The sequence below is a fragment of the Carex rostrata genome, chromosome 10 (assembly GCF_964058835.1).
Source record: "Carex rostrata chromosome 10, lpCarRost1.2, whole genome shotgun sequence".
In the NCBI taxonomy this organism is placed as follows: Eukaryota; Viridiplantae; Streptophyta; class Magnoliopsida; order Poales; family Cyperaceae; genus Carex; species Carex rostrata.
This window is the reverse complement of record NC_135927.1, coordinates 3631269-3691464: the sequence shown is the minus strand read 5'-3', so window position 1 is coordinate 3691464 and position 60196 is coordinate 3631269. Positions and strand designations below refer to the sequence as shown.

General features: G+C 37.1%; 6 protein-coding genes and 2 long non-coding RNA genes across 12 annotated transcripts; 3 read left to right on the top strand and 5 right to left on the bottom strand.

Annotated features, from left to right (window-relative positions):
- Positions 1-17297: 17297 nt before the first annotated feature.
- Positions 17298-19075, bottom strand: LOC144560691 (ricin B-like lectin R40C1). 2 transcript variants are annotated; one of them, XM_078309935.1, is made up of 5 exons: positions 18886-19075; positions 18613-18732; positions 18153-18524; positions 17899-18021; positions 17298-17794 (listed from the first exon to the last, which is right to left on the bottom strand). In XM_078309935.1, the coding sequence occupies exons 1-5, from the start codon at positions 19000-19002 to the stop codon at positions 17576-17578; spliced, it is 951 nt and encodes a 316-aa protein (XP_078166061.1). In that variant the 5' UTR covers positions 19003-19075; the 3' UTR covers positions 17298-17575. The 2 variants fall into 2 exon arrangements, 1 of the variants encoding a protein (XP_078166061.1); XR_013513452.1 differs by having other exon boundaries at positions 17657-17794; positions 17899-18026.
- A 14913-nt stretch (positions 19076-33988) lies between these two features.
- On the top strand, positions 33989-34630 carry LOC144560881 (uncharacterized). Its single transcript, XM_078310102.1, has one exon. It carries the CDS (start codon positions 33989-33991, stop codon positions 34628-34630), a length of 642 nt encoding a protein of 213 aa, XP_078166228.1.
- Positions 34631-38971: 4341 nt separating this feature from the next.
- On the top strand, positions 38972-40907 carry LOC144560733 (cytochrome P450 71A1-like). Its single transcript, XM_078309979.1, has 2 exons — positions 38972-39909; positions 40067-40907. Exons 1-2 carry the CDS (start codon positions 38995-38997, stop codon positions 40685-40687), a joined length of 1536 nt encoding a protein of 511 aa, XP_078166105.1. The 5' UTR covers positions 38972-38994; the 3' UTR covers positions 40688-40907.
- A 497-nt stretch (positions 40908-41404) lies between these two features.
- LOC144561062 (vacuolar ATP synthase subunit D (VATD) / V-ATPase D subunit / vacuolar proton pump D subunit (VATPD)) lies at positions 41405-46450 on the bottom strand. The gene is made up of 5 exons (XM_078310273.1): positions 46055-46450; positions 43023-43253; positions 42760-42874; positions 42509-42672; positions 41405-41770 (listed from the first exon to the last, which is right to left on the bottom strand). The coding sequence occupies exons 1-4, from the start codon at positions 46342-46344 to the stop codon at positions 42511-42513; spliced, it is 798 nt and encodes a 265-aa protein (XP_078166399.1). The 5' UTR covers positions 46345-46450; the 3' UTR covers positions 41405-41770; positions 42509-42510.
- LOC144561063 (uncharacterized) lies at positions 43807-45349 on the bottom strand. Its single transcript, XR_013513571.1, has 3 exons — positions 45317-45349; positions 44978-44996; positions 43807-44819 (listed from the first exon to the last, which is right to left on the bottom strand). It is a non-coding gene; the product is annotated as an uncharacterized LOC144561063 (long non-coding RNA).
- LOC144561064 (uncharacterized) lies at positions 45052-46298 on the top strand. Its single transcript, XR_013513572.1, has 2 exons — positions 45052-45352; positions 46010-46298. It is a non-coding gene; the product is annotated as an uncharacterized LOC144561064 (long non-coding RNA).
- Positions 46451-48109: 1659 nt separating the features above from the next.
- On the bottom strand, positions 48110-51937 carry LOC144561061 (NAP1-related protein 2-like). 2 transcript variants are annotated; one of them, XM_078310271.1, is made up of 10 exons: positions 51704-51937; positions 51355-51477; positions 50742-50792; positions 50552-50623; positions 50359-50472; positions 49811-49875; positions 49476-49536; positions 49187-49246; positions 49033-49071; positions 48110-48459 (listed from the first exon to the last, which is right to left on the bottom strand). In XM_078310271.1, the coding sequence occupies exons 1-10, from the start codon at positions 51821-51823 to the stop codon at positions 48391-48393; spliced, it is 774 nt and encodes a 257-aa protein (XP_078166397.1). In that variant the 5' UTR covers positions 51824-51937; the 3' UTR covers positions 48110-48390. The 2 variants fall into 2 exon arrangements, with proteins under 2 accessions (XP_078166397.1, XP_078166398.1); XM_078310272.1 differs by having other exon boundaries at positions 49187-49243.
- Positions 51938-53436: 1499 nt separating this feature from the next.
- LOC144560704 (ATP-dependent RNA helicase SUV3L, mitochondrial-like) lies at positions 53437-59681 on the bottom strand. Of its 3 annotated transcripts, none has more exons than XM_078309954.1 (6): positions 59118-59681; positions 58063-58323; positions 56502-56656; positions 54990-55836; positions 54160-54438; positions 53437-53498 (listed from the first exon to the last, which is right to left on the bottom strand). In XM_078309954.1, the coding sequence occupies exons 1-5, from the start codon at positions 59676-59678 to the stop codon at positions 54163-54165; spliced, it is 2100 nt and encodes a 699-aa protein (XP_078166080.1). In that variant the 5' UTR covers positions 59679-59681; the 3' UTR covers positions 53437-53498; positions 54160-54162. The 3 variants fall into 3 exon arrangements, with proteins under 3 accessions (XP_078166080.1, XP_078166079.1, XP_078166078.1); XM_078309953.1 differs by having other exon boundaries at positions 53437-53503; positions 54163-54438; XM_078309952.1 differs by having other exon boundaries at positions 53437-53508; positions 54167-54438.
- Positions 59682-60196: the final 515 nt, after the last annotated feature.

Sequence of the window (60196 nt, the reverse complement as noted above, 5' to 3'; positions counted from 1 at the left end):
AAGGTGGAGAATTTAGGGCTCATTCGTCAGAGGCCGTTGAAACTGGTGTACAACCAAGATATACGGCTGGCTCAGATGCCAGAAAAATATAGTTTCAAGGTGTTGAGAGATATTGTGACGAAGATGTTTCCTTCATTAAAATCTGTGCTGATCAAGTATAAGGATTCTGATGGGGATCTGATTACCATTATTGATACACAAGTGTTGAGGATGGCAGAATCATGTTTCAACCAGCCTGTACAGATGGAGGCAGAGAAAGAAGATGATATCTCCATATTATGTCTAATTTATAGCCCTAATTTATACTTAAACCTGTGTTTTAAAGCCTATAAATATGGACTTTTTACTTATATTTCGAAGAAATGTGGTACTGCTATGTTTTGTTTGGTATTTTGCAGGAAAAAGGGCGAAAAACTGGATCTGACAATTTTTCATACGGCCTGTATGACATACCCTACGGGCCGTACAGGATCTGCCCAACCACACAGAAGATTCCACAACAGAGGCACATAGTCTCCAAGACAAAACACAGCCCTACGGGCCGTATGGGGTCCCCTACGGGCCGTAGGGTGCTAAATCGGAAAAATCCAGCAGAATCTGAAATCAGCTGGATTTAAGGAGGCCGAAAAGGAAGCCTCTTGGGACGCGATCCAGGGCATTAAAGGAGATATTTCTCACCAAAAAAAGGGAGATTCACAACTGGAACTTGGACAAACTTTCTTGGAGCAAAAGACAAGAGGAGGAGAGGAAGAAGAGAAGTGAAAAACGCGAGTTTGCAACGGATCTTCAGATTTTGCACTGTTTTGTCATGAACTCTTTTATTTTCTGTTATTTGTGTTATCTTAGGAACATGAGTAGCTAATTTACTTTGTTTCTAGGGTTAAGATGTAGTTTCTAATTTGGTTTTGTTTGCATGCTACTTGGATTTTGTGTTGAATGCTTTGTTTTTACCTTGTTGAGTAGTATTTTGATTGCTTTATTTGTGCTTGCTTGAATTGATTAGTCATCCCGTTAGATGAATGCGCACATCTAAGTGTTAGGAGCCAAGTCTATGACATTTAATCCAACCGAATAAAGTATATGAAGTAGGGTGAAACTAAGGAGTACCCGAAAGGTGAAACTTTCCTTGAGGCGAAAGTCCTTGGATACTTTTAGTAAACCAACAAGTAACTTAGATAAATTAGGCCAAAATGCGAAAGTTGAGGTTTAACGCATCTAAGAGGGAAGTATTTGAGTCCAGTAATCGGGTACTAGGCCAAAATGCGAAAGTTGAGGTTAGGTATCTAGATCTGGTCGATAGAAACCCTAAACATTAGCATCAACGCAGAAAACAGTAGCTGCAGCATTAACTCGGGGTCCCCTACGGGCCGTATGGATTCCCATACGGGCCGTATGCCTCGGGGCTGAACAGAAATGAAATCTGAACCCTGGAAACGCCTTTTTATCATTTGAAAACAACTTTAATTCTTTTTATTGTCTTTTAAACTTGTCATAAATCAGTAGAATTGTTAGGATTAAATCAAACCAATTTTTCTCACTTCTAAAATCTCAAGTAATTTTAAGACGAGTCCGGTTATTTTCTTCCATCCCTGTGGATCGATACCTGAGCATACTCATCGATAGGATAGTGCACTTGCTATCTGATTTGACAGAGTATAACAAAGGTTTAAAAGGTATAGCTTGCTATACTGAAACTTTGTAGCATATATTCTGTGCGAACAAGTTTTTGGCGCCGTTGCCGGGGACGGCAACGAAAATTCTAGACTTTTTCTTATTTTTGCTTGATTCTAGATTTTAATTTTAATTTTTCTTTTTCTATCTTTGCAGGAACATACTGGAAGGGTCACTGCCCGAGAACCACTATCAACTCAGAAGCAAAGGGCAGACTTCCAACTCATTCGTTCCAGCACCACCACATCTGTCACCTCTCCGTACGGCCCGTAGGAGATTCATACGGCCCGTACCAGCCGACAACAGAGGCCAGACAGACCTAGAACAGGACACAATGAATAACAGCGGAGTTAATCCACCCATCACTGATCCACCCGTTCAGGATCCACCCATCCAGGACCAGTTCTCTGATGATGAAGGAGCAGACTATGCACCCAGGACATTGCGAGAGTTTAATGTCCCGAGAGCTGAAGATGTTAGAGGAGCAATCCGATTGCCAAGGATTGCTGGCAACCAGCCTAACTTCAATCCGGGCGTTGTCAACATCGTCCAGCAAAACACATTCCATGGCATGGATCATGAGGATCCACATGCCCATGTTCAAACTTTTCTTGAGTGTTGTGCCACCATTAAAATTAATGGCGCAACAGCTGATTACATTAGGCTTGCTTTATTTCCTTTCACTCTTAGGGATAAAGCCAAGAAATGGTTAGGGTCACTACCAAGGGATTCAATTACAACTTGGAGGGAACTGTCCAAACTGTTTTTGACCAGATTTTTCCCCCATAAAAGAACTGCCGAGATTAGGACCCAACTGACCAGTTTCAGACAAAGGTTTGATGAACCACTGAATGAGGCCTGGGAAAGGTTTAGGGAATTACAATACTCTTGTCCACATCACGGTATTCCCGAATGGTTACTTGTTCAGTCCTTTTATTCTGGTTTGACTGATACCACTCGTACTTCTGTTGATGCAGTTGCAGGTGGAGCTCTCATGGATCGAGAGGCTACCGAGGCAATGAATTTAATTGACAATATGGCAACTAACCAACAATGGTCCGGTCGAGGGAGCACTCGAGGAACTGGAGGAGGCCGAATTGAGGTCGATCAGATCACCGCCCTCACCGCCAAGATGGATGCCATGCAGAAGGCTTTTGACAAGATGAGTGTCAAAGCGCTTGGTAATCAGCAACCACAACCTTGTGTTATGTGTGGGGATGATAGACACAAGTATGAGAATTGTCCGCTTGCGCAAAGAGATGAAGAACCCGAGCAAGTGAATTCTCTCAACAATGAGCCATCTTACTTCCCAAAACCTCCTTTCACCCGAACCTATTCCAAGGACCCGATTGAACAACAGAACTGGAGGTGGAAGCAAAACAACCCCCCACACTTCAATAACAACCCTTCTGGCAGCAACAATAACAACCGCAACTTCTACAACAATGCTGCATTCAATAACTCGAACAACCGTGCACCATACTCAGGACCATCTAAACCCTATGTTACCCCTGCTGTGGAGAACTTTATGCATGAGCAAGGGAAGATGAATCAAATGCTCTTCGAACAGATGCAAGCAATCAACGCTCAGTTGGCTAGTTTGGCCGCCCAAAACAAACCTCAAAATGGGAGCCAAACCGCACCACCACAACCTGGAATGCTACCAGGCCAACCAGAGATTAACCCCAGGGAAGAGGCTAAGGCAGTGACATTGCGAAGTGGGACACAGTACCAAGGACCAACCATGCCTGTCGAGCCAGAAGCCGAACCTACGGCCCGTATGAATCCAGTACGGCCCGTAGAGACAACCACTGAGATTTCTGAGCAGCCAGCATCTGATCCGATTGAAATTGTGAATGAAGAGACAGACCATACGGCCCGTACCATACCCGTACGGCCCGTACCAGATGAAGCTGACAAGCAGAAAAAGAAGGTGACCGAGAAGCCACCGCCCTACCGGCCACCAGTTCCATTCCCACAGAGATTAGCAGAAACCCGACTCAATGAACAGTTCTTCAAGTTTATTGAAGTTATGAAGCAATTGCACATTACAATTCCATTCACCGAGGCATTGACCCAAATGCCCACCTACGCTAAGTTTCTCAAGGACATCCTATCCAATAAACGAAGCTTGGGGGGGCGTGAGACGGTGAAATTGACCGAACAGTGCAGTGCTATACTGAGGAGTGAACTTCCACCGAAATTGGAAGATCCGGGTAAGTTCTCTATTCCATGCACGATTGGCAAGGCCACCATCCGACGAGCTTTGTGTGATTTGGGGGCTAGTGTGAGTCTCATGCCGCGAACTATCTTCGAACGACTGGGTGTGGGCGAGCTTAGACCCACACGAATGACCTTACAACTTGCGGATTCTTCGGTGAGGCTACCACTTGGCATAGTGGAAGATGTACCGGTGCAAGTCGGTAAGTTCTATGTGCCCGGTGATTTTGTTGTGATGGAAATGGAGGAAGACAAGGAGGTCCCTATCATTTTGGGACGACCATTTTTGAGGACCGCGGGAGCGCTAATTGATGTGAAAAATGGGACTTTAACCTTGAACATCGGAGATGAGAAAGTTCACTTTCAAATCGACCGAGCAATGAAGTACCCCGCTCAACCCGAATCGTGTTATATGATCGATGTGGTTGATGAATTGGTTGAAGAGAATTTTCTGGAGCAAGTCGACAACTCGCTAAGGTATCATTTCGATTTTTTATCTGATTTGCAGGATAAAACAAGCGAGTTTGAGACGATTTACACGGCAGACGCAGCACCTGTCTGTCTGGAAGGATATCCATACGGGCCGTACCCAGATCATACGGGCCGTAGACCAGAGGAATTTCAAACAGAGAAGCTGGAGATTGAGAAGGAAACGAAGGCTCAGCCTGAAGCTGAAGCATACGGCCCGTACCCAGATCATACGGACCGTACGACCAGCCAGACAGAGCAGATCACTCCCGAATTAAAACCTCTCCCAGCCTCTCTCAGGTATGAATTCCTTGATTCAGAAAAGAAATGTCCTGTTATTGTAAATGCAGGGATTGACCCCTGACCAAACCGCCAAGCTCATGGAGAAGTTGAGAACCCACAAAGGCGCGATTGGATATTCTATCAAGGACTTGAAAGGGATCGATCCAACCATTTGCACACACAGGATCTTGCTAGATGATGACCACAAGCCTTCAATTGAACAACAAAGACGGCTCAACCCAAATCTGAAAGAGGTAGTAAAGAAAGAAATTTTAAAACTTTATGAAGCAGGTATTATCTACCCGATTTCTGACAGCAAATGGGTGAGCCCCGTCCATGGGGTTCCCAAGAAAGGAGGAGCAACAATGGTGAAGAATGAAAAAGATGAGATGATCCAAACACGCGTTGCAACCGGTTGGAGGATGTGCATTGACTACCGGAAGCTCAACCCGGCTACACGCAAGGATCACTTTCCCTTGCCATTTGTTGATCAACTCCTAGAAAGGCTTGCTAATCACTCATATTTCTGTTATCTTGATGGTTATTCAGGTTTCTTTCAGATTCCCATTCATCCGCAGGACCAAGAGAAGACCACATTCACATGCCCATACGGTACCTATGCATACCGTAGAATGCCCTTTGGTCTTTGCAATGCACCTGTGACTTTTCAGAGAGCCATGATGGCTATTTTTTCTAATTTTATTGAAAAAGAAGTTGAAATTTTTATGGATGATTTTTCTGTATATGGTACTTGTTTTGATTCTTGTTTGGCTAATTTGTGTAAGATTTTGCAGAGATGTGAAGAAGTGAATTTAATCCTCAATTGGGAAAAATGCCATTTCATGGTCCAAGAAGGAGTAGTCTTGGGACATGTTGTCACCTCAAGGGGGATTGAGGTTGACAAAGCAAAAATTGAGGTAATTGAGAAACTCGAAATCCCAACAAATGTCAAGGGGGTTCGAAGTTTTCTCGGACATGCAGGTTTTTATCGCCGTTTCATAAAGGATTTCTCGAAAATTGCGAAACCATTGACCAATCTACTTATTAAAGATTCTGATTTTGTTTTTAATGATGATTGTGTCAAGTCTTTTTGCAGTTTAAAGGAAGCCCTTATTTCTGCACCTATCTTACAGCCACCCGATTGGTCACTACCGTTTGAGTTGATGTGCGATGCAAGTGACTATGCAGTTGGGGCAGTTCTGGGGCAGCGGAAGGACAAGAAGCCCTGTGCTATCTATTATGCTAGCAAGGTGTTAGATCCGGCCCAAATGAACTACACCACAACCGAGAAGGAGTTTCTCGCCATTGTTTTCGCCCTTGACAAATTCAGATCATATTTGGTGGGCTCGAAGATAGTGGTCTACACCGATCATGCTGCACTAAGGTACCTTTTGACTAAAAAAGATGCAAAACCAAGGCTAATAAGATGGATTCTTCTTTTGCAGGAGTTTGATCTTGAGGTAAGAGATAAGAAAGGAGTTGAGAACTCTGTGGCGGATCATCTGTCCCGGCTTCGTTGGGAAGAGGACACCACAATCAAACTCTCGATCAATGACTCATTCCCCGATGAACAGCTCCTCGCATTCAGTTCTGACCTGGAGGACATCCATACAGGCCGTACAGAAGTTCATACGGTCTGTATGATTCAGCATACGGCCCGTACGCACTTCCATACAGGCCGTACGCAGACCAACCAGAGCAAACAGCAAGCTCCCTGGTATGCCGACATCGCGAATTACCTGGTCTCTGGAGATTTGCCTGGCACAATGTCCCACCAGCAGAAGAAGAAACTCAAGTCTGATGCCAAGTACTACTTTTGGGATGAGCCCTACCTCTTCAAGATTGGAATTGATGGCATATACCGACGCTGTGTTCCCCACGAGGAAACAAGTTCTATTCTTGCACATTGCCACTCATCCGCTTATGGAGGACACTCTTCATACTCCAAGACTACTGCCAAGGTATTACAATCTGGTTTCTTTTGGCCCTCTCTTTTCAAAGATGCAAGATCTTTTGTTCTAGCTTGTGACAGGTGCCAAAGAACCGGAAACATGACGAGATGAAGTGAAATGCCTCTCAACTTTATCCTAGAGGTAGAGATTTTTGATGTTTGGGAATTTATTTCATGGGCCCATTCCCTTCCTCTCGAGGGAATGAGTATATTTTGGTGGCAGTTGACTATGTGTCAAAGTGGGTAGAGGCAATGGCATGCCGCAAGGCTGACTCGAATTCTGTGAAAAGGCTTTTCAATGAGATCATTTTCCCTCGTTTCGGGGTACCTCGAGCTGTTATCAGTGACGGAGGCAAGCACTTCGTCAATCGACAATTCAACAATCTCTTGAGCCGACATGGGGTGACTCATAAGGTATCCACTTCTTACCATCCTCAAACTAATGGCCAAGCTGAGATTTCTAACAGGGAAATCAAGTCGATTTTAGAGAAAACGGTGGCAAGGACAAGGAAGGATTGGGCTTTCAAGCTGCATGATGCACTTTGGGCCTACCGCACTGCATTCAAGACACCAATTGGCATGAGTCCTTACAAGCTGGTGTATGGAAAGTCGTGCCACCTCCCTGTTGAAATTGAGCACAAGGCATTCTGGGCCACAAGAGCAATCAACATGGACCTACTTGCAGCTGGATAAAAACGTGTCCTCGACTTACATGAGTTGGAGGAAATGAGGCTGCATGCGTATGAGAATGCTAGGTTTTACAAGGAAAAGACGAAGCGATTGCATGATCAACGCATTTCGCCTCGCCAATTCAAAGAGGGAGATATTGTACTTTTGTTTAATTCTAGATTGAGAATTTTTCCAGGTAAACTCAAGTCAAGGTGGTCCGGCCCATTTCAAGTGAAGAAAGTGTATCCTTTTGGAGCAGTCGATATCTGGAGCACGGAAAGTGGTACCTTCAAGGTGAATGGTCAGCGCCTCAAGCATTACGTTGCTGACCACCTGATGAATGAGCGGAGCGTTCAGTTTCTTTCTGACCCCGCTCCGATTGAAACTTAATTTGCAAGGTGGTCTAGCTAAGGACCTAAAACAAGCGCTTCTTGGGAGACAACCCAAGCACTTTTTAATCTATTTTTATTTTTATTTTGTATAGACATTTCTTTTATTTTAGTTTCAGTTTTTGCATGTTTAATTTCGTATTAGTTTAATTCTGATTCTTCGATTTTTAGTTATCTTTCAAACCAGATCAGATAGGAGAAAAATACAATTCTGGGCGTTCATACGGCCCGTACCAGTTTCCTTACAGGCCGTAGGGCATCCATTCGGCGCGGACACCCAAGAGTCGCGACTCTCTCTCTTCGCGTCCCTTCAACTCACCCGTCTACCTTTTTATACCCCCCCCCTCCTGACAGAACCCGACAAACCCTGACCCACCAAACCCCACCTTGTCGTCTTCCTCCTACGGGCCGCACGAGAAGCCGTACCCCTAAACCCTAGTCGCCGCCACCTTCTCCTCCGCTCGCCTCCGCCACTAGCCGCCCGATCTCGCCACTGCAGAAAGGACCCGCGCCGTTCTCCACGCTGACCCGACCGCCGCCGTCTCTCTCTCGCCATTTTTTCCACCACACTCACCCGCCGGCCGCCTCCCCTCCTTCTTCTCCAAGGTAAGCACCCTTACCTTTCTCCTTTTCTATTTTTACTCATTTTCTACCATTTTTCTTTGTTTTTCCACCTTCTCCTCCGATCTCTCGGCCACCACTGTCAATCCACCAGTCGAAACCCAAACCCCAGCGAAAACCACCAAGACCCTACGGCCTGTACACCAACCCTTACAGCCCGTAGACAATCCCTGCCGAGACCAACCAAGTCTACCATAACCTTACAGGCCGTACCCACAACCTTACAGGCCGTACCAGAGGTACCTGACAGCTATGTCTAGCGAACACCGCAGAAAGAGCCGCCAAGACCGCACACCACCACCACCACCCCATCCAGTCCCTGAGCCATATGACTCTGGCTCTGATCAAACATACTCTGGGGAATACACCGACCGATCCAACCGCTTCGCGGAACGGTATTTTGAGATGCCAACCCGTCGGATGTACGAAAACTTCATCAATCTCCAAAAGAAGAAGTTTGAGAACACAGCAATGGTCAACCTGGACACACTCCACAGTTTTGGAGTGGAGGATGATTTCGTCCTCCTCACTGCTGGGATTGGATTTGTCATGGATTTTTGGAACCTCCGCCTCCCAGCCTACGCAATGGACACAAAGGAATTTCTCTCTTCTCTCGAGCTTAAGAGGGACAATCAAGATGTCCCCTTCATCAAATTCCGGCTGTGCAATAGAACTCACCGAGTCTATTTTCCTACTCTTCGCGAGTGGTTCAGTTTCGTTAGAGAGCCCACTACTGACACTCTCAGTTTTCGTGAGGGGTGGGATAGGGATACCTTCTGGGGCATGATCACCGGCTGCCCTAGATCAGCCAGTTCAGAATACCGAGCCCGCTTCATCCCTCACCCCGTTCTCCGTATCATCCAGCGCGCCCTCGCTTCTACCATCTTTGCACGCGGCGAGACTCTGAACCGCGCCAACACATGTGATCTCATGCTCATGGACAATATGCTGCGTATCGACACCGAGTATCCGGACTTGGCCCTTTTCATGGTCCAGCACTGGATCCAGCAGCGAGACAACAAGAAGAGCGGTGGCAAGATTAAGATGGGAGCCTATGTAGAACTCATCAAGCGAAAGCTTGGATTGGGAGCAATACCGGGCAAAGAGCCTTGCACTGGTCCCACCGTTATGGATGCTGAAAGCTACCGCCAGGGCCTATTCATCTCTATCTCCCGTGGCCCAGCGGGTCACCAGGACCTCTATGATTGGCGCTTTGAGAATGGTGCCTCACGCAGGTTACCATTTGGCCCCTCCATCTCACCACATGACCCATCCACCTGGTTGATCACAGCTCCTCCACCACCGCCCTCTGATGCACCCAGCTCTTCTACCCAGCCACCACCATCACAGTCTGCACCCCCACACCTGGCTGACCCTACTCTTAGGGATATCTACTCCATCATGAGGGACATCAGGGATACTCAGCTGGAGCAGGGCCGTCACATCACAGCTATCCAGCAGCAGACAGACATTCACGGCGAGCGCTTGGATGAGATCAGTGGCCACATGTTTGATTATGCTCAGCGCCTTGGTGACATTGAGGACCAGTTTCGTGACTGGCGCTTCGACCCCTCCTATGACTACTGATCAGGTTTGTTTTCACTACCCCAGCTTTTATCTTTTTATCTTAGTTTACTTGCTTGCATGTCTTGAAGCATTGAGGACAATGCTCAGACTAAGCTTGGGGGGGTGATTAGTTGATTTGTTTAGTTGCATGTAGTTTTGTTCTTTTTGTTTTTGTGTTTGCATGTTTCGAGGATTAATTTGTGTGAATTGCGTGAATTAGGGACCAAATTGAGAAATTTTGATTGAGAGATGGTTGAATTTGTGAAATTGGAAGTAACCACACATTTGGTTGAAAGAACTGTATATGATAGTTTGTTTTGGGACTTTGTAGAGCTGAGAATTGAATTGTACCAAGAAAGCATTTAAAACCGAACTGTGCCTTGTAAAAATAGAGAAATGAGATTTGAAAACAATAGAAAGGTTGGGATATACATTGGTATGAGAGAATACCATTGGATATGTGTATTCATGATATGTGCAAACAAATTAAAATATATATATATAAAAAAAAAAAAAAAGATGGAGAAAATAAGAGTACTGGCAATAAGTCCATTAAGGGCGCCTTTGAGCTCGTCTCCCAAAAATAAAAATAAAATAAAAAAAAAAATCTTTGCACATGTCAACACATGTAGTCTGCGACTTTCTGACCTAAGCTTGTTCCAAGCTTGGGGGGGTATCAAAGAAAAACAAATCACTACAAATGAGGGCATAAACTTGGTAGAAAATGAACTATTGATGCGTTTGATTACTTGGTGCTTACAAATAGCAATACATTCTTGAATATGGGGTTTTGATTGATTGAATTGTGGGGTGAATCAAAATGGACCAAAGGAAACCAAATCACTATCCAAAATGACTCTAATAGGTTTCTAACGAACGCAAGACCATGCAAATTTTCCTCTTAGTAGATTAACTTGCATTTAGGTAAGTCCAACAACCAGAATCACACCTAAGTTAGAATTTTTGCTTGAGGACAAGCAAAGTTCAAGCTTGGGGGAATTTGATATCTCCATATTATGTCTAATTTATAGCCCTAATTTATACTTAAACCTGTGTTTTAAAGCCTATAAATGTGGACTTTTTACTTATATTTCGAAGAAATGTGGTACTGCTATGTTTTGTTTGGTATTTTGCAGGAAAAAGGGCGAAAAACTGGATCTGACAATTTTTCATACGGCCTGTATGACATACCCTACGGGCCGTACAGGATCTGCCCAACCACACAGAAGATTCCACAACAGAGGCACATAGTCTCCAAGACAAAACACAGCCCTACGGGCCGTATGGGGTCCCCTACGGGCCGTAGGGTGCTAAATCGGAAAAATCCAGCAGAATCTGAAATCAGCTGGATTTAAGGAGGCCGAAAAGGAAGCCTCTTGGGACGCGATCCAGGGCATTAAAGGAGATATTTCTCACCAAAAAAAGGGAGATTCACAACTGGAACTTGGACAAGCTTTCTTGGAGCAAAAGACAAGAGGAGGAGAGGAAGAAGAGAAGTGAAAAACGCGAGTTTGCAACGGATCTTCAGATTTTCCACTGTTTTGTCATGAACTCTTTTATTTTCTGTTATTTGTGTTATCTTAGGAACATGAGTAGCTAATTTACTTTGTTTCTAGGGTTAAGATGTAGTTTCTAATTTGGTTTTGTTTGCATGCTACTTGGATTTTGTGTTGAATGCTTTGTTTTTACCTTGTTGAGTAGTATTTTGATTGCTTTATTTGTGCTTGCTTGAATTGATTAGTCATCCCGTTAGATGAATGCGCACATCTAAGTGTTAGGAGCCAAGTCTATGACATTTAATCCAACCGAATAAAGTATATGAAGTAGGGTGAAACCAAGGAGTACCCGAAAGGTGAAACTTTCCTTGAGGCGAAAGTCCTTGGATACTTTTAGTAAACCAACAAGTAACTTAGATAAATTAGGCCAAAATGCGAAAGTTGAGGTTTAACGCATCTAAGAGGGAAGTATTTGAGTCCAGTAATCGGGTACTAGGCCAAAATGCGAAAGTTGAGGTTAGGTATCTAGATCTGGTCGATAGAAACCCTAAACATTAGCATCAACGCAGAAAACAGTAGCTGCAGCATTAACTCGGGGTCCCCTACGGGCCGTATGGATTCCCATACGGGCCGTATGCCTCGGGGCTGAACAGAAATGAAATCTGAACCCTGGAAACGCCTTTTTATCATTTGAAAACAACTTTAATTCTTTTTATTGTCTTTTAAACTTGTCATAAATCAGTAGAATTGTTAGGATTAAATCAAACCAATTTTTCTCACTTCTAAAATCTCAAGTAATTTTAAGACGAGTCCGGTTATTTTCTTCCATCCCTGTGGATCGATACCTGAGCATACTCATCGATAGGATAGTGCACTTGCTATCTGATTTGACAGAGTATAACAAAGGTTTAAAAGGTATAGCTTGCTATACTGAAACTTTGTAGCATATATTCTGTGCGAACAGAAGAAAAGAGACTTTCCTTGATGAGACTACATATTGTAGAAGTCAATCCTGAGCAAGAGCCTACAATCACAGAGGAGGAAGATCATGTAGTCGAAGAAAAAGAAGAGTTTGCAAAAGGAAGGAATATTGATAAGAAGAGAGAAGTAAGAATTCCAGCACCGAATGGCAGTGGATTGACTCCAGACCTATTAACCTCTTCCATTTCCCAAGTCAATTGTCTGGTTCCTTTGGAAATGGAAGAGGTTTTCTGGAGATATTTTGTAAAAGGTGATCACAGAAGATACTGTTATCAAGCAAGAGAAGGTAAAACCAAGAGCAGGTTGTTATTGACAGGAGTGAAGGATGCAATCCCTCACAACAGGAGAAAGTGACAACCCTGCCTGTTAGCACAGTCACCTATGTAGGGCCAAAAATGATGCCCAGTTCGTCTGATTGAAATCTGCAAACCAATAAGGATGCAAATATCAAGACTGATGAGGAAGAAGATGATGTTGAAGCTTGGAGTAAACCAATTTTGAATCAAGGGGGAGTGTTGAAAGTTGATCCAAAATTAGCTTTCCACATTTAGAATTCTGTTGAGAGTTGGTCTAAATTCATCTCTTTATATTTGGAGTGCTATAATTAGCCATGGAGCGTGTAGGAGTTAGTGGGTTCTATAATTAGTCATGTAGGTCCTGTAACTAATTAATTATATTATAAATTAAAATTAAAATTAAAAAAATTAAAAAAAACTGAATCGAAGAGCCGATCGATCAGACAGTTAGAGCTCTGAAAGGGATCCGAAAAAATAAAGAGGTTCCTAAAAAAATTCTAAATCATTTTAGTATTTTCTAAATTAATCGAACAATTTTCTAAGTTAATAGGGCAATTTTGGAAACTATTTTGAAATTTTCTAAATTATTCTAGACCATTTGGGTATTTTCTAAATTATTCTAGACGATTTTGGTAATTTCTAAATTATTCTATACCATTGGTATTTTCTAAATTATTCTAAATTATTTTGGTATTTTCTAAATTATTCTAGGCCATTTTGGTATTTTCTAAATTAATAGGGCAATTTTCTAAACCATGTTGGTATTTTTTTAAATTATTCTAGACCATTTCGATATTTTCTAAATTATTCTATATTATTTTGGTATTTTCTAAATTATTCAAAATAATTTTGATATTTATTCTAGACTGTTTTGGATTTGGCAATTTCTACAAATTCTAAACCATTTAAAATTAAACAATTATATTATAAATTTAAATTTAAATAAAAAAATTACCTTAGACAGCAGCGAGTCCGGAGAAGAGAAGGGGCGCGCAGGGGGGGGGGGGGGGTGGCAGCGGGTCCTTATGTAGGATATTCCTAACACCGGATAAATTTTTTCCTGTTTTGGGACTAAAACCGGAAAAAATTATTCCGGACTTAGAAATCGGAAAAAATTTATCCGGTGTTAGAGTTGAGTTTCTGGAAAAAAAAATTTTGGTTTCTAATGTTGAAACCGGAAAAAATTAATCCGGTTTGGGTAGTTTTGGAAATCCAACACCGATTTTGTTATTTTTTATAATTTTATTTAATTTTTGGATATAAATAAAAAATTGGCTAAATTACAGCTTACTAAAAGTTAAATTAAGACCATCCGATTGTAATCGCATGGGAAGATTTGAACTGACGTTGAAGGGGTTTTCTATAGTAGTGTTTTTCCTTCTCCGTCAATTCGTGACATGAGGTGAATTTCCATCTCCATCAGCTCGTGACATTGAAGAGAGAGAGAGATGCTAAGTCTTGACTCTTGAGATCGGCGCACTATATCAGAAATCAAAAGCCATAATCGATTTTGTGTTAAAAAAAACTAGAGGATGTGTGGAATTCAGAAGATGCATTGCTGAGAAAAGCTACATCCCTGAGTGAAGCCTCTACCCTATTGGTCTCCGTGAGTTCCATGCATGCTAACACAGGTTCACCATGTACGGGCAAATGCTGATGAATCCAATTTGGATGAAGCTGATTCCAGCGTCTAGGAGTGTATTGCTGCAGTCGAAAACATCCGCATTTTTGTCGAAATCACCATCAATCTCATATTTCTTGAATGAATTGGGGAGAACGGTACCTGCCATATCAGTACCGGCTGCCGACAAGGGAATAAGCACATAACTAGCTAGTGAATTTGTTCGCTCTGCACAGACTTGGAACTTTGACAGATTTTTTTTTTTTTTTATTGAGGAAAAATAAGGATCTATCCTTATTGTTTTTATTGATTACTGATAAAGTGTTGAAAGTTGATCCAGTAGTATCCAAGTTTTGACTCGTTAAGTTCTTGTTATAATTGCATAATTATATATAGATCAGACAGCTTTTACTGATTTTATATTAACCACATCCATTTTAATGATTAAATGGACCATGATATAATTCAATAATTGGGACAGTAGACATTAATCAGATTAAATAGATAACGGAAAAAAAATTAGAGGTTGTTTTGTTTCCTCTAATTACTGTCAAAACCATAACATTAAATGTTGATAAGAAATTTTAAGCTCAATAGATGATCCTTATTAGCTCTTTTTTATTTCTATAAATTAGAGATTTTAATCCAATAAGAAATTTGTAAAATTTTGTAAATTTTTACTTTTTAGGGGAAATTCCACATATACCATACCACTGAAAAACTATGAAAGTTCGTATATATTACTTCAAAATCTGTAATACGTATTTACCATGTTAAATTCTAATAATTCACGTAAATACCCAATATAACTTACATGTATATTAAATATACTCAAACAATATTTAAATTTACATGTATATTTAAATTTAGAAAGAACCATTAATAATTAATTAATTAAACCTAGACTCATTCTTCCTATACCTCCTATGACAATAGATAACAATATTAAATTGTGCTGCTCCAATCACCCTCACGTGTCCCCTTCCACCATCTCATTTTAGCCCAATTATGACGGAAGTCTTGGCTAGACCTCCTCCTACCACCCCCTGCAAGTAATCACCATAACTGCTAACACCCCTGCTGTCAGAATTTTGACTGTCATAATGGGGTAGCAAGTCATGCGAGAGACAACGAAAGAGATTATAAAAAGTGTGTAATGGACACAGGCAAAAACCGAAGAAGATAGAGTCCAATCTGAATGTGAAGAATGAGTCCAATTTTAATTAATCCTTAATTAATTTTAGCTTTGAAAATCTTAAACATAATTAATTTAAATTCTTAATATATTTGCCTTCTAAACAAAACCCTAATATGTACATGCAAAACTCTGAGGAACTTTATAGGTACCATGAGGACTGTTACAAGGTGAATAGAAATGATGGTTTTTTTAATTATAGAATAGTGGTGCATTTTTTAAATCTGGAAAGTTTAACGTGTATATAAGTCTAAAAAGACCAACAAGCTATTTGTACTAAATTTTAAATTTGCATCTGAACTGCACATAAATATATGACTTCAAAGGAATTGTATGCTTTCTAGTAGGTTGTTGATGAAGACATATCTCCTAATTTATTGAACATCATGTACTGAATAGTACATTGATTTGAACGTTATAGACAATTTGCAAGGGCATTAAAAGTGTTTTTGATAAGATACAATATTGAATGGACTGGTACTGGTGCTGAATAGTACATTGATTTGAACGTTATAGACAATTTGCAAGGGCATTAAAAGTGTTTTTGATAAGATACAATATTGAATGGATTGGTACTGGTGCTGAATAGTACATTGATTTGAACGTTATAGACAATTTGCAAGGGCATTAAAAGTGTTTTTGATAAGATACAATATTGAATGGACTGGTACTGGTGCTGAATAGTACATTGATTATGATTCTCATCCGTCCCTTTGACTAGCTAAGATTGTGGACCATGCATGCGTTCTTCTTCTTCTTCTTCTTCTTTTTCTTCTTCTTCTTTTTTGAAAAAGACAAATTGTCCGTTTCATAGAATAAAAATTTAACTTAATGGATCCAACTGTCACACCTCAAATACAGGTATAACAGCCTGCCGTATATATTTATTAAGACATATACGTAAGGCAGTGGATCTTTTATATGCATTACCAATAACACCATTATATATTAACCACATCCCAATATTTATGAAATTATCTGACATAATACGGCAAACTATGTTTTAGAAATGCCTCCCGCATCCTGTCAGTTACAACAACCCAAAACCCCAGTATTATGTGGTTATGCTGTCAGATGCAATCCAGAGCCGTCTCTCTGTATCCATATAATAAACCTGAAAATAACCCAAAGGGTGGGTGTGAGAAATAATATAAATATTATCTCCCAGTGCAAATTTGCCATAATCAGGTCACTGGACTTGCAATCAATCCATATCCAGAATTAAATCATCGCAACTTGATATTAACAGCTCATTTTATCAGTTTATATATAAGTGAATGCAAATGCTCCATCACAATATCCAATCAAATCTCAACTCATAGAATTTCAAATGAAGCTCAATAGAGATATATTTGACTTAAACACAGATTATCAGGTCTGGTAACACAAACAGATGATCTTGTTTTGACTCGTTAAGTTCTTGTTATAATTGCATAATTATATATAGATCAGACAGCTTTTACTGATTTTATATTAACCACATCCATTTTAATGATTAAATGGACCATGATATAATTCAGTAATTGGGACAGTAGACATTAATCAGATTAAATAGATAACGGAAAAAAAAATGAGAGGTTGTTTTGTTTCCTCTAATTACTGTCAAAACCATAACATTAAATGTTGATAAGAAATTTTAAGCTCAATAGATGATCCTTATTACCTCTTTTTTTATTTCTATAAATTAGAGATTTTAATCCAATAAGAAATTTGTAAAATTTTGTAAATTTTTACTTAAGCAAGTTCTTGCAAAAATTGGCATAAATTTAAATTATATTAGTATTTTTTTAAAATATCAAAATTGTTAAATTAATTATTGTCAAATGATCATACTAAAATCCTCCAAACCATACAATACATACACAACAATTATTATTCATTTATATTCTAAACCATGTTATACAATACGCAATACATAAACATATTTATATATATAGCTACCAATATTGTCTCATCCGTAAGCAACCTCCAATTATTTTTTATCAAATTTTAAAAGAAACTAAATACACATTGACGTAATAGCTAAGTGTGCATCACTACTATAATACTCAAATATATATTTAGAATTTGGAAAAATGAGTCTGAAAGATCAAGACATCAATTGGTCATCACTCGAAACGGAAAACAAACAAACAAACAAACTTAATAATCACTTGATTACTTCAATTTTCCAACGTTGATTTGTGTGGTCAGTCTTCCTCAATATTGATAACAGTGCCCAATCCTGGTATTGCAGATCGTGCGCATCAAATACCCACGATAAGTTATTTACCATTCTTATTTCACGGAAACCGTTGCCCACATCGCTGCCCTCAGTCCATAACGCTGACGCGTCTAAATAGTTCTTGTCCAATGGGGCCAGCCGAACCTGTCAATTGTTGTAGGTTGTTCGTCACTACAAACAAGTAAACAAACAAGCAATAGTTTTATCATACTTGATGATTTGATGTATGTGGTATTGTGGATACATACAAGATGTAATGGAGCAAAGGTGTGCTTAATTGCTTTGCCGGTGGCTTTGTTCACCAGCGCAAAGGCCGGTCTCTTTTCTTCATCTCTCACATGTTCACAGTATGTACTTTCTTTGATCCAGTGCTGTACTTAACCACATCCCATGTAACAATAAATTAAGTTGTCAGTAACTGGGAACCCACAGAAACTTAAATATTAACTAAATCTCAAATAGTATTTCGATCAAAAGTAAATCTTGAATCAGTAACAATCACCTGGTACTTATCGGCGGGATTGTCTGGAGCCAACATAACAGTATCATTAAAGATCGTCAGATTGTAGCCCACCTTTGTCTGACAGTAGATCTTGACTGTCGGCTGTGACGGTCTGCAGTGACCCAGTTCCATGCATAAGTTGTCAGCATAAGGCACTATCTTCCAGCGCTGGCAACTGTTGTTGTCGTTGTCAAGTGCAGCGAAGCGGCGGAGCCTAATTAGGCGGGCCTCATGGACTCTGTTCTCAAGTGCAGTGAAGAGAAGAGAGATGTCGTCCATCCTACGGATGTTCGTAAACCCCTGTTTCATGTCCTTGGGCATGCTCCACAGCACCTCATCGACTGAATCCGGATTGTACTGTACCAACGGCAGCTAATTAATCAAGCAAAAAAAAAGGAATTAATTTCAAAGGAAAATTATATATTAATTTTGGAATAAATTTATTAAGAATTGCTTTTACAGGGTCACTGTCTGGACAGTGCTTGATAGCTTCACCGGTGGCGTGGTTAACTAAAGCAAAGGCTGGTTGGCCTTCAGAGTCCTTTCTTCTGGTGTGGTGTCTGTCGTCCTTGATCCAGTACTGTCAACATCATCATATCGGGTTCAGATCAAAAAATTATATTAATTCCTAGTTAGTACATGAAAAAATAAATGAAGAAATTACTAAATTTAACTAATTAAAACTAAATTACCCAAGGAGAGATAGATGTATTTCGCAGAAATGAAACCTAACCTGGTAACGATCACGTCGGTCCGCCACAACAAGCACGATCTTGCTGCCACGGATACTGAGCGAGCAGTCCTCATTATAGCAGCAGATGATCCTGACTAACTGCCTGTCATCCTCCATCCTTAGTTCCTTACACCTTAAATAGCTCAGAGAGAGAGAGAAGAAGAAGAAGAAGAAGAATTTTGCGTGGAGACTGAAGATGAGCGTTACAACTGTCAGTTTTACCTTTCGATATTTTTTTAATACATGCAATTTTCATATTTGCCCCCTGAAAGAATCTAAGGGCCCATTATAGAAGATGGCTTGTGTAACAAAGATAAGGCACAAGAGACTTGTGTTCAGTGCTTTGTAAAATGATAAGTATTGTCTTACTATAAGTTACACGTGGTATTCATTGCGTCTTTGTTAAATATATTAATGAATATTATCAAATTGAAGGAGTCCTTCAATTCACAACAAGGCTCGTATTAATAAGTTTCAATGCACGATACAAATAAATAGAGCCTATGGACCGAGTTGTTTTTCATCTTAAGCATAATAAAAAAAAATTAAATCCATAACATTAAATTGACAAAGTCTCGAAACATAATACAAACACAATTTGGTGGTGTATTATTCTTAGAAACCGTTTTAGAGAGCCTCGAGCTCACCTTACAGGCAAGAGAGATGAGCTGTGTATTGTTGTAATATTGAGAGTTAGACGTTTGTATAGGTTTGGTGCAAAATTTTAAAATGGTTGGTTGCAACCGATTGTGAAAAGGACATTAATGTTGTACATTTCTAATTTTATCAAATTTAGAACTGATTTCACATTATTATACCTATTTGAAACTGAAAAGGCATTATTTTTAGAGTCGTTCCAACAACTATTTTGGAATGTTTAGAAAATATAGCATGCATATAGACTGTTGACTCCAGAAAAGAACATGCCAAAGGAGTAGGAAATTGGAATATATTTTAAGTACAAAAATTATATAATGTCTTTTTTGTAGCCAGGCAACCCATAATTAATGAGCCAGTTTATACTTTCCGGGTTTAGCTCATGGATAAAAGAATTAAGCCCATTTAAAGTCTAGGTCAAGTAATGTAACGAGCCAGTCGTTACATGTCGACCTATTGAATCAAAGTTGGCCTTCCATGACCGCTGAGATGAGCCTTTATGGACTGGGTCAAGCTCACCCTTTATCTACTGGGGAAAGAGGTGCATTTCATGGGCTATGTTTCCGTTCGATCCGCTTAAAATTTATACACGTTAGATGTGTACGAATTTTGAAATTGACGTGTATAAATATTGAAACGAGTCGACGTACATTGATTTTAAAGAGGATCGGATGGAAGCATAACGACTCAAATTTGAGTCGGCACCGGACACACCCCTCTGACATTAAAATATTGTACTTACTAATAAGAGTCGACTTTATTTTTGAATATTTTTGTTATTTACTAATATGAACAAAAAGAATGACTTTAACATTGAGTGTTTATGATTTATTAATTTTGGTTGAAAGCCGAATCTTTTTTTTAGAAAAAAGAACTATTGAAGGTCAAATTACTTAACTGTTTAAGAGTTATAACTTATTACAACTCTTATAATCAAAATACTCATTTTTGGGCTTCCCTACACATTATGGGGGATCTAGTGGAAACAAAAAACAATATCAAATTTAACATTTATTATTGTATTTTAAGAACATCTCTTTTCTAATAGAGAAAAGGTTTTCATCCATATAACTTTGTGCACAATTTGGTCACGAACCTTATCTCACGTTATCCCGTCTACCTTCCAAACTACTTTTAACAGTTCTCCCAAACTAACTTTCTATTTTTTTTTTTTTAAATCTACAAAATTTGTCGGTCTCTTCTTCAATCAATTAATCTACAAAAAGAAATTTGATCGGTAGAGATAGCAGAGGAGATTAAGGTGACCACTGCTGCCCCCATCTCTCTCACGCTCTGACCGCCGTACACACAAGATCCACACCGTACTACATCGTTTCTCTCTCCGCATCGTCCCTTCGCCGTGTCCTGCTCTATGAGGTCAGTTTCCAACTCGATAGCCACGTGGCAACGCTTCCTGCCTTTCGATTATGCCTTGTTCCTATCTCAGGCTGTTGATCTAGTGGAGTACGCTTTGAGAAAAGAACTTTTACTTAAGACTCTGTGAGGAAGATCATCATCTGCTGATCGATAGTAGTTTTCCTTCCTCATCTGTTCAACTCATTTCTCACCAATTTTGCTCAAGCGAAGAGGTTTCAGAGTTATAATTCTGTGAGTATAATTATTAAATTATATTATGTGAATGCATTGTGAATCTCTTGTGATATCTAAATCTAAATTTTGTAGAAGTTTTACTAGATTTTTGTAGCTAATTTGGAGAAAAGTTCTATTCGATTTTGTCTTCTCTCTTGTTGTTCTAAATTAGATCCTAGCACATATTTTTTTTTTTTTTTTTTTGATAAAAGGCATCGTTGCCCGTTTCATTAAAGAAACAAAGTACCAAATCATTACAGCATAGTTTAGAGTGTGTATTCAAGCAAAACCAACAGAATTATCTAACCAACAAAATAGCTGCAGAGATATGTCCTAGCAAAACTATCTAATTCATACAAGCTAGATATATTTATAAAGTTCTGGAAAGCATTCAAGCCTCAAATGGGGCTGAGGCATCATCTCCATCGCCAGGAGGCCTATACACCACCATTTGGAGTGCAGTCCCATCACAGTCTTCATTGGGATCCCAGATTTGCAGGGGCACCGTCTCAATCTCTTGGGGCAACCAATCAGCAACCACCAGCTCTCGAAGATGCTTTTTAACAGCCCCTGTCCAATAATTAATAAGAGCAACCACCATTAGCACAATAGACCTAAAAGATTTGAGTTTAGTATGCTGAAAACAAGATTCATTGCGAATTTTCCATATGGTCCAACACAAGGCACTAAACATGATAAGAAAAGCCGTTTGAGAGTGTTTAGGCAGGGAGAGAGCAAAGTTGATGATGTCCGCAACACTAGACCATGTATAAAACTGATCTTGGTTGTAATTGCAATCGATAATGTTCCTCAATATATAATGTTCCTCAATATATAAATGTTTCTGGGAATTTCTTCTCCAATTTTTGTTTTATACAACCATGCATTTCTAAAAGAATGAAAAATTGTTGTAATTGCAATCCCTATGATCGATCCAATCTGTATCAAATACTTAAAAAATAGTTGATCAATGCTATAGTTCTTTTTTTTTTTTTTTTTTGGATAAAGCCCTTTGGCGCTTACCTTTCACAGCATTCTTACAAATAGAGATTACATGAGCTCGGAATAGAAAGGTTTAAAAGTAGATCATACCCCTATACAAATCTATTTTGCTCCTATTATTCCTAGAGTTCACTGTTATCGAACAGTGGCAAAGTAAAACCTGCATATATAGTTCTAAAACTCTGAATCGGGTTTTTGACCGTGGAATCAGAATCGGATGAATCGGCCAGAATCGGATCAGCAACTCGGATTTTTTGGGCTGAAACTTGTTTTTTAGCCAAAATGTAGGAAAAAAATTGATAAAAATAATTTGTAAAAAAACTATATTAAGACAAAACATTGCACTCAAATAATCCACTAATTATATAATGTAATACAACATTACAAATAGAACACACTTTTTATTGCCAGAAACTATGCCGAGCTAGCTGAATCATCTCATCGTACTTTGTATTAAAAGTATAATTTTGAAGTTCTCCTAGGTAACAATATAATACAAACATTATAACTAAAATAGGTAGCATTAAATAAACAAATAGTTTTTTAGGCAGATGAATAAGAAAATTTAGTTAATTTAAAATTAAATAGGATAAATAAATTATTTGAAAATCGATTTGTCTAAAAATAAAGTACATATGAAATAGTTAGAAATAAATGTTGAGGGTTAGACGAGATCGATAGACATTTTAGAAAATTTATACTTTAAATTTTTTTAATCTTTTTTTACTTAATTGGAACTGATTTACAAAACCTTAAAATTTAAAGGTTGAAATTGTAAAAAAGAAAATTTTAATGAGACACGTGGGACCCGAATTCCCCATTCATATCCTTTCTTCCATCTCTCTCGGTCTCTCCCGTAAATTACTAGAAAATTAGAAAGAAAAGGATCTGTACTGGATCTTAGAGTAAATTAGAAAGAAAACCGCATTATAAAATCATATAATAGAGCATCTGTACTGGATGTTAGAATAAGATTTAAAATAGTAAAATAGTAAAATGAGGAGGGTTGGATTGTAATTTTCCCTTTTAACGCTTCCACATTTTCTTCTCCGCGTGCTTACTCATTTTCTTCTCCGATTAAAATCGAATGGGACTCGGACTCCTGTGCCAAATGAAATTTCTGCGCCGATTGAAATCAAACGGACAGCACAGCACCGCCGATTGCTCGACCTATGATTGCTCGACAGTGCCAATTACTCGACCTACGACAGCACAGCCGGCTCGGTCCAGGTTACTCGGCCGGAATCGGCTCAACTCTGTGTAACTCGGCTTGACTCGGCCGAAAAATGGGAAAATCGGTCGAGTCAAGCACTGTTCATCCGATTTTTTTTGAAAATATCGCACAAACTCGAGAATCGGGCAAAAATCGGCTCGGTCCCGTCCGATTCCGAGTTGAATCGGCCGATTTTTTGAACTATGTATATAAGACAATGTAATCAGACAATGAGCATGAATAAAAAAAAATAAAAAATAAAACAGAAATTCAAATACGTATCTCTTTCTCTTTCTATTCTCCGATGCTCTGTCTTTTCATATGATAGTATAAACATATAATACTTGAAAGTTTAAGTCTTTTCAATAATTTTCTAAACAAACAATCAGTAACTTTAAATAATTTTTTGTAGCTTTATAAATATAGAAACTCTTAAGAATCGGTAGCTTTCTAAATAACTTTAATTGAATGGTCCACTGTATTTGAGTGTCAAGCACAACTATACCTGAATATTGAAGACTCTTATCAGTACCAAATAGGCTCACATCACTACCATCTAAAGATAAAGAATTTGCCAAAAAAATTAACACAAAACCTAAATTTCATAACTTTTTTGACAACTCAACCATATTCTCCCATCTTGGTCTCAAAGAGATCGATCGCAGCCATGTCAACAGAATTGAAGCCGTGCAAAACTAATAGGGATGACGAGATGCCAAAATTAATGCATTGGAACAAATCGTAGTTGGGAGAGACGGTGCCGTATCGGAGAGGTGCGAGGTGGGGATAAGAAAACAAAGGCGGGAGACACTACAGCAAAATGAAATTTCTGCGACTGGTATCAGCGACCGGGGCTGACGCCGGTCGCAGAAACTCAATTTCTCGAAAAAAAAAAAAATTCCATTCATCAGGCGACCACTGGCATCTGCGACCATATCAGCGACCGGCGCCATTGCCGGTCGCTGAAAGTATTGGGTAAAAAAAAAGGCGTCAGCCTTCTCCCCCACGCCAGACAGAACCCTAGTTTTTTCCCTTTTCCCCCACGTTTCATCTTCCCCTGCACGCGCCCAATTCAATTTTCAATGATTTTTGGTGATTTGCTGCGATTTTGTGCTCAAATCTCTGCTCAACAGGTTAGAACCTCGAATCTCTTCTCAAATTTCTGCTCAATTCGATTTTCTATTCAATTCGTATTTTTTTCAATTCGTGGTTAGAAGGAGCTTGAGTGGAACAACAGAGGCTCGGTGAACTAGCAGAGGCGGCCCCGTTACGTGAATCTCCCCTACGCCAAGTGGGCCAGCAGAGGCTCAATCTCTCTCTCTCTCGCTTCACCAGTCACCATCTCTCTCTCGCGCCGGCGCCATCTTCTGGACTCGCGACCAGCACCACCAGCGTCTCGCCCGGAATCGACGACACTGGTATCTTCTCTCTTTTCCCTTGTTCGATTTTGCTTAGTGAGATTCTAGATTAATTTTTTTTTTCGTTAATTTGATATTAATCTAGCTAATAATTACTAGAGCTTGATTTTGCATTGTTGAAGTATGATTTAAATCTTTAGTTTAAAAAAGAGCTTGATTTTGACCATCTTCTTAGTTCAGAACTGGATCGGAAAATTGAATTGACGATTTCTTAGGATATCAGGCTCATGTTTTAATACCAGTGCACTGGAGGATAAAATAAAAGAATGAAAATATGTAATTAGATTTGTTTAATTTTTAGGTTATTTGCAAATACCCAATTGTTAAAGTTAAGGTTAAAATTGTTGTCCCAACAAAATTACCTCCATTTACTAAAATAATCCAGACTTAGCTCTCTTTGACAGGAAACAAAAGGAGATTGAACTAAAGCTATTGGAAAAGGAGACTGCTAAAAGAATTGAAGAAGCAATTAGGAAGAGGGTCGAAGAGAGTTTGAGTTCAGAAGCTGCCTTGATCGAAGCCAGAGAACGGTACTTAATTATCTTGTATTTAAATAATTGTATCAGGGTGGTACCAAACTAGAATGGTACTGGTATTGACAAGTTAGATATAGGTTTGTGTAGTTTAGATGTTATTTGGTATGGTACAATGACTTATGTAGTTTAAATGTTTTGTTTAGATATTATTTGAGATATGATTGGTATTGATGTTTGATTTTTGGTATGTTTGTTATGTTTTTTTGGTACTTGTATGTTTGATATTTGTTGTCTTATTTATGTTAATTGATGTAATGTTGTATTTTTGTTATCAAATATCATGGAGAAATGTAAATAATAAAACAAACAAACAAAAAATGTTGGTAGAATCATCAGCGACCGGTAAACCGGTCTCTGATACTTTTTTCTGACGTCAGCAAAAAACAATAGCGACAAAAAAAAATTAGTCGCAGAAAACTTATCAGAGACCGGATGACATCAATCAGCAACCGGTGACGTCATCAGAAGAGTATCTGCGACAATGCTTTTAGCGACCGGACTGTCAGCGACCGGAATCGGATATCTGCGACCGGGATCACTATCAGTGACCGGCGCCATGACTATCAGTGACCGGAAAACCGGTCACTGATAGTCTTTTCTGCTATAGTGAGAGTCTGAGCTGTGGCATGAACTTGGACGGAGAGAAAGAGAGAACAAATGGAGAGAGAGAACGGTGAGAAACAAAGGGTATAATGGTCTGAGCTACATGCTAGAATCATGAATATTATTATTTAAATATTTTTAAATATATTTAATATATTGTAAATTCATAATGGGTAAATATGTGGGTTTTTGTAGTTTTGAAGGATAAATATGATATTATAAATTTTTGAGAGGGAAATACGTAATATTGAAGTTTTTGAGGAGGATATTTCTTAATTTATATATTTGCTCTATATTCTTAATTTATGCCAATTCTGCTCTCCTTCGTGATAAATTTCTGATGTTATTTTTATATATTTATGAAAAATAAACTCTTTAATATGTGTTTTAGTTGTCGATATATCAACATGTCAAAGTACCGTCCCGAATAGAAAATGAACGTTTATGACGGTACTCCCTCGCAAAAAGTACCGTCGCGAATAGAAAAGGAACGTTTATAACGGTACTCCCTCACAAAAAGTTACTTTTTACCCTCGCAAAAAGTGTTAGTCTTCTGTAGTCCTCAACAACACGTGAAATTAATGCTAGTTTATTGCTTCCTGCCTTAGAAGTCATGTACTCCAAAGGAAAAGGCATCTACCAAACGTGTTATTTTCCAAGCAATTTCTTTGAACACGCCTATTATTATATATGTTCTAGTGCGAACAATAAAGTTCACATTTGATATTGGGTAACTTTAATTAATGACTTAATTAATTGGATAAGCCTGTCTCCATACTGGGCCTATGATTGGATATATAATTCATAGTGGACATGCACGATTGCACCTATATCTAGAGGCGCAAATAAAAAGTGAAAAAGTGCATGTGCATCGAGCTTCTCCAAGGATAGAAATTTTGACTGTTGACTGACTGTTGACTCAAGCAAAGAACATGCCAAAGGAGTTGGAAATTGGAATATATAATTTTAAGTACAAAATTTATATATACACAAAAGGGGACAATATATGCGACAGATCGATATTGTTGGTATACGCTCACGAATACTACCGTCGCTAATAGAAAAAAACACGGTTCTGTTGGTATATCTTTGCGGATAATTATTTTTTACCCTCGCAGATATTGTTTCATTCTTGTAGTAAAATGAGTCTATGGTATGACGCATATTATGGTTTCTAATTATAATTCAAAATCTGGGCCTTTGAATTTGCGTCAATATTTGTTCTATGAAATTGCACTGGATCATTGGTTAACAGAGCTCCTGTTATATTTATACAAGAATGAAACAATATTCATCGACAGTATATCCTCGCGGATGCTACCATCGCTAGTAGAAAAATACCTTTCTGTCAGTATATCATCGCGGATACTAATCTGGATCATCGATTTTAGGGGGAGCTCCGTTAACGATTGATCGAGCGCGCTTTCATACACAAATGTTAAGACAGATTCAAAGGTCCAGCTTTTGAATTATACATGGGACCGTAATATGCGTCGTACCATATATAGAGACACTCAAATTTATATAATGTCTTTTGTATTGTAGCCAGGCAACCCATATTATTGGGCCAGTTTATACTTTCCGGGTTTAGATCATGGATAAAAGAATTGAGCCCATTTATAGTCTTTATGGGCTGTTAAATGTCCGCTTATTGAATCAAAGTTCACCTTTTTCTTCTGGGAAAGAGGTGCATTCGATGAGCTATGTTTCCGTTTGATCCGCTTAAAATTTATACACATTAGATGTGTACAAATTTTGAAATTGAGATGCATAAATATTGAAGCGACGTACACCGATTTTAAAGCAGATCGAATGAAAGTATTAACCAATCAGACTCAAATTTGAGTCGACACCGGACACACCCATTGTATATGACTTTTTTTTTTGAATATTTCTTTTTTATTTACTAATATGAACAAAAGGGAAAAAAATGACTTTAATATTGAGTATTTATGATTTATTAATTTTGGTTGAAGGCTGACCTTTTTTTTTGAGAAAAGATTGATTGAAGGTCAGGTTACTTAACTGTTTGAGAGTTACTACTTTTATAATTAAGATTATTGTTTTGAAAAAAATCGGCTAGTCCAGGATTGGATCGAACAAACCATGGAACCGACTCGGATCAGCCTCAACCGAGGATAGAGAGACTCTTAGCACTGTTTTTGGTGTATATTTTCTACTAGATCCAGACTAACCCGGGTGGTTCTAAACCCGTGGACTGGATCTAAATTCGGACCCGACCATGCCTAAACCGTACTAAACCGTGCTAACCCATGGTCAAAACCGTGGTAACCCATGCAAAATTGTGCTAATCCGTGGTCAAACCATGCTAACCAGTGGTCAAAACCGTGCTAAACCCATGGTAAAAACCACAATCTTAGCTAGTTACATTTTTATTCTATGAAACGGACATTTTGTCTTTTTCAAAAAATTAAAGAACTTTTAATCCACAATCTTAGCTAGTCAAAGGAACGGGTGAGAATCATAAAATCAATAGTTGTAGCTTGTCAAATACGGCAAGGCTGACCCAGTGTAGAAGAGAAGGGTAAAATCACTACTGGAGAGGCTTGTAAAGGAGATGTATAGTTTTGCATTTTCTATTTGTTAGAGAGTCATTGTAACTGATTCTGTTATTGAACAGTAATTAGTTGTTAAGAGATAAAAGGCTACATATAGCTAAGGCATGTAAAACAAAAAAGGAATTATGAAATAAAGAATAATCTTCTCTTCTTTCTCTTTCTCTTTCTTTTCTCTCAATTTCATTTTATTCTCCCAGTTTCACTGAATCTTAGAAATTGAGCTACACTGGTTTGATTTCTGAGTCAATTCATAGTTGAATTGCCTTGTTGTGTACTTAGGTACACAACAAAGTGGTATCAGAGCACTCATCGGTACCAATTCGTGTGAGCTAGCAGATCACCGTTCACGGTGCAGCGGTACCGGTACGGATCCATGGATAGCAGCCAGGTCAGCGAAATTCCAGTTCCTACATCCATTGAGGAACTATGGACGAGGCTTTTGCAAGTGCAGAGAATCTTCGCTGAGAAGGAAGAGGAGAAGGCCAAGGCGAGGGAAACAAACATCCAAGTTGCAGTCTTGAAACACGTCAACGATCAATTCCACGGGTTTAAGGCTCAATTACAGCAAGAAAACGAGGAGAGGATGGCCAGATTAGAGGCTATCATCACACTGCCAAATGGAGGATCCCCGACCTCTCCTCCCTATGTTCTGACACCACCGAATGGCCCCGACTCCTTTACAAATCAAGAACAAAGAAAGATTACTACAGAAGGTAAAGAAGTCAAGATTTTTGGGTTGAGACAGGATTTTCCCTCTTTTAACGGCCAAGATCCCGAGGATTGGGTAGCCAAGTGTCAGTATTGTTTTGAATTGTTCCAAATCCCTGAAGAGCACAAGACCTTACAAGCTGTGGTGAACCTTCAAGGTGAAGCTAGTGCCTGGTATAGAGGTTACCGTACTACTCATGACCATCCTTCATGGGATGAGTTAGCCAAATTGGTTAACGTGAGATTTTCTGATGCTACTAATCAAACAGCCTATGAGGAGTTAAAGAGGTTGTATCAAACCGGTAGTGTGAGGGAATACATGCAAAAATTTGAATTAGTAAAAACCAGGTCCCAAATTGAATCTCCCTATTTACCAGAGACTCACTACATTACTGCATTTATCACCGGTTTAAGGGAAGATATTAAACACTTGGTATTGGCAAAATCTCCATACAGTTTACTGGATGCTTTTACACAAGCAAAGCACTTAGAAGCCTCTCTTGATTATCAGTATAAAAGAAATAGAATGGGATTGAAACCTGCTGCTGCACCCACAATTACCTATCCTCCAGCCAATAATTCAAAACCAAAAGCTATTGAGTGGAAGCCAGGAAATGGCAATACCAGAAATACCCTTATAGAACAAAGGAAGGCTCTTGGGCTGTGTTTTAAATGCGGAGATAAATATTACCCAGGGCATCAGTGCAAGGTTAATGTACATATGCTATTGGGCAATACAGAGGAGGGAGTGGGTGGTGGTGAAGAGGAAACGTGCGGAAACCCTGAATTCCAAATGGAGTTTGAAACCGAGGAAGCAATTGTGTCAATGTGTGCAACTTCTTCTAACCCGCATTTGACCACCATGAGGTTTAAAGGACAAATTGGTGAAAGGGATGTGTGGGCACTGATACCACCATGAGGTTTAAAGGACAAATTGGTGAAAGGGATGTGTGGGCACTGATGGATAGTGGGAGCACCCACAGCTTCATTCATCCTGAAGTCTTACGAGATATTAACTGCACAATTTCTAGAACAATACCTATGATTGTAATGATGGCCAATGGGGAGAAAATGGTGACCGATACCCGGTGTGAAGGGCTAATATACAGCATACAAGGGTATCAATTTACTGACACCTTGAGGGTGCTGAATATTCAAGGGTATGATGTTATATTGGGAATAGATTGGTTAGCCCAGTATAGACCAATGCAAGTGGATTGGTTGGAGAAGTGGATTGCATTTGAAAAAAATGGCAAGCCGGTGAAATTACAGATGAGAGAAGAGTGTGCCCAAATCAAAATGTGTCAGACTGTTAATATAGAAAAGGAGATAAGAAATGGAGGTGATGTCATAGTGGCACAGGTGATGCTAATCAAGCCCGAATCAAACCACACCAAGACCCAGGACAAAGAAATTCAGCAAGTACTGGCACGGTACTCTGAAATCTTTCAAGAACCAACAACACTGCCACCAAAACGTCCATTTGACCACCATATACCCTTGATACCAGGTGCTAAACCAGTAAACTTGAGGCCCTATAGGTACAGCCATTTTCAGAGGCTGGAAATGGAGAAAATCATAGAGGAGTTGCTCAAAAATTCAGTGATTCAGCCGTCATCGAGTCCCTATGCTTCTCCAGCCTTGTTAGTGAAGAAGAAGGATGGTAGTTGGCGATTGTGTGTGGATTATAGAAAGCTTAATTCACTCACTGTTAAAAACAAATATCCAGTCCCAGTAATCGAGGACTTATTGGATGAGTTACATGGAGCAAGAGTGTTCTCAAAAATTGACCTAAGGTCCGGGTACCATCAGATCCGGATGAAAGATGCAGATGTGAGCAAAACAGCTTTCAGAACCCGTGAAGGGCATTTTGAATACCTGGTGATGCCATTTGGACTGAGCAATGCTCCAGCTACTTTTCAGTCTTTAATGAATCACATCTTTAAACCATACTTGAGAAATTTTGTTCTGGTGTTTTTTTATGATATTTTAGTATATAGTCCAGATGAGACTGTGCATGTTGGCCACCTCGAAGCAGTTTTACAAAAGCTAAAAGAGCATCAGCTGTATGCAAAAGAAAGTAAATGTGAATTTGGCATGAGAACGGTAGAGTATTTGGGTCATGTGATAAGTGAAGAGGGAGTTGCTACTGATCCAAGCAAGATTCATGCTATGGCAACATGGCCAATTCCAAGAAATGTAAAGGAATTAAGAGGGTTTTTGGGCTTGACGGGATACTACAGGAAGTTTGTTAAGGGATATGGGGTATTGAGTAAACCACTCACTGATCTATTGAAGAAGGATGCGTTTAAGTGGGGCCAGGAAGCTGATCAAGCATTTCAAAAGCTCAAAGCAGCCATGTGTGAAGCACCGGTATTGGCCATGCCAGATTTTTCACAACCTTTCGTTGTAGAAACGGATGCAAGTGACAAAGGGCTAGGGGCTGTCTTAATGCAAGGGAAGAGGCCAATGGCATATTTTAGCAAGGCTTTGGGTGCTAGAAGTCAAGCTCTTTCCACATATGAAAAGGAACTATTGGCGGTGGTCTCAGCAGTACAAAAGTGGAGGCACTACCTCCAGGGCACTCATTTTATAATTAGAACTGATCATGTTAGTTTAAAGTTTTTGTTTGAACAGAGATTGAATCATACTCCTCAACATAAAAGCTTGTGCAAACTTTTGGGGCTGGACTACACCATTCAATACAAAAAGGGGGCAGACAACCTGGTCGCTGATGCATTGTCAAGAAGAAGAGAAGGAGGGGATGAGGATCAAGCCGTAATGAATGCTGTAACTGAAGTCATTCCAACTTGGATAGAAGAACTCAAGGAAAGCTATAAGCATGATAAGTGGGCACAAGAGCAGCTACAACCAATGGAAGGATCTATTAAAGATGAGAAGATCACTGTGCACATGGGTGTGGTAAGATATAAAAACCGGCTGTATGTGGGGTCAGGTAATGATTGGAGATGCAAGGTAATTCAATGGATGCATGATTCAAGTGTGGGTGGGCACTCAGGAATATTAGGCACCTTACAAAGAACTAAGAAATTATTTTATTGGCCAAACATGAAAGCTGACATCCTCAGTCATGTTAGAGCTTGTCATGTGTGTCAATTAAACAAAGGGGAGAATGTACCACCACCAGGCCTATTAGATCCCATACCAGTGCCAAAGGGAGCATGGGAGACAGTATGTATGGATTTTATTACTGGGCTACCGAAATCAGGTGGGAAAGAGGGTATTTTGGTCATTGTTGACAAACTTACAAAGTATGGTCATTTCATACCAATCGAATTGCCTTACACTGCTACTGGAGTGGCCAAACTCTTCTTGGAAAATATTTACAAACTGCATGGGTTGCCAACTAAGTTGATTTCTGATAGAGACCCGGTATTCACTAGTTTATTTTGGAAAGAATTGATGTCTTAGCTCCATATCCAGTTGAATCTAAGCACAGCATATCACCCTCAGACTGATGGACAAACCGAGAGGTTAAATCAGTGTTTGGAGCAGTATCTTAGATGTATGGTACATGCTAGACCAAAGAAATGGGTTGATTGGGTGTATTTGGCTGAGTGGTGGTATAATACCAATTACCACATAGCTATCAAAACAACTCCATTCTGTTGTACTTAGGGGCACCTCTAATTGCTCAAAAACTGAAATTAAATTGCAATTGAAAGTAAAGAGATGAGTTTAGAGAAATTTGACACGCAGGGTGATAACGGAGTTCGGCAAAACAAAGGCCTACGTCTCCGGGGCTTCGCAACCTTGTGAGGTGCGCCTTCCTATTACCCAATACGAAAGGATTACAACTTGTGAACCGTTGAGCCCTTACATACCAAGCGGGAAGTCAAACGGCCAACTCAAAGAGATGAGAACAAGGTCTCGATTGTCTAGGAACACAAGAGAAACACTCAATAGATCACTCTAACCTAATCTATATCAAGATTAGTGAAGTAGGTTTGAGGTTGCTTGAGGGATTTTGAAATTTTAGGCTCTCACAACAATGGAGTATGCTAAGCTCTCAGAAAATCACTTTTGAATTAATTAGGGTCGGCTAAGATAATGAGAAAGAGATCCCATCACTCTATTTATAGTGTCAGCTCAAAAATGAGATGTTTGACATAAAACGTTACAACGTTTTATTCAAATGCGATTTTAGGGTTTTAATTCTCTGACAGCTTAGTAAAACGTTACCAACATTTTATAAAACGTTACAACGTTTTATCCTGTAAAAACTTGATCAAAATAGAAGTTATTTGAAGCTTTAAAACGTTACAATGTTTTATAAACGTTACAATGTTTTATAAACGTTACAACGTTTCTAGCTGATACTGAACAGCTGTGCTTCAGCAGTTCTAAAGCTATTAAACGTTAAAACGTTTGTCAAACGTTATGACGTTTGTAAAACATCACAACGGTTGTATAACGTTTTAACGTTATAACTTGATTCTTCTTTTGATCAGTTTGTTGCTTCTGATCAATATAAAACGTTACAACGTTTTAAAAACGTTACCAACGTTTTATCCCATTTTAATCAACCTCACACATACTTTACCAAGTTTCTGATTTTACAATTTGTATTCTTGATAAAAGTCTTCGTGATTTCTTCAGTCCAAGCATATTATACTGCAGTTCTTACTCTTCTTGGACCTACATATTCTCAAAATAGAAGAAATCGTAAAATTCAATAATTGTATGTTTTTGCAAATTAGTCAAATAGACGTAAAAGATTATTGTACGAACAACACATTCCATGCTTTGTATGGGTATGAACCCCCTCACTTTCCAATGGGGTCAATACCTAACAGCAAGGTTGAAGCTGTTAATGAGCTGATTAGGGAAAAGCAATCAGCACTGGTACAACTCAGAGAACAGCTACTGAAGGCACAGGAAAGGATGAAACGATTTGCTGACAAGAGTAGAACTGAAAGGCACTTTTCTATTGGCGACTGGGTGTATTTGAAGCTGCAACCCTATAGGCAAACAACAGTTGGTGGTAAGAAAAATCATAAGTTAAGATGCAAATACAGTGGGCCTTTTGAAGTAATTGAAAAGATAGGGAAGTTGGCATACAAACTCAAATTGCCCACTGGCTCTCAAGTCCATCCTGTCTTCCATGTGTCACAACTGAAGGGTAGAATTGGAAATGGACAGCCAGTGTTACCAAATTTACCAATTATGGGGGCTGATGGTAAATGGAGGGTAGAACCTGTGGCAATTCTACAAAGGCGTATAGTGAAGAAAGGCAATACAGCTGCTGCAGAAATTTTGGTACAATGGTCCAATTTACCAGAATCTGAGGCTACGTGGGAGGATTATGAAACGCTGATACAGCAATTTCCCGATTCAACCCTTGAGGACAAGGTTGATTTGGAGGAGGAGGGAGTGTCAAATACGGCAAGGCTGACCCAGTGTAGAAGAGAAGGGTAAAATCACTACTGGAGAGGCTTGTAAAGGAGATGTATAGTTTTGCATTTTCTATTTGTTAGAGTGTCATTGTAACTGATTCTGTTATTGAACAGTAATTAGTTGTTAAGAGATAAAAGGCTACATATAGCTAAGGCATGTAAAACAAAAAAGGAATTATGAAATAAAGAATCATATTCTCTTCTTTCTCTTTCTCTTTCTTTTCTCTCAATTTCATTTTATTCTCCCAGTTTCACTGAATCTTAGAAATTGAGGTACACAACATAGCTGCACATGTTATTCAGCACCAGTACTACCAGTCCATTCGATATTGTATCTTATCAAAAACACTTTTAATGCCCTTGAAAATTGTCTATAACATCAAATCAATGTATTACTACATGATGTTCAATATTAAAATTAGGAGATATTTCTCCATCGACAACCTACTAGAAAGCATACAATTCCTTTTTTTTTCAATTTTAGGATCAAGTTCTTACGTAACACATTTTGGGGTATGAAGAAAGGAATTTTAAGAGTCTTCTCCTTACATTTTTCACAAGGAGACTGATTCGAACCCAAGAGCTCTAGGACACAAGTAGAAATACTCTACCACTGCACCAGACCTAGTTCTTAATTACATGCAAAAAAAAAAAAATGTCAAAAAAGTAAGTTTTTTAGTTTAAAAAACTGTCATCATATTGCATTTATGTTCCTTGACAACTAGACTTGGTTCCTTTCAAGTCATATATTTATGTGCAGTTCAGATGCAAATTTAAAATTTACTAGAAATAGCTTGTTGGACTTTTTAGACTTATATACACGTTAAACTTTCCATATTTAAAAAATGCACCACTATTCTATAATTAAAATAGTAAAATACCATCATTTCTATTCACCTAGCTTGTAACAGTCCTCATGGTACCTATGAAGTTCCTTAGATTTTTGAAAGTACATATTAGGGTTTTGTTTAGAAGGCAAATATATTTAGAATTTAAATTAATTATGTTTAAGATTTTGAAAAGCTACAATTAATTAAGAATTAATTAAAATTGGACGTACTCGTTCTTCACATTCAGATTGGACTCTTATCTTCTTCGGCTCTTGCCTGTGCCCACACAATCTTTATAACCTCTCTCGTTGTTTCTCTTGCTACCCCATTATATATGACAACATGAGTGTTAGCAATTATGATGATTGCTTGCGCGGGGGATGGTAGGAGGAGGTGTTGTCAAGACTTAATTCCGTCATAATTGGGCTAAAATAAGATCGTGGAAGGGGATCGATGCGTTAGGGTGATCGGAGTAGCACGACTTAATACTGTACCAATTTGAAACTGCAAAAGACATTATTTTTCCAGTCATTCCAGCAACTATTTTGGAATGTTTGGATGGTTCAAGACCTAGCATTGAACTGTTAGAAATATATTTTGAAAACACAAAATTTATTTAAATAATTATTTATGTTAATATTAATGTTTTAATTTTATGAATTATAGAGCTAATTGTGAAATAATTTCTTAATCCAATTACTACACAAAAGCTTACTATCTACTGCCACTGAAAATCAAATCATATATATATATGGTAGATAGCAAGTTTTTCGGGTCTTTGATGCAATTTATAAATCTTGTCATTTACTTAATTTGCTCCAGCTTACGCAAGCAAGGAAATCAAATTTCCGTTTGAGTTTCTGTATGTGCATGATTGCCATTTATTCAATGGACCGTTTCATTTTCATTTATATTTCCTATTCAATTTCTTTTAATAACGAATGAAACGGTAATATATTGAATATAATTTTTAATAGTCATGAATGCATAAATTGATTGATATCTATAATTTTGCCTATAGATAACACATACCATTTGGAGAACAATCATCCAATAATCGATATACTCTCTTCTTCCTATTAGCTCTATAATTTATAAATTCAATTTCTATTCTCCCACAAATAAATATTTTCTTTATAGAAAACATATTATTCTGCTATCATTGTTGAAAGAAGCTACATCAACCTCTACCACGGTTGCGCCCGAAGGTAGAGGAATACCGGCGTAACTTGGGGCAAGCTTAACCGATTATTCCTGCGCTTAGGACGGGAAGTTGCCTTAGGTCCGCATTTTGCAGCTCCGGGTAATAAAGTTTTAATTATATTCTTGATTATATTTTTAATAGAATTGTTATTTATTTTATTGATCAAAATTCAGATTTAGAAATTTGATCAAACAACCCGCGATGTAGTTTTCTGTACTGTGTGTGTAATAATGTAAGTTCCGATCAAAGGAATCGTTGTTCAAGACCTGGTTCACTCCGATCTTTTCGGACTGAAATTATTGACACTAAGCGAAATCAAAACATTTTGCCCAATGCACAGTATAAACAAAGGTAGCAGAAATATTTATATATATATATGGTTTTAGTTTATTTTATTTTAATTAAATTTTGAGTTTTGTGGGGGATTGTTAGAAATATATTTTGAAAACACAAAATTTATTTAAATAAATATTTATGTTAATATTAACGTTTTAATTTTATGAATTATGGAGCTAATGGTGAATCATTTGATCCAATTTATACATGAAACTTACTATCCACTGCCACAGAAAATCAAATCATAGTATGGTAGAGAGCAAGCTGTCAATGCAATTTCTAATCTTGACATTTACTCATAATCAATTGAGTTAATTGGCACAACTTGCACCAGAGGTTGCGCAGGAAATAAATCCATTTTCCATTTGAGTTTCTATATATACATGATTACCATTTATTCATTTATTACCGTTTCATTTTCATTGATGCATTTCGGTTCAATTTCTTATTAACAAAAGAAACAGTAATATATATTGAATATTATTTTTAATAGTCATGAATGCACAAATTGATTGATATCTATGGTTTTGCCTATAAATAACACATACCATTTGGAAAGCTATTATCCAATAATTGATATCTCTTCTTCCTCTTAGCTCTATAATTCATAAAACTCAATTTCTATTCTCCCACAAATAAATATTTTTTTATAGAAAACATATTATTCTGCTATCATTGTTGAAAGAAGCTACATCAACCTCTACCACGGTTGCGCCCGAAGGTAGAGGAATACCGGTGTAACTTGGGGCAAGCTTAACCGATAATTCCTGCACTTAAGACGGGAAGTTGCCTTAGGTCCGCATTTTGCAGCTCCGGGTAATAAAGTTTTAATTATATTCTTGATTATATTTTTTAATATAATTGTTATTTATTTAATGATCAAAATTCAGATTTAAAATTAGTTGGTTAGCTCATATTTTTCCAACAATCTAAGGCAATTATATAATATTTCATTGATCAACAACTACATCAACTTAAAATCATTTTAGTTTATTATTAAAATTTCCATCTACTAAAATTAAATTTATATTTTAGTAAGAAATCTATAATGTCTAAGTAAGAAATAAGATTTTGATTTCTGATTATGATTGGGATCTAAATAATATAAACAAATTAAGACAAACTTGTATTTTATTTTTTATAGCGGAAATCATTCTCATAATTAGAAGTTAATTAACAAATATAATTTCTTAATGTATTCAATACAGAAAACATTAATTGATATATAAGGAACTTAATTTAATTTCATAAATCACAGCATATATTCAAACTCAAATTTATATTTCTAACTTCTCCGATTGTAATTTAAATCAAATAATATTAATTAAATACAATTTCATAGTAATCATAACGGCTAAATTTATATCACAAATTACAGTGACAGTTCATACAAAATACCATCCGAATCAGGGAAATAGTTTTTGTTATGATCAATATTTTGATACTGATTTTTTATCTTTCATTTTGGTAAACTAATTAATTCTACAATTTATAAAATAATTAAAATCAGAATTTAATTTGATCAAATTCAGCTAACCAACTTATTTTAAATCTGAATTTTGATCAATAAAATAAATAACAATTCTATTAAAAATATAATCAAGAATATAATTAAAACTTTATTACCCGGAGCTGCAAAATGCGGACCTAAGACAACTTCCCGTCCTAAGCGCAGGAATAATCGGTTAAGCTTGCCCCAAGTTACGCCGGTATTCCTCTACCTTCGGGCGCAACCGTGGTAGAGGTTGATTTAGCTTCTTTCAACAATGATAGCAGAATAATATGAACTATATAGTGTAATAAACGGAGTTAATTAGAAGCCAAGTACGTACACTTAGAAACCCTTTATTTAAGAGAAGTGGTACCGAATTTATTACAAGTGGTTGTGGTTGAGAGGAAAAGGTGAATTTTGATAAGTGTCCTCATCTCCTTAATTAATTTGTCCTATTCAACACACTTTTAATTATATATATATGTACCACTTTGGAGAAGAAGAAGGCACTCTCAATAACAAAAATGGTGCCTCTTCAAGAGGTGATCTTTACTAATTTAATGCAGAGTTTGTTTCTACTATGTATATCTCTGTTATCTATCTTCATACTTTACTTGAGCGTAAAGAGAAGAAACTCCTCGAAAGGCCCTCAAAAGTTGATACCTTCGCCTCCAAAGCTTCCATTCATAGGAAACATTCACCAAATAAGCTCTCTTTACCATCAATCTCTCTATTCACTCTCTCTGAAATATGGGCCCCTAATGCTACTTCATTTAGGTGAAGTACCATGGCTTATTGTTTCGTCATCTGATATGGCATATGCCATCATGCGGACCCATGACCTCACCTTTGCTTCCCGACCTTCTGCTGTCGTCTCTGACATCATTCGTTTTGGTGACTTGGCCTTTGAACCTTACAATGAAGATTGGAGGCAATTGAAAAAGATCTTCACAATCCATTTAATGAGTACAAACAAGATTGCCTCATATAAAACAATTAGAGAGGCAGAAGTTGGTAATTTGATTGCAAAGATTGCCGACCATGCCTCCACATCGAGTGGTGATCCTATAGAATTAAGCAAGGTTTTGTTCTCATTCATGAATGATGTAGTTCTTAGGGTTGTTTCGGGAAAATTCATCATGGAAGAACGGAGGTATGCCATGTTTCAAGAGGTGGTGGTAGAGAGTTTTTGTATAATTGGACGGTTTAGTTTTGGCGATTTGTTTCCTTCTTTGTCATGGTTAGAAGGGCTTATAGGATTGAGCCGGAGGGCTCGTAGAAATAGAACTAAGTGGGAACTGTTGTTTGAAGAGGTAATTCAAGCTCATATTCAAAGTGAAGGAAATAATGATAATTTTGTTGATATTTTACTTTGTTTGAAGAATGATCCTAACATCAAGTTTGATATCACCAATGATCGCATCAAGGGGCTACTTTTTGTAAGTTTTACTTTTTTTAGAAAATTCAAATCTTTGAAATTACATATCAAAAGAAGTCAAGTATCTTGATCAGCTGAAAACATGATCTTATATATATGTGATCGTTGTATAACAATTGAGTTTATAACTATGAACATTTCTCAATCAAATTATTCAGGATGCATTTGATGCTGGAATTGATACAACATATATCACCATAGATTGGGCAATGTCGGAGCTTATCAAGAACCCTAAATCCATGAAGAAGTTGCAAGAAGAGGTCAGGGGAATAGTAAAGCACAGCGACATGGCGAGATCAGAAGATCTGAACAAAATGAGCTACCTAAAAGCCGTAATCAAAGAAACCCTACGGCTACATCCTCCTGTCCCGTTGCTTCTTCCAAGGGAATCAATGGAAGAATGCGAAATAAACGGCTTCACAATTCCCAAAGGAACGAAAGTCCTTATCAATGCGTGGGCCATTGGAAGGGAGACAAATTCATGGGAGATGCCCGGCGAGTTCATGCCAGAAAGATTCATTGGTAGCCAAGTAGACTACAAAGGCAATGACTTCCAGCTCATCCCGTTCGGAGCGGGACGCAGAATTTGTCCGGGTGTTTCGTTTGCTACGGCCACCGCAGAGCTTGTATTAGCAAATCTCATACATCAATTTGATTGGGAGTTGCCAAGTGGAATGACAAGAGAGGAGTTCAACATGGGTGAATCACCAGGATTCTCTGTGCATAGGAAAGATGAGCTTCAGCTTCTTGTTAAAAATGCTCCCAGATCAGACATCTGAGATAAAAAGTTTTGCACCTTATTATATATAGGGGAATAATGTGGCAGTTTATGTAAAATAATATTTGGGAACTATTCTCATATGTAATATTTAATTCAGAACCAAACTATCAGAACTTTCGATCCACATTAGTTTTATACATATAAAATATTTGTCGTTATTATTTATCTTATCTGTAATTGTGGGTTGTGCTGTGATGTTTGTCACATTTATAATAAATTCGGATAATAATCTATAAATTATGTTATGTTTTTGGGTTATTTAATAAGCAATTTAATTAATGTGTAAATTCTAACAGGAAGAAATACGAGCATGGCTTCTTGTAAAGCTCGAGTAGTGTCAAGTCAATGACACTTATTGATTATGATCGAGAGCCAAAAGCATAACCTGACATATACAATGTATGGCAGTTTAGATTGCCACGTTTTGTTTTTATTAGGTTTTTGTACATTTTTGGGTTTCAATTTTCTTGTGATGGTTACTGAATCTGGAAGTAGTAATCACATAAATTTTCAACAGTTTATGAAAGATATGTAAGAGGATGAAAAGTCACGTGTCATGTTCAAGGTGTTACATGTCTCCAAATCTCAATCGATTGTTGTTTAATCTCTTACGCAAATCCTTTTTTAAAATAAGTTGTGGTTTGACATCTATCAATATATTATGTATGTAATATTGGAAATGTAACTCTTTGAAACAAAAATGAAAGTTGTCATATTTTGTTTTGCAAATATACATAAATAAGTCACATGAAAACTCAACCAAAGTTTCATTATTCATCTCTTTTTGCAGCAAAATAACTACGGACCTAGTACAACAATTCATATACATCTCAAGCAAAAGAAAACATCAAAAACTGGAAACTTACTGACAAACAAAAGAAGCCAATTAAATGAAACAGATATAAATCTAATAATATCGTGCAACAAAATAATCTACATACCAGTATCAGCACTGTCCACTGATTTATTAAGATAAAGTAGATATATAAATCACACTCCGCAACTCAGTAACAAGGCACCTCTTAGATAATTATGTGATGTCTTCGTAAAAAATATGCAAACTCAATTCACCAATGACAACCTAATTAGAACAAAAAAAAATATATTAAATAATGTTTAGCAAATTTGTTTAAAAGGTCAACAAATAAGTTGATTTTGAGGCACGACTAAATCTTAATATACCAAACTCATCGTTGTTCATACACGACCAGGGGGGAAAAAGACAGAACTTTGTTACTTGTTTTTGTTTATTTCTTGTTCAAATGGTTATAATTCATTCTGTAATTTTTTTTCTAATTATAGTCAACAAATTTATATTCAAAGTGTAAACTTAGGTTAACTATGTTTCAATAATGGTACTACTTTGGATACACGGTTTACTATTAGACATGGTACTGATACTGATATATACTGGGAATTGGGTTATTCTCCAATACTGATACTTGATAACATAGCTTTCTATAATAACAGCCAAAAACAGCTCAATTCCTTGTGAAATAAACTATAGGGGGGATTTCATGCATTTCCCCTATAAAATTCATAATATCATATTTACCCCTCTAAATTTAAAAAACCCACAAAATTTACCCAATTTACGGCCTTTTTTTTAATTAAAACTCATTTTAAATTTATGAAGTATCCATTTTAGCCTTTATTAAAAAATTAAAAACATGTAGTATGTCTGAGAAAAATATTCAGTCTTCTAATTGACTGGGAAGCACGCCATGAGCAAGATTTATATTTAGGATGGCCATTTATAAATGCATAAAACATTCGGGCTCATAGCAAAGGGAGTCAAGAGTGAGGGGGGCCCACACACCTTCAAAAGATGAGATCAGGATCCCTGTCACCACCAGCAAAGAGGAGATTATGAGCGGCGTTCATGGAAACTCCCTTCTTAAGAGAAAGCTTCTCTGTTTCTTGCTCCACAGCAAAGTTCTTAGCAGATGCCATCTGCTTCTCAACCTCTCGCTTTTTGAAGCCCTGGTGTCAAAAAAAAATATATATATTAAGTTAAAAACAGATCATGTCTACTTTTTTTTTTGTTTAATACTATGCATGTAGTCTGACCTGAATCTTCTTTAGGCGAAAGAAATCCTCCCTCTCCAGTTCGTCAAGTTCACCCCTTATGTAGCTTATTGTGTTCTCAATTCGTGGCTTCACCACATTCTCCAGTGCATTCACCCTGCATAAGATTTAGAGAATTCTCGATCGGATTTCATTCAATAAAGAGTTATTGGAATAATGAAAGATATATAGAATTTAATGTAGAATTTATTTATATAACTTATCGATTTTAGACAAGAAAAATGAAAGATATAATTGTTACGTACCTACGGTTAGTGGTCTTGATGGCATCATCAAGAGTGAGAAATGAAGTCTGGAGAGAAGCCAACTCAACAAGGAGTTCAATAGCCTTTAGATGCGCTACACGGCATCCTTGGATCTGTTGACCTCCACGTGCAAGACCGGTAAGATCATTTCCCCCGGACACACCTGATGAGCTGTCAATGAAGTGCTCGAATCGTGGTAGCTTCACACCTGCTACATTATCCTGCTTTGACCTGCCATCAGAAATAGTTGCTATAACTTTATTCCAGAAAATAAGCATCTCTATTCTACTCTACGCTAGAATAAGAATCACTATTCCCAATCAAAAACTGTTCTTTCGATAGTAATTAGAAATTTATATACCTTTCATTGCTACTCAGGTTTACCTTTCATGTATCCATTGTACCGGTTTTGCATTTTTACAAATTATTTCTGAAATATTCCCACAGAATTTTATGTACTATATAACAAAAATCACAAATTTTGAACCTTGTGGAATTCAGAATTTTATGTAATAGTCACTTATAATACAAGCAGACTTATGGCAGCTGTTACCAGGCACAAATCTCAAAGGAGGAGCCCTATAATTCAAATAGGCACCAAAATGATACCCACCCGCTGTTACCCTCAATTCTTGTAAACAAATTACAAAAGTAGTACTCAAAAAAGTTGAAATGATTTAATTTATAAAATTTCAGCTATGAGGTAATTCATCGAGACACAACTGGTACAGTGTAAATTCACTGCACTAACAGGTACAGTTCTGAATTCAAAGTTTGACGATCAGTACCAGTAAAATTATCTACAGGCTAGCACCAGACAAAAGAAATTAAATTTTGAAATGATTTAATTTACAAAATTTCAGCTATGAGCTAATTCACCTAGACACTCCTGATACAGAGTAAATTCAGTGCTCTAACAGGTACAGTTCTGATACCAAAGTGTAACGATCAGTACCAGTAAAATTCTTTTAAAGGTTAGTGGGCTAAGTGGTGCCAACTAACAACTGTATTTATAAGAAAAGATTTTAGTACCAGTAAATTATCTACAGGCTAGCACCAGATAAAAGAAATCAAATTTGAAATGATTTAACTTACACAATTACAGCTATGATCTAATTCACGAAGACACTCCTGATACAGTGTAAATTCAGTGCTCTAGCAGGTACAGTTCTGAGACCAAAGTTTGACGATCAGTACCAGTAAAATTCTTTCAAAGTTTAGTGGGCTAGGTGGTGCCTACTAACAACAGTATTTATAAGAAAAGATTTTAGCACCAGTCAAATTTTCTATGGGCTAGCACCAGATAAAAGAAATTAAATTTGAAATGAGTTAATTTACAAAATTTCAGATATGATCTAATTGACCTAGACACTCCTGAGGTGAATTCAGTGCTCTAGTAGGTACAGTTCTGAATCCAAAGTGTGACCATCAGTACCAGTAAAATTATCTACGGATAAACACCAGATAAAAGAAATCAAACCAGTATAGTTATAATATGATCGCTCCAATTCTTATAAACAAATACAGTAGTACTCAGAAAGTTGAAATGATTCCTTTAACAAATTTTCAGCTATGAGCTAATTCACCAAGACACTCCTAATACAGTGTAATTCAGTGCTCTAACAGGTATAATTCTGAAACCAAAGTGTGACAATCAGTACCAGTAAAATTATCTACAGGCTACAACCAGATAAAAGAAATCAAACCAGTATAGTCCTAGTATGATCGCTCCAAAATGACAGTCACGAGTTTTGCTCAGTAGATATGTGATTTTATTTACCAAATTTCACCTATGATCTAATTCACAGGACCAATTTGGGATCCATGTATGCCGCTTCAATATGTGTGCCCCTCAGCTTTAATATTCATGCACACGAATCTTTAAGCAGATCAGACGGACGTGGAACATCGGACTTAAATTTTAGTCCTATGCCTATTGGATCCAAATTGGTTACCTAATTCACCTAGACACTCCTGGTTTTACAGTATAAATTCAGTGCAGTAACAGGTAGAGTTCTGGTACCAAAGTGTAACGATCAGTACCAGTAAAACAATTTTGAATGTGGCACCTACTAACAATTGCATCAATAAGAAAAACTTTTTGTACCAGTGAAGTTATCTGGTAACAGTAGATATGTGATTCATTTACAAAAATTTCAGCTATGATCTAATTTACGGGACCAATTTGAGATCCGTGCCTGCCGCTTCAATATGTGTGAACCTCAGCTCTAATACGTGAGCACGGATCTTAAAGCGGATCATACCCAAATTGGTTTGCTAATTCACCTAGACACTCCTGATAGTGTAAATTCAGTGCACTAACAGGTACAGTTCTGAGACCAAAGATTGACGATCAGCACCAGTAAAACAATTTTTAAGGTGGCACCTACTGACAGACAATTATATAAATAAGAAAAACTTTTTGTACCATTAAAATTATCTGATATCAGTAGATATGTGATTCATTTACAAAATTTCAGCTATGATCTAATTCACGGGACCAATTTGGGATCCGTGCACGCCGCATAAATATGTGTGCGCCTCATCTTTAATATTCGTGCGCACTGGATTAAAGCAGTCAGACGGACATGGAATCCATTCGACCCAAATTGGTTCCCTAATTCACATAGACACTCCTGATACATTGTAAATTCAGTGCTCTAACAGGTAAAATTCTGAGACCAAAGTGTAGTGATCAGTACCAGTACAATTATCTACGGATTAACACCATAAAAAAAGAAATCAAACCAGTATAGTCATAGTATGATCCCTCCAAAATGACAGTCACGAGTTTTACCAAATTTCAGCTGTGATCTAATTCATGGGACCAATTAAGGATCCGTGCACGCCGCTTCAATATGGGTGTGCATCAGCTTTAATATACGTGAGCACGGATCTTAAAGAGGATCAGACAGACGAACCCATCAGACCTAAACTGGTTCCCTAATTGACCTAGACACTCCTGGTACAGTCTAAATTCAGTGCAGTAACAGGTACTAGTAAAAAAGAAATGAAATTTGCAGTTCTGATACCTGACACGCAAGGTAGCGGATTTAACAGATTCTCTGACGACGTACTTGACGTTGTCACCCGCTACATACTTGGCCTCAGTGAGAGAGAAAGAGGCGTTGCGCATGGCATCTCCCATGGACTCCTTGGCGGTGACAATCTTCTTCAAGATGGCTCTGAACTGCACCGTCAGAGCATCGCTCTTCTTCTTTAACAACGCGTGGCCCCTTGTAGCCCCCACTAGACGCTGTTTCATTACGCCCAGCATGGTCACGGTCGGGGCCACTGTCAGCCTCTGGTTGTTACCCGCCATGATGTTGTCTCGTTTCTTTCTTCCCTTTTTTCCTTTGATTTGGGAAAGAGAGAGAGAGATCGGGATCTCTCGAAGAAGGGAAGACCAAGAAGAGAGGAGACGAGGAATTCATTGTCCCTGGACTCGGTGTAGTACACCGATTTTATGATTGGGGACCCATAAAGGCTATAATTATAGATTTTTTTTAATGACAAAATTAGAGTAAATTTGCAGATTAAATATTAAAATTTTATTTTTATTTTTATCCAAAAAATGTAATTTTTAATTTATAAGTATAATGATATTGTTGGATGGTTAGATCAACTAGTTAAATTTTGAAAAATAAATTTTTGTGCCATGAATAGGAAGGTATAAACCCAAATTCAACTGTGTTAACTGTAAAGTAATAAATATATCCTGTATTCCAGGTATAAACCCAAGTTGAGCCTGTTTATTATGTAGAGCACCATCTCGATGTAACAGTTATTTTACTATTTTCACCTAAATTTGTTCCAGATTAAATTGGGTTAAGCCCATCCAGAGGGGAGCAGCTTGGGTCCGATGGGCATTGGAACTTGTTTGGTTCCGATGGACATGAATACCGTTCAATTCTCATTTTCAATTTTTTCGCTTGATTAACGAATCCCTCTTCAGATCCTTTTTAGACATGTTAGATCTGCAATTCTATGTCTCTCATAGAAATCCCTTCTTTAAAGGAAATGAAGGATAACGAAAGAAAAGAGGAGAGGAACACGGGTTGCCCATGCCGTTCGTTACTTCAAAAGAACAAAATCGGAGAGGAAAGGGAGGGGGGACGCTATTGTCTCGAGGGTAACGCTCTGTAGTCTTTACAAATCTTCCAAATCTGTAGCTCCCAAATCGGAGTGTAGAAATTACTATAACGAAGGGAACCATAGCTGCCTCCTTTCCTCTTCCTTTCCGTTCCTCTCCGTGTGGATTTTGTGGAGCACAGCCCAAATTTTATTTTCTTCTAGTCGGTTTCTCCTTGAACGTTACTTCCCATCTCTTAAGCAACTCTGCCTCTCCCTCGCCATACCGCTCCGCCGCTCTCATCGAACTCACCGGCCATGCTCTATTCGTGCTTCCCCTCTTTCATTCCTACTTCTCTGACCCTTGCCACAAGAACAATGGCGTTCGCGCCCCCCACCCGGCATCTCTCTTCAATTCGTGCCATGTGTTGCCCCCGGTTTCTCCTATTTGCACAGGTCATTAAATTTTATTTTGAGGATTCTATTTAGTGCTACTTTATCTGGTTCTCAATTTCATTTATTATATATCCTTTGCATTCAGCTCTGATGAATCAAGAGGATATTTTATTGTGCATGCTAGAAGGCGTATGTTGTAACTCTGTAAATATTTAATTTATTATACTTTCAAAAAGATATGAACTTGGTGCTTTAGTTAGAAATAAAGTAGGGGGCTTGTTTGCTTAAGATTACTAAGTGTAATTATTGTAAATCATGTAGGTTCTGTACTTGTAAGATTACCAAGTTAAATTCATGTTTTTGACATCAATGGTTATGCTTGTATTGTGACATATGTATTCTTGTATGCAACATCCTTGTATGATTCATCAAGTATCAACTTGATGAATAGAGGATACAATCCAGATCTGGTAGCAACTTGCTTATGTCAGAAAATTTTATTTGGTTATTTTAAATTTTTTTTTTTTTGTTTTGATAGGCTCTTATGCTTCTAGGAATTGAAGCTGATGAAACTTTAAAGGTACCTCTTATAGTAAATACTTTATGCTTAGAGATATCACAGAGATTAAGTATTATATATATTATATATTAAATGATAAATCTCTAATAAGTTACCAAAGCAAGATTAATCCCCTTATAAATAAGCTAACAAATTTCTTTCACTACAAAACTATCCAAAACTTAAACCCACTTAATCCTTACAACAAAACCCCTGCAATTCCATCATCTCATTTTTCATACTTGTTTCAATGGAGAATACTTTATACTTAGCATTGACATCATGCAACGAATGAGTCAATAGGATCGACATAGAGATATCATAGAGAACAAGTATTAAAAGTTATTCTTCATCTTCTCCCTCTTCCTCTTCCTCCTCTTCTCCTTCTTCTCCATCTTCTCCTTCAGATCCCTTCACAAAATACAAAAAAAAAAAAATTAAAAAATTAGGTTCTACCAAAACAAAATATAAATAAATACAGGAGTGAGGCTATGCATGAATTTGTATCACCTAAGGTAACAGAATATTTCTTTGGATCTGGACTGTCTAATCAGAATCCACACGACTATTAAAGCAGTCCTGTGCATTCCACCTCAGGCCGGATTGGCCCAGATTCCAATCAAAAGGCCGTGATCCAAACATAAATGTTTTGTTACCAAAGAGGATATGGGTTCACTATGCGTAATACACATTGATCCATACTATAAATTAATATCTCCATTTATAAACTCTAAATTGTCGATCTGAATCATTCAACATGATCTACATATGAAAATGTTCTTGTATATCAAATTTTTTACATTTGTTAGATTTTTAAACAATTTTTTTAGATAGGTAGAAAAGATTGCAAATCTTATAAGATATTATCCAATTTAATACTAGTTAACTGTTATTTCTTATCTCAGTTTTCCCGGACATAATCCAAGTAAGACTACCAACTAATACTGAAGTAAACTACATGACGGGAAAAAAAAGAGAAATTACCTCTTCACCCTCCTCTCCTTCAAGTTCTTCATCAGCCTCCTGAAAAGAAAAAATTAAAATTAAAATTGCAATAAATGGCAGGAACACATAACTTGGTAGAAAAGGACAAACAAACAATATTTTGGAAGAGAGAGAGAAGAAATGCAACACTAACATTGTTAAAGTACTTCAATGGATTAGGCCACAAATCCTCCTTTATTATTTCGGCTATCTGCTACAAAAAAAAATAAAAAACAGATTAGAGAATATAACCAATTTGCCCTTCTAAATAAAAGATATGTAGTCAAGCTTTGACCTAAATATTTTTTTTGCAAAAAAAAAGTCAAATTAATTGTTCAAAGGATCCCAAACTACACATCCATTTTTGTTGCTAATGGAGAGAGTGATCATTTGCACTACAGTAATATTTCAAACAAAATGGGGGTCCATTTGGTAAAATTTACCTCGTCCTGTAGTGATTCACCTTGATCATCTTCTTGTGCTTCACTAAACCACATAAAGAAGCTGCATTGAAAACACAAGATATTTAATTCAAGAAGTTTATATAGAATTCCCAAATGTAATGTCAGACAAAGTTGACAATTATTAAAAATCAAATAACTAAAAAAATTAAGAAACAATTCAAGTTATATCCACAAAATATATACATATCAATTATGCCCCTGGAAAGATGAATTAACAGTTCCAAAATAACCTAGTAACACTACAAGAAATACTTCCTAAATTACTTGAATGGAGGTGCAATGAAATTTAAAAATAAAAAAAATATAAACCTAACCTCTGCTCAACCAAAGGCCGCTTCTTGCCTTTCTTTTCGTGCTCAGTGCTCCCATTAGCTATGTTCTTCATCAAGGTGAAATTAAAGAACAACATTAGAAATTAAATCTACTAGTATTTATTTAGAAGTAGCATCATTAGCCAAGATAAGCAAAATTAAAAACTTCGGATAACTTGAAATACAGTTTGTTAAGGTCAAATTGGAATTCGCTTATTTTTTTTTAACCATAAATGGTCCCATTATTTAAATGTTTTTTAACCGTTGATCGTCATTTACTTCACAAGACAAAATTATGCTAATATATCATTTTTCAAGCTCATTATGTATAAGAAATGACCATGCCAAAAAAAATGTTCAGTTTTCAACCTCTTTATATTGTATAAAATTACAGAAATAAACCCCAAAAATGATTTTTTTTTGTTTAAATAAATGTTTGGCTCGTTATGTAGTTTCACTCTTGCAACAATGTTATTCAATTTACTTCAAAAAAATATAAACAATTAGCTACATTTTAAAGTGAAGTAAAAGGATGATATGAAATTACATACCATGCCTTCCTTCCAGTTAATAGGAGTTGCTTTAACTGTTGTAGTGCCTTCCTCAGTGAAAGAGAATGTCTTCGTCAAAGTCTTGTTCTCGAAGTATGGGTTCTCTGAGAAATTCTACATGTTATAGAACAAAAAATTAAATTATGCAAACCTCTTCGATAATTAAAGTGCTTAATTAAGACTTGTAACTTACCAGTATAATGGAGTAGCCTGATTTCAGATCTTTACAGTCCTCGACATCCAAAGAAACCAAGTGCTTGAAAATCTAACATTTTTCAGAAACCAAGAGAATTTAATTTGTGTATCACTTGAGATAAATTGTTTTATCGTATAATTTTAAAGGCATAATATCACAATTAAAAGTGAGTAGAACAAAATATTACCTTCTGGTCTTCTTCACTAAGCAAGTCACCAAGGAGTGGATGGCTTAGAAACTACAAAAAAGGAAAAACAAAAATACATATATAAAAAAATTTGTTCAATAATAAAATTAATCACCATTACAAATTTCAGAAATTAATATCGTATTATACCTTTACTCCATGATATGGATCATTTATTAAGAGTAAAAACAGGTGTCATTACTAAATAATCCAGCCACATTTTTTGTTATAACAAAAAAAAAATGATAAATGAGATTTTTGGGTAGTTCGAAAAGGGAACCTATGTTCATTAATTCATAGTTTTGATCTAAAATTTTTAAAGACCTCAAATTTGCCTACTATGCATTAGTAACGGGTATCAATACTATAGATTGGTTTTAATTTTGACTCCAAGTTGACTCCAATTCAGAGAAATTTTAATATTTTTTTCATAAATTAATACTATTATTATACATTCTTCATTATAAAAAAAATGATAAATGAGATTTTTGATTATATCAAAAAGGAAACTTTTTTCCAAATTTGAATAGTCTTTTTCATCAATTCATAGATTGGTTTCCTAAATTCAGAGAATTTTTTAATAATTTGAGAAGTTGTTGAAAAATGAGCTTACAGCAGTAAGCCAAAAGTCGGGAATAGTTTTGATGACATCATTCCTTTTGACATAAACGGGTCTGCGGATCTCATTATATTTCTGCTCCACCTCCAATACCTTATCACTTGCCTCTTCATTAACCTACACAACAAAACATGGTACCACCTACTCATAAATCACCATTTCAATTGAGAGCAATGATCATTTGCAATTATCTTCAAAAAGTAAAATTTAGGAATTCAAGTTGAATTATTTCTCGATTAGGTCTGAATATAATACAATAATTACTAAAACAAACTAAATTGACCTAATCAAACTGCAAATTATACGAGATTAAGGCGAATTAATCGATAAAAACGGTGTTAACCTTCTCTAATTCGTCCTGGATCTCTTGTAGCTTCTCTATGGAAAGAACCAAGTCGCCATCAATGTGCTCGTTCTCTTCTCCTTCTGACAACTTCGCCTTCTTCCCCTTATCCGCCCCCATGCTTTCTTTCTTCTCCAAAACCCTAACCCTAGCTCGGAACAGAGAGAAAGACTAGGGCTTTACGCGGCGAGGTTTACAGAGAGAGAGACAGAGACAGAGACAGAGAAAAACCCCCTTTGTTTAATCTATGTTTATTTATAGACAGATTTCATTCCATTATCATCCTCTGAGGTAACAGTATATTCCTGTTTCGATAACTACCGTCCAATCGGAATGGAACGCATGTGTTAGCTTTAATATTCGTGCGGATTCTGATTGGACAGTCCAGATTCAAACAGAAATACTCTGTTATTTTAGGTGAAACGAACGATTACATTGCCTTTCTGTTATACATCATTAAATGAGCTCGGTGTAAATGAGCTCCGTCTAATTTGGTAATGGGGTCATTTGTACGAAGAAAACACCGGGTGTATTTGTTGTATGATAAAGTTAGTTGTTGATTGTATAGGTGGTGAGAGTAGTTGATTAAGAGCCCGAGGAATCTAAGCCGTTTCTTTTGAGACACGTGCCTGGATTGATATTTATAAATAGTAAGAATTTAACAGAGTAGTTTTAGCTCTATGCAGCGCGATGGCTTTAAAATTAAAACAGCGCTGCATAATGTAAGTCAGCTGCACAAAGTCAAAACTACTCTGTCAAAATATTTACCCAGTATAAACCCTAACCCTAGAAGAATCGGCATTTGCTAGGTGTACTACAGCCGTCGGATTGGTATTATGTAGGAATCAGTGGTCCTATATTTTTTTTTTTTTTTTCAATTTTTTAAGAAGGAAGAGCTTTTTTAGGGTCCTTTGTAAATTATTAATTATATTTTTGTCCTTTCTTAATTTTTAAATAGTCTTCTTACTCTGAAAATGGTATAAAAAATATAAAATATATAAATTATGTCTATTTCAGTAACAACAATATGTTTGAAAATTGAAATAATAAATATTTCAATTATACATGAAATTGAAATTGTTTGTTGAAAATAATAGTATGAAAACAAAGGGGAAAATAGATTTAGTAAAAAATAAAATACATCATTAGTTTATTTATTTCTTTCCTTCCTATTCCAACTATACAATTCAAACAAAATTTTCACTAATACAAATAATACAAAGCTAATACAATTCTTACATTAATCTAATTAGGACTATTTTTTTTTGTTATTCTCATTAAATTATTAAATCTCAATTCAAAATATCACCTTCTATTAATGCAACAAGTTCACAAATCAAGTTAAAACTACATGAAAACTTGATTTGAATCACTGTATTTGATTAGCATGATATCAGACTTACATAGTAAAAAAAGAAAAAAAAAACAACCAAGTATTAATACACATCCTAGTAAAAGATTAAATGCATTTAAACCTGATATCATGATATCTATTCATCCTAAAGAGATAATCTACTAACTCTTAAATAATATATCTAACAATGACAAATGCATCATAGATAATCTACTAACTCCTTCAATAGTTTCTGAAAAAAAAAAAAAAAAAAACTACTGTCACCTATCAAAAAAAGAGAGACAGTTTTACAGTTTCTCCCTTGATTAATTTATTTTTCGCCAAAAAGTGAGATCACATTGCCATCGCTATGTCGTGAAATACCAAATATATATATATGCCTTCGGTTGGTGATTAAGCAACGAAATTATACGAAGGTGAACTGTACCCCTCATTTGTATTCTCCCCTTTCCTGTAAAGTTATTTAGCACTTGCATCAGAACAAAGTAATTTAATAAGAACAAAAGGAAAAGAAATAAATGATCAGATTCTAATGTACCCCAGATTGGTACCAGTACCAGTAACTTAATAGGCAACGAAAGAAATTTCGCATGGCTTTAGATAAACTGAAAATTTGAGATATCTCAGCAGCAAACAGAAAAAAATTACAAAATAGTCACATGAAGAGAAAAAAATGTTTTAGCCAAAAATTGGACTTGAAAGTATATTATGCCACTTGTTAGTGTCAGAACCAAATCAACTATGTGAAGAAGCTATGGTACTATGCATAGCGCACTTTGGTCCGTACTATGGATGCATATCTCCATTTTCAAAGTCCCAATAGTCGATCCGTTCTGCTCAACATGATCTCCATATGACAATGTGCTTAGATGACAAATTTCACATTTTTTTTGAATTTTTTTAGTATTTTTAAATAGGTACAAAATCACTTGATCTAAAGACTCCAGACCATTTGAAATTAGTGTTTTTCTACCTTTCTAAAAAATAGTAAAAAAATTCGTCTCCAAGTACATTTTTCATATGGAGATTATGATTAACGGTTCGGATCGACTATTTAAACTTTGAAAAGGAAATAGGGATTATAATGTAGCAATAAAAGCACCACTCACATCATAGATTCCTTAACAAAAGATATCGGCCTTTGATATCCACGCCGATCATCCTCAATCGAACTGTCTTCTTTCTCTTGTCTATCTTCTTCTCCGGCCTCATTTTTCTTGTTTCTACTAATTTGTTGCCGTGATTGCGGCTTCCAATAAACCCTTGCAAGAGATTTCCCGAGTAATTCGGCAATACCAGCGGCCATGTTCTCTGCTTTCTCGACATGAGGGAAGTCACTCTCTTCAAAATGATGACTCAGCCAGAGATATGCCGACAGCACCTGGTGATTCATTTCAAATTAGCAATACTCCACCAAAATGTTTTTTTTTTGGGGGGGGATTTCATGTATTATCTCTAAAAATACTTCAAAGTTACGTATCCCTAAAATTTCATAATACTGAAATTGTCCTACACAGACTACATATATATATATTTTTAAGTAAAATGGGTAAATTTGTAAGTTTTTCAAATTTAGGACGGTACATATGATATTATGAATAATAGAGGGAGCGATACGTAATTTTCGAAGTTTTTGAGGGGTGTACATGAAATTCTCCCTCTTGCTTTTGGTATTTTTGTCTCTTTTTACTCATGTACCAGAATAGTTAAACATGCAAAGCAAAATATTCAGTTCATGAATATTAAAACATTTTTTCGTTATATAATATTTTACACAAGTAAAATTTTGAAAGCAGCTTCATATTATTTTTATCATATATGATACATTTTTTATTATTATCATTTTTTCACTATTATTATTGTTATTATTATTATTATTATTATCATCATCATTATTCTTATTAAATTTTTAAGGTCCAGAGAATATAAAACCTGGTGTTTGGTTTCCAAATCAAGCAACTCTGCATCGTTCTTCGCTGATCCTCTTGGCATGCCCATAGCAATGCTTACTGGTTTTTTCTGACTGTAGTATGTTGCAAATCTCAACAAATGGTACATGGCCTTAGGGTCTCTTATATTAACCGGTGCGAAGCAAAAGCTGTACCGCTCCTTCAAAGTTAAATTCGGTACCCGTTCAAGCATATTTGCCACCTTCTTCACACCATCATTCTTACAAAAGAAGAAACTCTGATCAATCCGGGAATTCTCCCGGAATTTGTCAAGCAGTTCATTGAACGGCATTTCCGGGAATTGACCGGCAAACAGCTCGAACTGTTCAAAGCATGGGAATAACCCCACCTTCTTCACTTGTTGAAATGGCTTTTGCAAACACTCAATTAAATAATTTAAATCATCTAATGAAAATGTCGTGACCAACCCGTCAGGGTAAACACTGCCTCTACGACCCGCCCGACCCGCTATCTGTTTAACCTGAGTAGGTTCCACTGGCACCATCTTGTTTCCATTAAATTTCGACAAAGAGTAAAAGACAACCCTTCTAATATTCAAATTCAACCCCATTCCAACAGCATCACTTGCCACCAAAATATCATACTCATTTTCTTGATCGTTGAATAAACTTGCTTGCTGGCGCCTCGTTTCAGGTGGTAGCGCCCCGTAAATAACGCAGCATTTGTGCTTTGTGGATTTCTCGATGGCAAGTTTTACCTCGAAAATTTCACGACGTGAGAATGCAACCACGCAATCACCTGATCTTACATTTCTCAAATCACCAAGGAGGGTTTTCGCTTCGACTACTAGAGGCTTGAACCGATCGTATCTGTTTTTAAAAAGAGTGCTCTGGTCAGTACATTGATTCAAAGTATTCTGGTAGTTTTTACATTTATTACAGAATTGCTTATGTTTTATCCCAAAAATTTTGGCCATATAATATATGATGGCTACAACTCCGGACTTGATCTGAAATATTTTTTCAATTTTGTTACATCTAACCAATAATTTACTTGAAACAAGTATTCTGGTTATTACATAGATCCAAAGTATTCTGGTAGTTTTGAAATTATTACAGAAATGTTTATGATTTATCCCAAAAATTTTGAATTTATTGTATATAGCTAACACTCAGGACTAAATCTGAATGGATTTTGGTATTTTTTCATATTTAACCAATAATTTATTTGAATAGTCCAGCTAATATTTTTTTCTAAGAAAACTAGTTTCTGGTAGTACATGTTTTAAAAAGAGACTCAAATTTTGAGTTGATCCGTACAAATCAGAACCGTTCAGCACGAATCTTAAAGCAGCCCATTTTATAATACTGCCCGTGCATCTAGATAGGCACCAAAAATACTTTTTGGCCGGTTTTGACATCAACTGAAAAGTTGAGATAACTCAGAAAAGCCAACAACTGCAAATACATAATAAAAACAAGGGCCTTTTTGTGATACTTTTAGTTGATCTTATTTTCCTAGAAATCTAGTTTACCGGTTTATTTGAAGATCATCTCCTGTGTCATGACAGATGTTTTGGACAACGGATAAGACACTGGGATCGCCACATAAATGGATCTCATCAGCCTTTAGGCCCAATAAGGCCCGGGTCCAGGCAAACCCACGGGTTGGGTCCGCCATCATCTGTACCTGTTATATGAGCGATATATGAATACCGTTAATAAAATACAAAAATAGGTATAGTTCCAATCATATGTACCAATATTAGAGCAATCTACCATCATGTCATAATAAAATACAAACATGTTATAGTATCATATATTATTATAGGTGTCAGCACCATATAATGTCACGAGTAGAACTAGGGTGTTCTTAAGCTCACCAAAGTGTTTGGTGAGCTTAACTCCAAAACCCATCAAATCGGTTTCCAATGACGAATCCGAACCGTTGAAACCCACCTACCTTACGAGTGATGCGTCTACATGTGAAAATTTTAAACATTCGAATTAATTTAGTATAAAGTCAAGCGGTCAAAATTACAAGGTTAATAAATTAATTTTAGTGCATTCATTTTTTGAACTTTTTTTGACCGCTTGACTTTATACTAAATTAATTCGAATGTTTAAAATTTTCACATGTAGACGCATCACTCGTAAGGTAGGCGGATTTCAATGGCTCGGATTCATCATTTGAAACCGATTTGATGGGTTTTGGAGTTAAGCTCACCAAACACTTTGGTGAGCTTAAGAACACCCTAGTTCTACTCTAATGTCACAGTAAATGCTGGAACAGTAATTTAGTTCTATGAAATGGATTATAATACAAATTCAATGCACTGAAGCATACTGGTAGGTAATCACAACATGCAAGTCGTATACTGGTAAAATACTGCTTACTTGATCGGATGATGAAAATTAGCAAATACTGATAAGATACAAGTACAAATAGATACATTACAGTAGTCTTATATCTTGAACTCAATACCGGTACATCACTGTTAGCATCCTTGTTTAGGGTTTAGGGTTTAACTTGGACATTAAAATTTTTGAAATTATGTGTTTCCCCCTCAAAAGTTCATAATATCATACTTACCCTTCTAAATTTCAAAACTCACAAATTTACCCTTTTTATCTCTTCTATTAAAACTCATGTTAAATTCATAAAAATACCCATTTTACCCTTTACTAAAAAAGAAAAAAATATGTAGAATTTTTTTTTGATAAAAGGCTTTGTAGTCCGTTTCATTAAAGAAACATAGTCCCAAAATATTACATCAAAAGTGCACAAATGTTTAATCAAACCAAAAAGCAACAGAACTTCCAAACAACACAAAAGAGAATCAGTGTTTTGCATGGAGATTGCCTGAGTTAGGCTAGCTAGTATATATACAATTAAACATTAAGTTCTTCATGAGGACAATTAAACAGCAAAGGGGGCAGGGGCATCATCCCCATCTCCAGGAGGTGATCGATACACAACCATCTGAAGGTTGTTCAATTGTATGTAGAATGCTTCAGAAATATATCAGTCCTTTAATTGGTCAGTTTCTAAGGGCAAATTAGTCATTTCTCTACTTCAGAAAATAGAGTATGTACCTCATCTATGACCGCCACCTCATAAAGCTCATCAGTTGATACCATCTCAATGGTACACGCAACATGATTAGCAAAAGGAACATCCTCTTTCTCTTGGCCTGTGTGAAGGCTACAATACACCCCCAAAGAGTTCACCTTGTCGAACACCTCCATTGCCAGAAGCCGTAGCGGGCTGCAATATACCCCCGACTTTGCCTCCATAAAGCGGCATAATGCATTGTACGTCTTCCCACTGTTTGTGGGCCCACAGTGATATATAATCTACAGCAGGAAAAAAGAAAGGGGGAATTTCACGGATACCCCTCAAAAACTTCAAAATTATGTATTTCCCCCTCTAAACTTCAAAATTACATATTTTTTCCTCTGGACTTTAAAAACTCACAAATTTACCCATTTATTGTCTTTTATATTAAAACTCATTTCAAATTTATAAAATACCCATTTTACTCTTTATTGAAGAATAAAAAATGTGTAGCATGTTTAAGAAAAATGTCAAAGGTTCTCTATATTTCAGTCTTACCATATGAGATAACCAGTATATATAAATTTGTCTTAGCCCACAGGAATAAATTCATAGTAATGCATGATGTATAACATGTTTCAGCTGGTAAAATACATACATGGTATCATAAAAAATGATTCTTTGCTTAGAAAGAAAATCCTTCCTCTCCTAAGTCCTAATAGAATATACAAGTCGGCACCTACTAGGTTAATCATGCAACATTGTACCAGCTGATGCAACACAATACTGGTACCCAATAGTACGTGCCATCAATGAAAAGACCAAACCTTGCTCTCCATGGCACATGCAAATGAGTACCAAGTATGCGGCTTGGTCAAATAACATCATCAGTATATAACTTGTACAGTACCACACAGTTATCAGATGGTAAAATACATACACAGTATCATAAGAAATTATTCTTTGCTTGGAATTTAAAACTGTGCTCTCCTAATAGCATATACAAGTTGGTACCTATCAGGTTAACCATGCAACATTGTACCAGACTGGTACAAAACAAGACTGCTGCCAAATATATTATGAAAGTCGGTACCTTTCTCTTCATGGCACGTGCGAACGGGTACCAAGTATGTGGTTTTGTCAAATCAGCAGTCTCCATTAATTGCTTAAACTTCTTCAAATCACTCTGCAACTCTTTCAAGCAAAACTCGGCGAAAACCGGGAAGAGAAACCTGTGCACGGCCGATTCAGACTCCTCCTCAGCCATTTCCAACAACTGCTCAGCGGTCTGAGGAGAGCAGTTGGAGAGGAAAAAGAGGCGAAATTTGCTGACAGCAGAGGGGAAGGCAGAGGAAGGAAGGTAGAGAGAGAGGGCTTGGTCGATTGCCCATGGTGACTTGGAGAAGGAACGAAAGAGAATGGTTAGCTTGTCCCATAGGGATTTGGAGAGTTGTGGGTTGTGGGTAGGGGAGGAAGAGGAAGAGGAGAGGGAGAGATAGAGTTGGGTTGGGTTGAGAGGTGGAGATGGAGAGGTGGAGAAGAGGTGAGAAGTTGTGGGGAGAGGAGGAGGAGAGGGAAGGGGAGAAAGGTGGCGGGAGAGGAGAGAGAAAGAGAGAGAAAGGCGAGAGGAAGGGCGGCGGAGGAGAGAAGCCATGGCAACGGTGGAATGGAAGGGAGAGATTTTGTTTAAAACACACTACTAATTTCGAATCTCCACATCACCTCTGCTACAGTTAATCAATCGAGACCGTTGTTTTGACTATGGCACGAATCTTAAAGCGGACTCAGAGTATCCTCCCCAATATACGAAGAAGATTCCCTTCACTTTACGGGTTGAGATTTACTCTCAGCCAATTTGAGATTAGTGCAATTTTAAAAGAATGGTCTGAATTTATTAATTACAAAATATTTCCTTATAAGAGGATGTGAATTGGTAGTTACATTAGGCACTAGAATCTTTTGATGTGGTTGGGGCTAAATCCAAACCGTTCTTTATCCTGCAATAGCTTCAGATACACGTGGGGATACGGATAGGGGTTTCTATTGGACCCGGTTTAATTAGTTTAAACCGAACTAAGAGAGTTTGGTTTAAACGGTTAGGTTTTTTCGGTTAAATAGATCGATTCAGTTCGATTTGGTTTGCTTTGGTTTAAAAAAATTTAGGAAGCGCCT

Coding starts and splice junctions, on each gene's coding strand:
- LOC144560691 (XM_078309935.1), bottom strand. CDS start 19,002: ATGGAGGATGACAGGCAGTTAGTCAGGATCATCTGCTGCTATAATGAG. Junction 18,525..18,612: donor ACTGTCCAGACAGTGACCCT/GTAAAAGCAATT, acceptor TTGATTAATTAG/CTGCCGTTGGTACAGTACAA. Junction 18,022..18,152: donor ATCCCGCCGATAAGTACCAG/GTGATTGTTACT, acceptor GGTTAAGTACAG/CACTGGATCAAAGAAAGTAC.
- LOC144560881 (XM_078310102.1), top strand. CDS start 33,989: ATGGGGTCAATACCTAACAGCAAGGTTGAAGCTGTTAATGAGCTGATT.
- LOC144560733 (XM_078309979.1), top strand. CDS start 38,995: ATGGTGCCTCTTCAAGAGGTGATCTTTACTAATTTAATGCAGAGTTTG. Junction 39,910..40,066: donor GCATCAAGGGGCTACTTTTT/GTAAGTTTTACT, acceptor CAAATTATTCAG/GATGCATTTGATGCTGGAAT.
- LOC144561062 (XM_078310273.1), bottom strand. CDS start 46,344: ATGGCGGGTAACAACCAGAGGCTGACAGTGGCCCCGACCGTGACCATG. Junction 43,254..46,054: donor TCCGCTACCTTGCGTGTCAG/GTATCAGAACTG, acceptor TTCTGATGGCAG/GTCAAAGCAGGATAATGTAG. Junction 42,875..43,022: donor ATCAAGACCACTAACCGTAG/GTACGTAACAAT, acceptor AATCTTATGCAG/GGTGAATGCACTGGAGAATG.
- LOC144561061 (XM_078310271.1), bottom strand. CDS start 51,823: ATGGGGGCGGATAAGGGGAAGAAGGCGAAGTTGTCAGAAGGAGAAGAG. Junction 49,247..49,475: donor GTGAATCACTACAGGACGAG/GTAAATTTTACC, acceptor TTTTTTTTGTAG/CAGATAGCCGAAATAATAAA. Junction 48,460..49,032: donor AAGGAGAGGAGGGTGAAGAG/GTAATTTCTCTT, acceptor TATTTTGTGAAG/GGATCTGAAGGAGAAGATGG.
- LOC144560704 (XM_078309952.1), bottom strand. CDS start 59,678: ATGGCTTCTCTCCTCCGCCGCCCTTCCTCTCGCCTTTCTCTCTCTTTC. Junction 56,657..58,062: donor AGGTGGCGGTCATAGATGAG/GTACATACTCTA, acceptor CTCATATAACAG/GTACAGATGATGGCGGACCC. Junction 55,837..56,501: donor GATGATCTTCAAATAAACCG/GTAAACTAGATT, acceptor TTTTAAAAACAG/ATACGATCGGTTCAAGCCTC.